The 53,517-nt window shown below is 35.1% G+C and overlaps 4 protein-coding genes across 8 annotated transcripts; 2 read left to right on the top strand and 2 right to left on the bottom strand.

Annotated features, from left to right (window-relative positions):
- Positions 1–853: 853 nt before the first annotated feature.
- On the top strand, positions 854–30,122 carry LOC113701417 (xanthine dehydrogenase 1-like). Of its 4 annotated transcripts, none has more exons than XR_003450906.2 (14): positions 854–1,226; positions 4,062–4,161; positions 9,883–9,991; positions 10,323–11,828; positions 13,319–13,561; positions 14,249–14,563; positions 17,857–18,096; positions 18,938–19,222; positions 19,382–19,603; positions 20,273–20,434; positions 23,240–23,374; positions 25,617–25,759; positions 28,410–28,583; positions 29,762–30,122. XR_003450906.2 is itself a non-coding variant. In XM_027222054.2 (14 exons), the coding sequence occupies exons 1-14, from the start codon at positions 1,091–1,093 to the stop codon at positions 30,002–30,004; spliced, it is 4,107 nt and encodes a 1,368-aa protein (XP_027077855.1). In that variant the 5' UTR covers positions 854–1,090; the 3' UTR covers positions 30,005–30,122. The 4 variants fall into 4 exon arrangements, 3 of the variants coding, with proteins under 3 accessions (XP_027077855.1, XP_027077856.1, XP_027077858.1); XM_027222054.2 differs by having other exon boundaries at positions 25,523–25,759; XM_027222055.2 differs by lacking the exon at positions 854–1,226 and having other exon boundaries at positions 4,062–4,157; positions 25,523–25,759.
- LOC140011204 (uncharacterized) lies at positions 5,571–7,880 on the top strand. Its single transcript, XM_072059896.1, has 2 exons — positions 5,571–7,401; positions 7,520–7,880. Exons 1-2 carry the CDS (start codon positions 5,571–5,573, stop codon positions 7,666–7,668), a joined length of 1,980 nt encoding a protein of 659 aa, XP_071915997.1. The 3' UTR covers positions 7,669–7,880.
- A 6,849-nt stretch (positions 30,123–36,971) lies between the features above and the next one.
- Positions 36,972–38,817, bottom strand: LOC140011284 (uncharacterized). Its single transcript, XM_072060067.1, has 3 exons — positions 38,425–38,817; positions 37,742–37,970; positions 36,972–37,201 (listed from the first exon to the last, which is right to left on the bottom strand). Exons 1-3 carry the CDS (start codon positions 38,815–38,817, stop codon positions 36,972–36,974), a joined length of 852 nt encoding a protein of 283 aa, XP_071916168.1.
- A 1,518-nt stretch (positions 38,818–40,335) lies between these two features.
- LOC140010948 (uncharacterized) lies at positions 40,336–44,411 on the bottom strand. 2 transcript variants are annotated; one of them, XM_072058650.1, is made up of 4 exons: positions 43,963–44,411; positions 42,610–42,813; positions 41,751–42,085; positions 40,336–41,201 (listed from the first exon to the last, which is right to left on the bottom strand). In XM_072058650.1, exons 3-4 carry the CDS (start codon positions 41,796–41,798, stop codon positions 40,605–40,607), a joined length of 645 nt encoding a protein of 214 aa, XP_071914751.1. In that variant the 5' UTR covers positions 41,799–42,085; positions 42,610–42,813; positions 43,963–44,411; the 3' UTR covers positions 40,336–40,604. The 2 variants fall into 2 exon arrangements, with proteins under 2 accessions (XP_071914751.1, XP_071914752.1); XM_072058651.1 differs by having other exon boundaries at positions 42,610–42,732.
- Between the last annotated feature and the right edge of the window lie 9,106 nt (positions 44,412–53,517).

The following is a 53,517-nucleotide window of genomic DNA, read 5'->3' as shown; positions in this document are numbered from 1 at the left end:
GCAATACTAGTTAGTTGTAAATCATACTATTTCAAACTTTTTAATTGAATTTATATATTAAAGTAAATGAAAAATCTAGAAAAAAATGTATGGGAGATTTAGAAGCCATCGAAGAGACCTTCATTAAAACCTCTCCTGCAATACACATGGATATAGATACTCACTATGTTACTAATATTCGTTCCCATTAGTAATTAATTCTTGGAACTTTTTCTAACTTTTTTTTATAACTAATTAAGTAATAGTTACATTACTCTTATTTTAATTTCAAGAAGACATCTCCCAAATGATGTATAAAAATTCTATTGTACAAATCACTTAAATATTCTTGAAAGAAAATGTACAAGTACCATACTTTATTTTTACTCAAAAATTAGGATCTAAAATTAGCCAAATCGGACATTTACGTACCTATGTAAGAAATAAATATAATGTGTCACAAAGTTCCTACATCCTAGATAAGAATTGCTTACCTTTGTTGGTTAATCAGTAATCATGAAAATAAGGAAGCAAAGCAATCGTGAGAACACCTGAAGGATTTTGTTGTAATAAAAGAATGAAAAATTACACAAACATTCCTCATATTTTATCAAAAGAAATTTTACACGCTTGACATTTAAAATACTAATTTTACGTCCCTAACAAAACATATTTATTTAAACCAAAATCTCTAATTCTAGCCATGTTTTAGCCTAAAACTAAGCCATGGCCTAACCACAATTAAATGTGAAGAGGTCAAATGATTACCCATCCCATGACCCAATTCAAAAATTTAGAAAGAAAAATGTGTAGTTTTCGTTTATTAGAATATATAATAAAATAAATAGTAAAAGTGCAAATAACATTTTCCTTCGAACAATTATGTTTTAAAATAATTCTGAGGTTAAATTGGAACTGCAAAAGAGTTCTGGATCCAAAATAAAATAACTATTTTTTTTCTTCTTGTGCGGGCATCTCCGTCTGCGTCGTCTTCGACTTGTAGAATTTCTCATCTGGCTGATTGTGTCGACCGATACAGTACAGTACAGATATAGCGGCAGAAAATTTCCAATTTGATCGTACTCAAAAGAGTCTTGAGCACGGAGACTAAATGGGGTCTTTGGAGGACACTGAAATGGTGAGGACGGAAGTAGAGGAGTCAAAGGAAGCAATCTTATATGTTAATGGTGTCCGTCGAGTTTTGCCTGATGGATTGGCTCATTTGACTCTTCTTGAGTATCTCAGAGGTAATTTGGAAGGCTAATTTATGGGAGATCTTCCTTGCTCGATTCGTTGTTGTTGTTGTTGATTTTTTCTTTGGTTTATTTTTCCGTTTAAATTGCTCATAAGTTTAAATTCTATCAACAATAAATATGTATTGTCTGCTATTGTGTTCCATCATTCATAGGGGATTATGATGAGTAATTTGAATCATGGGTAAGATAATGGTAATTATGGGAAGGGTTATTATCACTTTATCCCTTTAAACTATATCACTACTATCAGTTTACCCCCTAACGTTATCTTTTAATCACTTTATCCTCATAAGTAATCCAACTCAACATGTTAAGAAATTTTGGACAAAAATTCCCTTTTATTTTATAGCATTACTACATTGTTATTATCATTTTATTCGTTTAGATTATAGTGATATAATCACTTTAATTTCTAACATTATTTTCTAGACATTTTACATCACCGTTAATCTAACTAGTATGATCAAAAAATTTTAAATATATTTACCATTTTTTATATATAATTAAAAATAAAAAAGTTGGAATGGTTATTCTTCCTTTTTTTCACTTTAAGAGATTGAAAACATAAAAATAAATGAATTTTCTCAAATTTCTTTTTTTCAAATTTATTAATACTAGGAAAAGAAAAAGAGATAGGAAAGAAGGAGACAAAAAATTAGATTTTGCAAAAAAAAAAATAAAGAAAAGTCTAACATTATCGTATTACTTTAAGGATGTCGAGATTAGGATTGGAATTTGGTGGTAAACAAAAAAGTGAAATAATTTTAAAATAATAAAAGTATTTAATTCTTTTTTATTTGTAATTTTTAAAAAAAGAATTGAGCTCTCTCTCTCTCCCTCTCCCCCTCCCCCTTCCATCTTTCTATTTTTTTTCAATATTAATAAGATTGCTAAGAAGAAAAAAATTAATACTTTGACATTTTTTCTTGATACTAAAAAGGAGAAGAGTCACTTTAAATTTTTTATTATTTTTATTATGCAAAGAGGAGGGTATTTTCTTCTAAAATTTTTTAACTTGCTAAGTTGGTTTAATGGTAGGATAAATTGTCTAAAAAAATAACACTATGGGGTAAATTGATAATGAGACTATATTTTATGGGGTAAAGTGATAATAATTTTAAGGGTTCAACATGTTTTTTCACTTTAATTAACAAACTCCGTTAAGTTTGACCGTTAGTCTTAGGAGTAAAGTGACTAAAAGATAACGTTAAGGGGGAAATTAATAGTAGCACCAAACGTTAAGGGGGTAAAGTGATAATAACCCTTATGGGAAAAAGGTTTGAGGCCATGCCCAAATTGAAAAATTCTTTAGAATTTAAATTTTGACTTGCTGGAAGTTTCTTAAGCAAGGAGATTAGTTTTTAAGTAGGCGATAAGATGGCTGGGCACAGGTGAAACAATGGTTTTGTGTGTCTGCTACTATAGTTTAGTTCTTGAAAGTTTTCTCAAGCAAAAAGTATAGTTTCAAGTTGACATAAGATGGCTGCGAGAATTGCTTATGTTGACTGATTGAGTAGGAATTCACTGGTGAAGCAATGGTTTTGTGTGTCTGATACTGTGGCTTAATTCTGAAATTGTTTAAGTATGGCCATTCAATTATGCTCATACTTACTGATTGAATTTTAGTTTCTTTGTGGATTATGAATGTCCAAGATCCTAATTTCTTCTGATTCCAAATGTGTTCATAATGGAGAAAATTATAAAAAAAAAGGTGGATTAGATATGACAATAGGACGAAGATAATTAAATAAGGTGAGTATGTAACATGAGATATAGTTAGCCAGTTTGGGATGACAGGAAGTCCTGTATCGTTTAGCTGTCACCAGAGGTTGATAGATGTATTGTTGGCTGTTGTATTAAGCAATCGTGTTTGTTATTTTAATTATTTTTTGCTGTGGTAATTTTGTTGCTTGAAGATGTCCATTTTCTTGCTGGATATACCCAAGGGTTCTGTTCTGATGAACATTAAGGAAATGGAAATAAGTTGATAATGTTTATAGTTCTCTTTGGCTTAGATAACATCATATACTGACTAATGGAGAGGCAACCACTGAGCAAGTATTCTTGTCTTAGAGTTTCTTTCTCGTTTATGCTAATTTTCCCTGCCAAAAAGGGGTGCTTCTCTGCTAGTATACATAGACCTTGGGAATGGAATAAAGCAAGTCATATCTGTGAATGATAAATGTCTCAGATCGACAAGGAATACTTACTATTCGAGATGCGTTATCATGTATCTGGACATTTGATTATTCTTTCCTTACTAGACTATTAGTACGTTTTTGGATCTTGGGATATTGGTCAGCTCAATATAGTGATATGTTGACTACTTGTATTTCTTTATACACTCTTAAACATTTTATAGAGGACGAAGTTCATTTTAGGAACATTTAACAAATGTGACACATTGAGGTTATTTAGCTTTTTTAAATTTATCTCCATCATTCTTTCACGTGCTTGATTCTCTTTGTCATTGTTTAGGTATTTCTGCTCATAACTTGGTAAAGACCTGAGGTAGGGTGTTTTGTGTTCTTTGTTAGACATCATTATGGTTGTTAAGATGCACAGATCGTGAACTTATACTAACATTTCTGTAATTAAAAAAACTCTAATTTCTTGATATAGGACCTGGTCATTCCTAAACAGTTACAATAACATGGATTTGGGTGCAAGGGTTGAAGTTGCTTGGTTTTTTGTGTTTTTATTAGACTTTATGCAATGTGACTTCCCAGCTCCCTATCTCCTTTAAATTTTCTCTGTACTTAAACATTTTGGGTGTTTCTTATAACTAACTATTATATCTGTCTTGCTTTCTGAATGGTAATCTAGGTATAGGTTTGACTGGTACCAAGCTAGGATGCGGTGAAGGTGGTTGTGGGGCATGCACTGTCATGGTTTCTTTTTTTGATCAAAACAAAAAGAAATGTGTGTGAGTCTCTCTCTCTCTCTCTCTCCCACAAAAAGACCACATACCTGCTCCAGGCACTTGCTGACAGTGTAGATATTGTTCCAGAGACTCTTCTTGCTTTGTTTTTCTCCTTTTCATTGCTTGATGTTCGCTTAAGGTACTAAATTGAGATAGATATGGAAAGAAAAGTAATGTAAAGGTTTCTGCTTGTTTTTTGTGATCACCTTGAATGTGTGATGAACGCTAAAGGATGGCTCCAGATGCGTCTTCGATACATGACTGAGCTTAAGTTTCTAAGTCAAAATTCAAGCACAAATATTTGATTTTCATCTGAACTATTTCGTGAGCAGCTACATATTACAATCTGGCACAAGTTTGCGATAATATTTTTCTTAATAGAGTTTTAATTTCAACTATTAATTATAGACACTTTACCATTTTGGAATTGTAGATAATTAAGTAGTACTGACTATGAATTCCTCTCTAACAACAAAAGCTCAAGTGGACTGCATGATGGTAGGCAAAGGCATTTCCAAGTCAGGTGCTAAAACTGTAGCTACATATAAAATACTGCTAGTTACTTTCATTGATGATTGTGTAATGCAAAATATATTTTTTCCATCGAAATGTTAACATGTAAGCTTTTCTATGATTGTTAAAATGTAAAAGGATAATGCATTTCGTACAACCTCCTCCTCATGTATAGTAAGACATAAATGTTTAAACCTTGTTCACAAAATTCAGTAATGAGTAAGTTTACCATGCATGTGTTACATGAGTGTCTATTAATGTATACTAGATGTGATTGACTGTGGTCCTTGACTGGTTGTGTCCTTATTTCTGAAATTCTTAGCAGTGTACTATGTGATGTTTGTAAAGCAACCTGACATATTTTAAAATCTGCTATTGTTTTACAGTGTAAGCATGAGCAACTAGCATTGTTATTTTAAGCTTTAAGCATCAAATAGAGTTTGACTTTGTGCTTTACCCCATAAAATGTTTTTGGCAAAAAAATTGTCTTGAAAGGTATATTTCTCTTTTGGGGGTTTGGTGCACGGTGTTGCATGAATGATTTCCCCTTCACCCTCTGAGGAAAAAATGTGCTATTTGATCATCAATATTTCATGCTTAGGTTCTGTTAGGAGAATATTAGTATTCTTGTAGATAATATATTAGTAAGGGTATTCTTGTAAACAGTCCGTTAGGTTTGTACTCCTATAAATATTAGTTGGGTGCTTATGATACTGTGACTAGATGTTTTCCTCCCAAGATACCTCTTTACATGGTATCAGAGCAAGAGTCCTAGGGTTTAGGTTAAACATCTAGCAAAAGTACTGTTCACGGCGCACTGTTCACGCCGGCACTGTTCACGCGTACTGTTCACGCGTCTCGAGTTTTGACCCTTTCTTGGGTTTGAAGTGCTATTCGCTATGGCTGAAAGTTTATCAAAAAGTATTGTGACGTCCACTAATATTATGCCAATGGTGATGCCTCAAATCACAAATTGGAAGTTGAATGATACCAATTATCAACAGTGGTCAAAAGCTGTTAAGATTTATCTGACAGGCTTAGGAAAGCAACGTTATCTCACAGATGACTCTCCTACGGAGGATAGCAAGAAACTAATGTGGATTCAAGAGGATGCCCAAATTCTTGGAGCAATATGGAATTCTATGGAGCCACGAATTGCTTACATGTGTTCTCATTGTGAGACAACAAAAGAAGTTTGGGATTATGTCCGGTTATTATATTGCAGTAATCTCTCACGGATGTTTGATATTTCTTTGGAGTATTTTCAGTTGCAACAAGATAACAAGACAGTAACTGAATACTTTGCTGATCTTAAGCGAGTCTCAGAGGAATTAAATGCTGTAATGCCTCTCTCAAGTGATATCAAGGTTATGCAGAGGCAAAGAGAACAAATGCTTGTGCTCAAATTCCTGGCTGGTCTCAAGCCGGAATTTGAACCAATCAAATCTCAAATTTTAGCAGGTGAACAATTACCATCCTTTGCAGAGGCGTATGCTCGGGTCTTACGTTCTGCATCTAAGGACAATGCACAGGGTGATGGTCCTTCATCTTTATTACCTGAGTTATCGGGTTCACCAGATTCCACCACTCGATTATCTCATCCTAATCTTCAAGTTTATTCTCGTCGTTCCATGGTTGAGAAAGCTCCTGATATGCTACGCACTTCACCAATTAACTCTCAATCTTCAGATCCAGGTATGACGCCCTCTTGTGAGTCAGATCTTCCTATTGCTTTACGTAAAGGTAAGAGACATTGTACTTCTCATCCTATTTCTAATTTTGTCTCTTATTCTCGTCTCTCTCTGTCATATTCTTCTTTTGTTGCATCTCTTGATTCGGTATCCATTCCTAAGTCTATTACCCATGCTCTCAATGATCCTGGTTGGAGGTTAGCTATGCAGGAAGAGATGCTTGCTTTGGAGAAAAATGGTACTTGGGATCTTGTCCCTCGTCCTTCAGGTAAGCCTGTTGTTGGTTGTAAATGGGTGTACACTATAAAGGTGCAGCCTAATGGTTCTATTGATAGATTGAAGGCTCGTCTGGTAGCTCGAGGATTTACTCAGGTGTATGGAGTAGACTACTTAGAAACATTTTCTCCTGTTGCAAAGATTACCTCGGTTCGCCTTCTTATCTCTTTGGCAGCAACTTACAATTGGCCATTGCATCAGTTGGATGTGAAAAATGCATTTCTGCATGGAGATTTGGAAGAAGAGGTATATATGGAACAACCTCCTGGATTTGTTGTTCAGGGGGAGAATTCGCAGTTGGTTTGTTGTTTGAAAAAATCCTTATATGGATTGAAACAGTCTCCAAGGGCTTGGTTTGGCCGGTTTAGTAGTGTGGTCATGGAGTTCGGTCTGACGAGATGTGGAGTAGACCACTCTGTATTTTATGGGCATTCTAATGCTGGTAAAATTTTATTAGTTGTTTATGTGGATGATATTGTGATTACAGGTGATGATGTTGTGGGGATCCAGAAACTTAAATCCAATCTGCAGGCAAACTTTCAGACAAAGGATTTAGGTCATTTACAGTATTTTCTGGGTATTGAGGTAGCTCGGTCTAAATATGGGATTTATTTATGTCAAAGGAAATATGTACTCGATATGTTGAGTGAAGTTGGGATGTTAGGTTGCCGACCTGTGGATACTCCTATGGATCCCAATGTGAAATTAGCAAGAGATCAAGGAGCATTACTTGATGATCCTAAGCAATATCGAAAACTTGTGGGTAAGTTAAATTATCTCACTGTAACGAGACCTGACATTTCATTTGCAGTGAGTGTTGTGAGTCAATTTCTTGATACTTCTCGTACTAGTCATTGGGATGCTGTTATACGAATTCTCAGGTATCTTAAGGGTGCTACTGGAAAAGGGTTGCTATATCAAAATCATGGACACACTGATATTGAAGGATATAGTGATGCAGATTGGGCCGGTTCTGCCTCAGATCGAAGATCGACCACAGGATATTGTGTGTTTGTTGGTGGTAATTTAGTGTCGTGGAAGAGTAAGAAGCAAACAGTTGTCTCCAGATCAAGTGCAGAATCTGAATACCGTGCTATGGCTCACACTGTGTGTGAGTTGGTTTGGTTGAAAAGCATGTTAGTTGAAATTGGGTTTGAGTATAAACAGCCTATGAATTTAGTGTGTGATAATCAGGCGGCTGTCCATATTGCGTCTAATCCAGTGTTTCATGAAAGGACAAAACATATTGAAGTTGATTGTCATTTCATTCGAGAGAAATTACTTGATGGAATCATCAAGACATCTCATGTACCGTCTGCAGATCAATTGGCTGATTTGTTTACCAAGAGTTTAGGGGGCTCTAGGGTGAAATACCTTTGTAACAAGTTGGGTGCTTATGATATATATGCTCCAACTTGAGGGGGAGTGTTAGGAGAATATTAGTATTCTTGTAGATAATATATTAGTAAGGGTATTCTTGTAAACAGTCCGTTAGGTTTGTACTCCTATAAATATTAGTTGGGTGCTTATGATACTGTGACTAGATGTTTTCCTCCCAAGATACCTCTTTACAGGTTCCATCAATTTTGTGCAAGTCCTCCTTGAGTGGACATCATGTATTTCATGTTCCACTTTTTGGACTTCCAACTTGTCACCAGAAGAAATTCTACTATAAGTTTTGACTAGGAGATAAGGATAAGCAAGGCATTAAATTAGGAATACAATGATTTAATGACTTTATAACTATTTGGGTGTAGCTTATATTTTGGTTCGGTGTCTTTTGCCATTTAAGTGACTATTTTCTTCTTCTTTGGGTTCATTTCATAGAAATTGAGGTTTGCAACAAAACGAGTTCCATGGATTTGCCAAAAAACCACATATTGTGATCATGGATCAGAGCAGCGCCCCCCCCCCCCCCCCCCCCCACAAAACAAAAAAAAAACACTTTTTTCTCACTCGTTTGTCGAACTTCAATTTGATATCAGATGTAAATGCAGTCCACAACATGGCCGTACAAAATAGATTGGCATTCTCCACCAGTCTGCGATATATTCTGGTTATTCTCACATTATAGGATTTTCTTCCTCTTTACCCAATGATTACTCATATTTCCACTACAATGTAAATAGGAGAGCAAGAGTTGAGTGAGATACTTTGCAGTGATATGATTCTAGAGCAACTAAAATTAGGTATGCAGCCTAACACGAGGTTATCAAAACTCTATTAGCTTGAGAGATAGTTCTCTTGTATTCTTGATTTGTGGAGAGCTTCAAGAAATTAAATTACATCTAGAAAACTTTCATATGCTCTGGAGGAAGGATTTTATTGAATCAAAGGATCCCATCATATAGCTGATTTCTATTCATATTCATGTTTAGCATGTATTTCATTCATTATCTTTTGACGTTTAAATAACTATTGTCTTCTTCTTTGAGTCCATCTCATTGAATTTCAGGTTTCAAGCAAGATTAGCTCCTGATTAAGGTTTTTCATGAATTTGCATAAAAACCCAGAGTTTGGTCATTGACCAATACATTACTTATTCTTTTCACGTTCTGTCAGTGTCTCATTCAGAAGAAATGCTATCATCCTGTGGTAGTTGTATACAGACTCTATTCCTCATAATTCTACCTTTGCTGATGTGTGGCTTGTTAGATAGAAGCAGAAATTCATGACTTAAATGTGATACGACTGTATCTTTCCATAATGTTATATTCTCTCTTTGTAACCGTGAATGGCTATTACACTTACCTTACAAGCAAGGAATTGATTATGCTCTTTTCCAACATTTGATTTTTTTATGTGGATTATGTTATAATTTTTGTGATAAGCCAAAAAATAAATAGCTGTGTGTGATGAGCTGCAAGAATTGTATTTCTTTTGGTTGAATATGCATTTCATACCTGTGAAAACAGTTTAACTTCTAAAAGCAAAATATAAGTACAGAGGACTACGGCATTGCCTGTGCATGAAATCACATGAAATTCATTATATTCGTTTTCCATTAGAACTCTTGGGTTACACCTTATTTACAAGGTTTTGCTTCAACTTTTTTGTCCGCCTTTTCCCACTATGAATTTATTTTCTACATGATTTGTGTGTTGCGATGTGTGGTGCTCTCTATTTGTTATTTAATCTTATTTCTCTTGTTGGACTAGCTAATAATTTAAATTCATTTGATGCAAATGTTTCATAGATTGACATCATCTGACATCATTGTTTTTGATCCTCATTAAATTTCTAGGCACCAAGCAATTAATGCGTGTCTGGCTCCTCTATATTCTGTTGAAGGGATGCATGTAATAACAGTGGAGGGTGTTGGGAATTGCAGGCGTGGCCTACATCCTATCCAGGTTGTTTACCTAATTTATGCATGCATGATTTGCAACCAGTCATGCGTGTGATTTTTTTTTTTCCTTGTCTAGAGAATTATTGAACTATAATGGAGACAAACTTTTTTTAAGTATACTTGTGCAACCATAAAGAAAAAGAAAAGGAAAAATGGATCAGTAATTCCAGAGGTGACAGGATCAGTAATTTGAGATATGAGAGTGGTAGGTTTCCATTAACACCTTCTGGTTTGACGTGGTATTGATTATTTGGAGGTCAATTATAAGTCAGAAACCCTTGGATGCTTTACTTGATTGTGAATTTGGTGTTGTTTCTTCTTTGATTATTTTGCAGGAATCCTTAGCACGTTCTCATGGCTCACAGTGTGGATTTTGCACTCCTGGTTTCATTATGTCCATTTACGCATTGCTACGGTCGTCTCAAGAACCACCAACACTAGAGCAGATTGAAGAAAGCCTTGCTGGAAATCTTTGTCGATGTACAGGTTATAGACCCATTGTTGATGCATTTCGAGTGTTTGCCAAGACTAATGACAGCTTATATGTTAATGGAGCCTTGGAAGGCCATAGTGGTCAGTTTATATGCCCTTCAACTGGAAAGCCATGTTCTTGTGGGTTGAAACCAGGAAATGAAGATGAGAAGCTAAAAACAGATAGGTGCTCTGTTGATGATTATAGTCCAGTCTCCTATAGTGATACTGATGGAACGATATTCACCAACAAAGAGCTTATATTCCCCCCTGAGCTTTTATTGAGAAAACTAACTTATTTATGTCTAACTGGACTAAATGGCCTGAAGTGGTATAGGCCTTTGAAGCTTCAGCATGTATTAGACCTAAAAGCAAGATATCCAGATGCAAAATTAGTTGTAGGTAACACTGAGGTAGGTATTGAAATGAGGCTCAAAAGGATGGAATATCGGGCTTTGATATATATTGCACACATCCCTGAACTTAACCAGTTGAGTCTCAATGATGAAGGTATGGAAATAGGTGCTGCTGTTAAACTTTCAGAGCTCATGAAAGTACTGCAAACTGTTTCAGACAAGCGTCCTCCCTATGAGACTTCATCATGTAGAGCTCTCATTGAGCAGATCAAATGGTTTGCCGGAACACAAATAAGGAATGCTGCATCTATTGGTGGAAATATCTGTACTGCCAGTCCAATATCAGACTTGAATCCTCTTTGGATGGCTGCAGGAGCAAAGTTCCGCATCGTTGATGGCAAAGGGAACATTAGAACATGCCCGGCTGAAAAGTTTTTCCTAGGTTATCGCAAGGTGGATATGGCTAGTAGTGAAATCCTGCACTCAGTGTTTTTACCTTGGAATAAGCAATATGAGTTTGTCAAGGAATTTAAGCAAGCTCACCGGAGGGATGATGATATTGCAATTGTTAATGCTGGAATGAGGGTTCTTCTTGAACAGAGGGATACAAAGTGGGTAGTTTCTGATGCTTCAATTGTTTATGGTGGTGTAGCTCCTGTTCCCCTTTTTGCATATAAAACAAAACTATTTCTGATTGGAAATACGTGGAGCAAGGAGCTAATGCAGGATGCTTTGGAAGTTCTACAGGAGGACATTGTGTTGAAAGAAAATGCTCCTGGCGGAATGGTTGAGTTCAGAAAATCTTTAACACTTAGTTTCTTCTTCAAATTTTTCTTGTGGGTATGTCACCACGTTGATGGACAAACATCCTGTCCTTCAGGCATTCCTTCATCCCATCTCTCAGCCATACAACCATTTCATCGAACATCTGTAACTGGAAGTCAGGACTTTGACATAACAAAACATGGAACTGCTGTAGGGTCTCCTGAAGTCCATCTTTCATCGAAACTTCAGGCAAGAATTTTCTCAACCTGCACCAAAAAAAATAAAAAAAAAGGAAAGCAAAAAGAAAGAGTAGAGGAGAAATCGGATGGTTGATGTTGTAATTGTTAATTTCTTGCATTTACTACTTGCCTGATTGACAGTTGCAAAATTTCATGCATCAGGGGGGGATGGTTGGGGTGGGCGGTAAGGTGGGAGGGGTTGTAAGGAAGAGGTCTTGGGTTCAAGACCTCTCACTTACCAAAAAATAAAAAAAAAAGAATCATGCATCAAACAAGAGCTATATATTGTATCAGCAACTATGGTCAAGTCCGATATCTTTGTGAGAAGACAAAGTTGCGTAATATATTACTAGGTCATTGACAGAATTTGCTAGCCTTATTATTGGTTTGCGATTAGATGCTAGCATTTGTTGGTTTTCATGTTGTTTGGCTTTCTTTACTTCAGCATATAATTCGATGCTTCAAATTTACAGGTTTCAGCTAATTTGACCATGTGAACACATGGAACAGCTAATTTTGTTGTTGCTGTCTGCTCTTTAGCTTTCGTTCATCACTGGTGTTAACACTTGGTAAATGGAATAACTATCTGTACTCTGCTTTTGATATGACAGCATAACTTTCTTTTTCATACTCCTGATTTTAGTTAATCTTTAATCTTTCTTTTGTTTTAAAAGCATTTAATCTTTTGTCTTGTAGATTGTGACATATGTTTTTCTATTAACATGGATTTCAACTGCCATGAGCTTGTTGGTGTCATATGAACCTCTATGAAGTAATGAACTTGTTAAAGTTGTAGATGACAAATCACAAAATTTACTGTCCACACAATTTTGAATTTGTGTAAGTTTGATATGAAGGGAAATGCTCGACAACAGTATCTATGATTTTTAACAGCTCTTTTGTATTTATTCTTCTGCATGCATGTTAGAGAAAGAGCCAGCTAAATATGGGATATGCTCTATTGCCTTGACGGGGATGGACAAATTGTGACTTAAACATTTTGTGCCATACCCTGTAAAGAGAGCAATTGTCTAGCTAGTTTTATTACCTCATGCGATCATGTAAAGTTTAGTTGGGATGGTTCACATAGTTTATCTAGCTCTATCCGTCCCTGATACCTGTTGTCTTTACTGAAGTGCCATATGCTACACAAGCAGAGGCTTCCTTTAGGGCATGGGGTTTTGGTTGCTACACCAGTGTACACTGGTTTAATTGTTTCATGCATAATGTCATGTTTTCTATCTGCAAGCACAAAGAATCTTCTTGATTTGTTTGGTTGTTTCATTTCTTTGCTGTTAAAAGTTTTGCCTCAGTCATTTGAATTATGTGAATCCACTGCAGTTCCTTTTTGGCAATACTTGCTTATATTTGCTCTATTTTGATGTTTTGAACTAATTAGAAATTTTTGGCGGTAGTTAGGTTAGATTCTTATGCTTGAGTATGGGATTTTTGAAGAAATGAATATTCTGAGGTCTTAGGTGATACTTTAATTGTTTACAGGTTTCAGGAGAGGCAGAATATACTGATGATACCCCAGTGCCTCCCAACAGTTTGTATGCTGCTTTGGTGCTAAGTAAAAAGCCTCATGCACGTATACTGTCTATTGACGATTCTGGAGCCAAGTCTTCACCTGGGTTTGCTGGAATCTTTTTTGCTAAAGATATTCCTGGTAACAATAATATTGGGCCTGTCATTGCAGATGAGGAACTTTTTGCCTCGGAATTTGTCACTTGTGTTGGTCAGGTAGATATTATGTTTTGAAGTTTCTTTTTTCTGTTGTAGATGGATTAAAGTTTTGGTAATCAGCGAGACATAATTGTGTTTTACCAAATAGTTGGACTCTTGTTAAAATATCTGAATGGTCACGTCACTGACAAATCTACAAGTTGTTGCACAGTTAGAGTTTCATTAATGCACGATAAACTCTGACACTTCTTGCCTAAGTCACTAAGTGCTTTTGGAGACATACCCAAAGCAGAGTCAAGCCTTTGTACCTTGGTTAGACTGAGCAATGCAAATCCCTGAATTTTACTAGCTGTAAATAACTAGAACAATCACAGCAATACTGAATAAAGGTGAAGATAGACCATTATTAGCTGGAAAAATATGAACAGGTGATAACTATTAAAACCTTTTAACAAAGATACCTGTCCAGGTGAAGAATATGCAGATGTATTTGTTCAAGAAACCTGATGAAAAAATTGAAGAAGATTATTAATTGAGGTCTCATAACTAGCTTGGGAAGTCTTGCTATGAATATGCAAAGAACTCCAGATACTTGTTATCATAAATTACAAACTCGTGATCATTCATCTGTTATTTGCACCTTTTAAAAATATGTTAATTGAGTTATGGACTCAAAAGGATGCCAGTCTCAAAATTAATTTTGGTATATTTGCTAGTGTCTCAATTGTGTTCTTATCACTTCAGGTAATAGGAGTAGTTGTTGCTGATACACATGAAAATGCAAAAAATGCTGCAAGAAGGGTTCATATTGAGTATGATGAACTGCCAGCTATTTTATCTATGAAAGATGCCATTCACTGTAACAGTTTCCATCCTAATACAGAAAAGTGTTTGAGGAAAGGTGATGTAGATCTGTGTTTTCAATCAGATCAGTGTGATAAAATCATGGAAGGGGAAGTCCAGGTCGGTGGTCAGGAACATTTCTACTTGGAGCCGAATAGCAGCTTAGTATGGACAGTGGATAATGGCAACGAGGTTCATATGGTCTCATCCACCCAAGTACAAAACTCTCACCTCCTTTATATGATCTTACCTTAATTTCCAAGTTCTATATGAGTATAGATTCTAAACACTAGTTAGTATCTATAAATTCCTCTGCAATAGCTGAGGAAGGAAGGCATCAAGGTACAAATGCTTTGATTTTTTTCTTCATCTATATTTCATTAGTGGAGTTCCTTTGGGGGTTCTTTTGTGACTTTTAATATCTAATGTTGTTTTCACACAACATCATTACAGTTGAGAATGATACATGGATTAGTTAGGTAACTTTTGTTGTTGACGGTTTTCTATAATGAGAATGAGAATGATGAAGAGCCCTACCTGCATAAAGGTGCATGAATACATTTTGAACAATTTAGCTGTTAACATCTAACTTCGTATGCATCTGAATTTCGTATGCCAGTAGATGTTTGTGTATAGTAACATTTATTGTATGCGCCAATCCAAAGGAAAGATTAATAGCTGCAGATAGTTTTTTTAGACACTTTGAAGAATTTTTTTGAGTGAGAAAAACAAATGGAAACCCGCAAAATTAGAGGAACACAATGTTTGAATGTGTTAATTATTTGTGTAAGAACAGCATGGAAGATTTTCAATAATGGACACAAAGAAGTGGTTTCTTCGCCCCCCTGCCACCTCTCCCTCCTGTCTATGGCTTCATGCAAGCACTTGCAGAATTTTAACAAGCATACTAGTGCTGGATTTAAGAATCCCATTCTTTATACGGGCACTAAAGTAGATAGACGATCCTGCAGAAAGTACATGTAATTTTTGCATTTTAGAGTTAATACATGCAAACTGACCAGAATGTGCCAATAGCAAGATTTCACCAAGATCTTTTCTTTTCACTTGAATGAAATCAAAGTAGCCTCTCTGTCTCCTTGTTCCTGTAACATAAACATTAAAATTCTTATCTAGCTTTATCATTATTGTGCTGGTTTTGGGAGTCGCATGCCTCATACTGGCGATAAAGTATCGAGAAGATTTTGCCAAGACCACATATGATTCTGGCTTTTTAGAGTTCATTAATATAAAGTTGGCAGAATGTGGCAATAACAAGATTTCACAAGTCCAAAGATAATCTTTTTTTTTTTGTATTCCGTTCTTCTTCTTCTTTCCCAGCTTTAATGAAATTATTGTGCTGGATTTTCGAGTCCCATGCCTCACTGATGCTAAATTATCGAGAAGATTTTTCCAAGGCCACATATGATTCTGTCTTTTTAGAGTTCATAGATGTAAAGTTGGCAGAACGTGGCAATAACAAGATTTCACGAGTCCAAAGATCTGTTATTTTGTTCTGTTCTTCTTCTTTGTCTTTCCCACTTTTAATGAACTGACATTGCAGTCATTTTTTTCCTGGTCTCAGTATAAGCAGTGATCTTGTTGAGTTTTATCATTTCATCATCATAATCAGATAAAGGTATCATTGCTTGTTATGCCTTGAATGAAGCACATGGATGTGTGTTCTCTAATCTCTACAGCCTTTGCTTTAGTGTCAGTTTATAAACTATTTCTCCATTCATTATCTTGTCAGTTAAAACAAAGTAGAAAATGTGATATTGCTTCAGAGTGGGGTAGAACTTGGAGCTTCTGATAAATCAAGATGATGATTGTGATCTTTCTGTTAACAATCTATGGTGTCATGTGTCTCTCACCTGCTCCAGTTGTGTGATTTATTTATTTTTGATGGATCTAAAAATGGGCAACCGCCTTGCTTTCTGCTTATTTCAGCCCTACCTTGCAAATTGCCTACTGCTTCAATGTCTTGTTCTTCTGCTTTTATCACTTTTAGAAGCAGAATGTACCATTCCCCCTTAATTGTTAACTCTTGTTTCTCCAATAGTAAATTATTGAAGTGAATGTAGTTGTCCTTCAGATGGTGTGGGGTTTGCATTTACTAACGCGACTGCATGGTAGACAAGAAAAGGAGACATTGTTGAGGACACAGGCTTTAGTTATTAATGGAAATGAACTTGTCCAGTGTATTTCTGGGGTATCATAACATAACTGGTTGTAAATTTCTTGCATATGCAAGGGATTTAAGTACTTGGAATGCATTTAGTTGGTTCTTCAATGCAGTGCACTTCATTAACAAATGACAATGTTTGGTGATTATATCATTCCATTACGATACACTTTGGAAAGCCGCAGATACGTTATAAAGTTTGTTGCAACTTGCATTTTGTTTTGCTCTTGGCTGGTGGTTTGGAAGATGGCAGTTCTACACCTTTACAGCAGCTCATTTGGTTATGTGATGGGGAGGATGTTGAAAAGTGAAAGTGATGAATATGTATGTTTGGGAGTGTACTGTGATTGGCTCGTTTTGGCTTGCATGATGCTCATATAAAAGAAAATTGACTTACCGATGTTCTTGTGCATTCAAATATCATTCCTGTTCTGCTTCACTCTGCTTTATATATGAAGGTAAAGTAGTTGAGATGAAAAGCATGTAGGAGAAAGATGACACTTGTACAATTGAACGACCATTGCAGTAACCATCAGAGAAGTCTCGTTCGTTCTCTAATGGGACTAATAAAAGCATAACATAACAGGTTGTAAATTTCTTGCATATGCAAGGGATTTAAGTACTTGGAATGTATTTAGTTGGTTCTTCAATGCAGTGCACTTCATTAACAAATGATAATGTTTGGTGATTATATCATACCATTACGATACACTTTGGAAAGCCACAGATACATTATAAAGTTAGTTGCAACTTGCATTTTGTTTTGCTCTTGGCTGGTGGTTTTGGAAGATGACAGTTCTACACCTTTACAACAGCTCATTTGGTTATGTGATGGGGAGGATGTTGAAAAGTGATGAATATGTATGTTTGGGAGTGTACTGTGATTGGCTCGTTTTGGCTTGCATGATGCTCATATAAAAGAAAATTGACTTACCGATGTTCTTGTGCACTCAAATATCATTCCTGTTCTGCTTCCCTCTGCTTTATATATGAAGGTAAAGTAGTTGAGATGAAAAGCATGTAGGAGAAAGATGACACTTGTACAATTGAACGACCATTGCAGTAACCATCAGAGAAGTCTTGTTCATTCTCTAATGGGACTAATAAAATCACCTCATTTTTGTTTCTGTGACCATTTTTAGGCAGAAAATTTTTGGAGTATAAAAACACAGGAGGAAATTGGTAAAGAAAGCCTTTAAATGATGGAAAGCAAAGTTTAATGACTATAGCACTCTCTCTCTCTCTAAATTTGTTTTGTATTTTCATAAAATTTGTTTGTCAGTGCTCTTTCTGGCAGATAGTTGTGACATAAAATTTTCATTTTTAGGCTCCACAAAAGCACCAGAAGTATGTGTCTCACGTTCTTGGACTTCCAATGTCAAAAGTTGTTTGCAAGACAAAGAGAATTGGTGGTGGGTTTGGTGGAAAAGAAACAAGATCAGCTTTCCTTGCTGCTAGTGCTGCAATTGCATCCTATTTGTTAAATCGGCCAGTAAAACTTACTTTGGACCGTGACATTGACATGATGATTACTGGTCAGCGGCACAGCTTTCTTGGAAAGTATAAGGTACTAATTATCTTTCAGAATCAACCACAAGCTTCATTCTATGCCATAAAGTTTTTGTATTTCGATTTTATATTAACTCACCAGTATATGGGGTCCAAGGATTACCATGATGTCAGAGAAATCTTTCTTGTTTGCATCTTTTTCTTCTTTTGATCATGGAATGTAGTTCTACTGGAAATTTATAGAAGATGAGACTGTAGAGCTTTTGACTTAATAAGAAAGTCTAATAAGAACACTATTGTGGTGATAAGTGGGACTTATCCATTAAATTGGAATTTCAAAACATTTGAAGAGTCCGTACATTTATAAGGTATCTTTAGATTTGACTATGACTAATATAAACACTGAGCAAGGAGTGAATAATTGAGTTTAAACTTTCATAAATGACCTAGATTGTTCAGTGAGATGGTGCTGTTGATTACTCTCCATTTCTTCACCACTGATCACTATAAAATTTTCCGAAATTTGGGTAGAAAACTCTTAATACGTCATCAATTGAGTCTTATCAAAAGAAGTATGGGTGATAAATTACAGAGAAATGAGGTCTCCTCCAATGTCTGAAAAAATTTTGTTGGACTATATGGTACATTGTGGATTATTTGGTGGATGATGAATGTGTCAATGAAGTAGGCCAAAGTGGTGCCTAGTTCCTTCTTGTCTCATTTTGGAACTCTATCCTGAGTTCATGTAATTCTTTCTCAAAGGAGACGTATATCAAACCAAATTCTTTTGGATGTAATTGATAAACTTTTTATTACAGTTTTCTTTTATTTCTTTTTTATTTTTTTGACTGAGTTAACTTCATTTTTTCTTCTTATTTTCCTGGAATAATATGGTGTAGGTTGGCTTTACAAACAATGGGAAGGTCCTCGCATTGGATCTTGAAATATACAATAATGGTGGAAATTCACTTGATCTGTCACTTGCTATACTTGAGCGTGCTATGTTCCATTCAGACAATGTCTATGAGATACCAAATGTCAGAATTAATGGAAGGGTCTGCTATACTAATTTTCCTAGTAACACGGCTTTCAGAGGATTTGGTGGCCCACAAGGCATGCTGATTACTGAAAACTGGGTTCAGAGAATTGCTATGGAATTGAAGAAAAGCCCAGAAGAAATCAGGGTATACCTTCCGATTTCACGAATTTAGATGCTTAGTAATGATTATTGCAGCTTTGAGTGAAGATGTCATTATTGGGAATGGAAAGGCATTTATCAATGAACTTTTCTACGTATTGAACGTCATACAAAACTTACGTGTGTCTATTTTTTCTTCTTTTAGGAAATAAATTTTCAGAGAGAAGGATCAGTATTGCATTATGGACAAAAGATAGAGCACTTCACCTTGGACCGTATCTGGAATGAGTTGAAGACATCTTGTGATCTTTATAACGCTCGCAAAGAAGTTGATCAGTTCAATAGTAATAATCGATGGAAGAAACGTGGAATTGCTCTAATTCCTACGAAGTTTGGCATTTCTTTCACTACAAAGTTTATGAACCAGGTTGGTGTTGCATTGGACTTTAATCTGGTTGCAGCCTTCTTAGTATTTACAATCGGACATGCAGACCAGCCTTCTGTCCAGATAATTTAATTGTGGCCTTATTAGCAGTCTTATTTCTCCTTGTTATTTGCTGCTAAAAGTGAACGTTATTGTCCAGACTTATAGGGCCTGTTCTCAACTGATTTTTTGAACCTGCTTTTAGCTTCTGATTTTACAATATCAGTTATGTGATGTTCTCAGTTGCTTTTTCTATCAACCTTTGGCTTTTGTAAAGCTAAAAAAAGCCAAAAGTAGAAGCTACAAGATACCTGCATTTTGGATTCTGATTTTGTCCTTTCAAATGTCAGCTTTTACAAAAATCAGAATCAGTTGAGAACAGGCTCATATGGAGCTGCCTTGCACCTTTATCTAAGAATTCTGAGAAGGGCTTGAAGGCTGTATAATCATATAAAAGAATTTGATTCTGGGACACCTTAGATGTTTTTTCTTTAGCACAATCATTCCTGTTTCTTCTGAAACTTTGAACTGGAAATGAGATCTTTTGTTGTCAATTTTTTTGGGTCTGTCGTGTAACTGGAGTTGCCTTGGTTCAGCTTATTTCAAAATGATTTTCTTTCTGAAAAAATACTACATGAGTACTTGATATGAGGTTCTCCTAAATGGCTACAGGCTGGTGCCCTTGTTCAAGTCTATACTGACGGAACTGTTTTAGTAACGCATGGGGGCGTTGAAATGGGGCAAGGGTTGCATACAAAGGTTGCTCAAATTGCAGCTTCTTCCTTTAATATTCCTCTGAGTTCAGTGTTCATCTCAGAGACGAGTACTGACAAGGTATTGCCATACTAATTACTTCTACATTTGGATACTCTCATATGCTTTTAAAGAACTGTTGCCATATTGATTTACTGTTGCCTCCAGTTCTTACCAAGGTGTTTGACTAATTTGAATTGACAGTGGTCTTTATTTGGTTGTTAACTTCAAGTCTGGCAATCAAGATTGAAGCAACACTACTTCTGCCTCCAATTTGTTCAGTCAGTAAACTTCAAAAACATGTCTTATATGGAGCTACTGACAAAACAAAGCTTAAGTAGCAAAATTGAACAAATAAACTATGTTTGTGGTCCCCAAAAATGATAGAACTCTTGGCTTTGGGCCTTAGTAGTGCTTATGGTCTGAGTACTAAAAAGCTTACATCCAATGAAAATTCCAACATGGTTTCCTAATTCTGCATTGTTCTCCCCTGTTTGGTGAATACTTGAAGTCAACATCTATAGTGCGGGAGTATCACAATTAATGATCTTTACCTGTCTGTTGCATCTGATTATGGACATCTTGGATATGAGTGGTCTGTGCTTCTATCACCAAGATAGGGTCATTGAAATCTGGCTTCTCAATCTTTTCCCAAGACTTCAATGAAAAAGTGAGTAGTTGGAACAAATAATAGGGACTTCTTTAGATCTCATTCCAAAAGTCAATGAACAACACCAAATTAATATTGCTTGATTTTGCAATGGCATCTTTTAGGTTTTCCCTTACTGTATTGCCTTCAAAAGTTGCTTTTTCAACCTCTACTTTCATCAGAAGATCTTTCATTCAAGTATAATCTTCACTGAGTTTTCATGAAGAGCAGTGTCTTGAGATTATATGATAATATTCTGTGTAAATTGCTGAAGAACAGTTTTGCTGAAGCTTCACAAACTTCAACTATCTCATTAGAAATTGCTGAGAACTGGATTACCCTTGTTGGAGCTTTAGATTCAACATCAGCAACAGATATACCTGATTTTCTGACTCTAGTGGCAGTATTAGTATCAGATCCTGTTTTTCCAGCTCTTGTTAAATGAATGATGAGGATTCTTGAAGCATCAAAAGTTTATCATGCTTCTCTGATCCATCTTTAAAAGCATGGTTGATTTGTTCCTGCTCTGGCAAGGATGAATTTAAGGTTTTGATTTCTTCAGCCTCGTAAGATGGCTTGGTTGTCCTAGTATAACATGATGGCTTTGTTGTTCTTAATGTAACATCAGCTTCCCTGGGCTGTGGCCAAGGACATCCATACATCTCATTCTGGCATAACTAATGTTTTTATTTGTGTGGATAACCTTAAAATAGCTGTAGTTGGATTAGGTTATTCAGTATGAAGTCCATTAAGTGCTCTTTTTTTTTACTTGAGTTTCGTCATTTCCAACCTTCCATGACTCAAGTACTGATTTACCTTGACAGCTTTGCTCAAAAAGCATCCTTTAGTTGACAAAAACTTCTTTTCCTGCAACTGCGTCATAATTTCATACTACAGACCAGCTTTTTATGTATTAATTGTTTTTTGAGGACTTGCAACAACTGAATGTTGAACAAACGGCTCAAGAAACTTAAGCACATAATCAATAACTAATATGTTTCCTTGCTCCAAAACATTATGTTGTCTCAAAAGTTGAGACAAGTCCAAATCTATTTGTTTAAGTTTTGTTTTATCTTCTTTTATGATAGCCATGATATAAAAAATGATGCAGCTTTTCTTAATGAGTTTGAAGACCAATCCGACGTAAAAATAAATATAAACGGAATAAAAGAAATGTAGGAATCACATCTAGGTTTTACTACTGTGTTACCATTAATTGCTTGAGTCCTGATGAACTTTGAATTCGATAAGTGCAATTCTAATAAGTATTATTGACGATTTGGAATTCCACTTTTGGAGTTCGAAAGTTGGAGTCAAGTTATGCTCCTAGAATACATGCTTTTTTTTTTTAGTGCCTCATCAGACAATTTCACATAATTATTTATCTAAATGTTGATGTTTTGAATAGTTTATCTGGAAAATTGCATAAAAAGTGATTTTTCTGATATGATCTAGAGAACCATTTCATGAGTATTGAACTTTGTCCCTTCTAAGTACCCCAAAGAACCTTACGCCCAGCCTTCTGCATTTAGATTGCGTAGAATTCTATGATACCTGATTATTCCTCGTTCTGGAACAGCTCAGAATCTAGGTAACCTTGGGAATGACTTTTGGTAAACGTAATGAGTCCCTCATGAGAGACTGGTATCATACAAAATATGGAAACCAATGTTTCATTTCTGCCAAAAGTTCCTTCTTCACTGATTTTTATCTCCTGTTGTAGAGGTGGTGTATATTGTATGCAGCTACTAGTTGATTTTACATCACAATGAAGTAATTTCCTGTGTACTTCAGTTTGCCGTTTAAATAAAAGTGCTTTACTCCTAAGCATTTGGCTAGAAGACTGGTCTTGCAAAAGAAAAGCTGGAAGTATTAAGATTGATCGAGTAACTAAACTATGAGCCTGGGCCCCAAAAGACAAAACTCTTGGACTGGGGCCTTGAAGAACTTAGGTTACAATGAAAACAAAACTGGAGATTGAACTTATGAATTGCCAGCAGATATCCATTTTCATCTCCATTTGAAGCTGCTATAGACATGTTATATATTAGTCTTAAGGCTCAAAATTGATTGACATCAAAGCTAAAAGGAAGTCATGTTCATTGGGTTGAATTATAATTTTGTATCATCAGTTCTTTAGACTGATTGAACTTATCCAGTTTCTTTTGTTTCACTTTGGCATGTGCATGTATTGTTGAATCTGATTGCTGATTTCATTGATGGCTATATATTACTAGGTTCCAAATGCAACTCCAACAGCAGCTTCTGCAAGTTCTGATATGTATGGTGCTGCAGTTCTGGATGCTTGTGAACAAATAAAAGTTAGGATGAAGCCCATTGCATCAACACGTAACTATAGCTCTTTTGCTGAGGTACTTGCTACACTATGAAACATTTTTATTTGTGCACTCTGCTTTCATTGTATTTGGCTTATTCTGCTTGCTGATCTCTGTTCGGTGGGTCATAATATTCTTTATAACAAAAAGATAAAGAGCATGTTTGGATAGGAAATTGTTTGGAAAAATTATTTGAAATAGCACTCTAGCACTTCTTGTAATGTGATGTATGTGAGATAAAAAGATGGTTGGGAAGATAAAAAGGTGTTTGAAAAACGTGTTTATGATGCAAGCAAAAAATATTTTGGCAAATAAGATCATATCTAAACAGTTTCAAAGACTTTCATATACCATTACTGGCGGAACATTAAGTGTGTTTGGATTGAGATGATTTGAAAAAAAATAATTTGCTTCACAAATTCCAATCACCTTTTTATCTCACATACATCACATCACAAAAAGTGCTACAGTAATTATCTCAAATAAATCATTCAAATAAACTCCTATCCAAACAAACTCATGTCTAAACAGTTTCAAAGACTTTCATATACCATTACTGGCGGAAAAGAAATTTTATGCCAAATAGACTTTCATAACAGTTTCATATACGATTTATGGATGACAAGCAACCCAAATAGTGTAAGAGCAGTTATTAGTCTGAATCTTCAAAATAAAGCAGAACTCCTGGGAAAAGAAAATGTTCCACACTAACTGATTCAGGTCCATAAGCACCCCTAGTGGTACAAAAAGAGTGGTTGTGGTGAGACTTAGATACCCTTCCAGAAATTTTAATTTGCTAGTGCCTCGTTAAATTTCTGTCTGTCAATCAACAATTGCTGGTGCTCATCTTTTTCTCTCTGGCTCTCCAATGTTAGGAGACTCAAATGATAAATCTTGTTGAAGTTTCCCCATTAAGCGACGAATGCCCAGAATACAATATGCCGTTTTATATTTTGATGCGATATACTTCTCTGCTTACGTACAGAGGGGAAAACAGAAGAAGTTCGATATGTGTAGTGATTTTCCTTATACTTTGCCTGATAAAAAAAGAGCTCATGTGCAGTTGCTGGAAGGTCCATATTCATTAACAGCTCCTGTTTGCAGGCCTTTGGTCAACTATACGAACCTGATGTGCACAGAAAATCTAAGCATTAAAGGCATATATGAAAAAAAGGGTTGTTATCCTATATAAGAGGCTCAAAGAAAAAAAGTGTTCCTTTCTTATTTTCTATTTCCTCTTCCACCCCTATTTGGTCTTCTTTGTCACCTTCAATGACAGCCATCGCATCAATGACCACCACCACCAACAACCCACCACCATGGCCACCAAACCAACAATTATCAACATTCCAAAGCATCAGTACCACCCCGGTGAGGAGCAGTAAAAGAAAGGAAAGACAGAAGCAGGAGGGGAGGGTAGTAGATCCGAGAAACAATTGCTGAATGGGGGTGGGAGAAGAAATTAGAAGGCAATGCAGACTGCAGTTGAAAGTAAGGTCTCCAGAGAAATTTGGGGGAGGGCCGCAGGGGCAGAGAGAAGAAGTAGGATTGCCAGCATTAGGCTGAGTGGGTTTAGGCGAATGGTTATATTGTCAGAACAGGAAGGGGGTGGAATAGCACTGGGGCAACAGAGGAAGAAGGTTATGAGTGTCCTAATTCTCAGTTTTTGAAGTTTTCAGTGCTAGGCGCACTGTGAACTCATAGAGTATCATTATTCTGTGAAAAAAAATTTTCAACAGTTTATAGCAGAGGAAAAGTTGTTTTATGTCTGCTCTTTATTTTATCACTTATACATACAACCTGGAGAGATCTTTGTTCTTTTTTCTGATATTATTAGTATTGCGCATATCTAAGGCCATAGTGTGCTTCGGTCTGGATTTTCTGCACTTTTTTACTTTTTGAGATAGTTTCCCAATATAAGTTTGCTTCAATATGCTGCAATATATTTCATGTTCATATTGGATTGCAGCATGTGAATTCGAATAAGAAAGTTTTTTGAGTTGTAATTTTAGTTCCATCTTTAAGAGGATTTTGGGTTTTCTCCTCGGGTTGTGACTTTAGCTTTTCTGCCTGCTTTTTGGAGCTGGATAAAAAGGGGAAAATGAGAATTTTAACACTGTTTTTGTTTCACTGAGCAGCTAATATTATATGTGACTGACTTTATGTGGGCTGAATTTTTATCAGCTTGCAAATGCCTGCTACATGGAGAGAATTGACTTGTCTGCCCATGGGTTTTTTATTACACCTGATATTGGCTTTGATTGGAAAACTGGTGAAGGGATTCCATTCAGGTACTTCACCTATGGAGCTGCTTTTGCTGAAGTTGAAATTGACACGTTGACAGGAGATTTCCACACTACAAAAGCAGACGTTACCTTGGATTTGGGGTTTTCTCTCAATCCTGCAATTGATGTCGGGCAGGTTATTCTCTCATCAACCCCTCTATTATATTTTATTGCATCCAATGCTAGATTTTTGTGCACTTTTAACTGCAGAGAGTAATCGTGATCAGATGGTGGTATGTCATAGCTTCTGTTCTTGGTGCCAATGTTTTTGTGTCAAATCCACACTGATGTGTCTGAGTATGTGTACTAATTCTTATTCTTTTGGTGGTGTTTGTAAAGAGATATTGTAGATAGGCTCACCAGAATCGCTTAAAGTGGAAACAGTTAATTCATGAAAGTTGAATAATTGTCTGGATCTGAATACAAAAAAATAAATAAACAAATAAAAACAAACACCTTTAACATCTCAAAATCTAACTATGGGGATTAAATAAACATCAATTCAAAGCTTTCAACCTATGATAATTTTAAGCTGCAAACCTTGCCATTCTGCCAAGGTTCATGGCCAAAAAAAAAAAAAGATGGTTTAGACTTTGCTTCTTTGAGCTTTATGTCTTGCAGTTTATCTAAACCACATTTTTCCAAACCTCGAATGGAAGTCTAAAGCAACTACCTGTTGCTTAAATGTTTCTTCCTATAGTGCATGGAATATGTTTATGAACTGTAATAGAAATTTAAATTCATATATTTCACTCATGAGGGCCTGTTCTCAACTGATTTTTTGGACCTGCTTTTGGCTTCTGATTTTACAAAATCAATAATGTAATGTTCTTAACATGTTTTTTAAAGATTTTGGCTTTCTATAATCTGACAAAGGACAATCACAAGCTAAAAGATAACTGCTTTTTGGTTTCTGATTTTGGCTTCTAAAAATCAGCTTTCACAAAAATCTGAATCAGTTGAGATCAGGCCCCAAGTCAATTGGACTTTGGTTTAATGAATTCTACCTGCTTTCTGTGCTTTTGGTTTGAATGAGCTTCATGCTGTTGCTTATGTTATATGCAGCTTTTCTAGTAAATTTTATTGGCTGTTCCACTATAATGTGACTTTTAGCTCATTCATAATTGATGCATCATCATATTTTGACAGAGATTAGGCCAATTTTAGGAGGAATCAGTTCTATACAAAAGAGAAAAATTCCATCTGCTGTTGTCTTTTTTGACATTGCCTTTTATATGCCATTCACACTTTTGACATGCTTGGTCATTAAAATATTCACAGTACTGCCTCAACATTTCATTGTCTCAAGCTGAATGTCCATTGTCCAATATGTGACAAAATAGCAATTATCTCTTGTTCAAGGCTTGGCTGTTTGTAGATATTTTTCTCTTGTTGACAAAACAAATATATTCGTCTTCCTGTTTCATTGTTAACTTCTTGAATATTGTATGTTAATCTTTAATTGGAGTTCATGACTTGGAAGTATGTTAGATGGAAGAGAAGACAAGAATTGTCAATAACGAAGAATAGCCTGTAGATATGGCTTTGATTTTGTTTGAGAGAAATTGCTCAAGCAGCACAACCCATGTATAGTGTGTCGACTAATTTGGATATATATTTGCTGTTGGGGGTTGATGAGTAAAATATAACTCCTACGTCAATTATGGAAATCAGGAACGCATTTATATATCCATCAATGGGTTAAGTAGCAGATGCGAATATGGGGATTCCGCATCATGGCCATTGCAGTTTGGGTGCTGTAGCTAGTGGGCAAAATAAAGGAGCTTATGATGCACAGCCTTCAACTTAGAGTGCATTGCTACTAGAATATAAGAATCGCTGTAATCGTAAATCTAACTAATTGATAGGGGAGCAGTCAGCCACTTTAAATCAACTAGTGTTCTCCCAAATACTTCTACAGGAATTATCTTTTTAACAAATTATTGTGTTTATGTGGAATTTTCAATGATTTTCAGGATGCCTCAGATGCTTTGGCCAACTTGATGCAGTTCAAGTTGATGTATATTCAATTGAGAAATTTGGTCAAGGTTTTGGCAACTTTGTGGTGCATATTGACACAAAGTGCTTATTAGATGAGCTAGGTTCACTAGTCAGCCATTTTGACAAATAGGAAGAGTATGTGCCTATGGATATATTCGGGTTGAGAGATGGCCACAAATATTTGCAATCTCCAGTTAATAGTGTAAAGTTCCTTCTTCCTTGGGCCTAAGGGAGGATGGCATCCCGTGATCAATCCTTGGAATGCTTGCCGTTACATTTATGAACTGCCTTTTTCCCATTGTTCTGATTTTATCCACATTTTAACATACTTTTCCCTAGCATACTCTTGCCAGGGCCACACTGAAATCCGAGAAGTAAACTTGCGTTTCATTCATTATGATGTTCATCCAGAGAGGGATCTATTTGTTGACAGTTGATTTTCTGCAGTTAATTGCTTTTTAGACGCTTAGTATAAGACTAGCACCAGTGAAGGGTTAGCTATTACGCTTTTACCTGAGAACCTGAGACTTTTAACTGTCCATGAGAGTTTTGGTGCATAATGATATTGTAATATAGATCTGAGACAGGAGTGATAATGATTGTACAAGAAGAACAAAATCCGTGAAAGAGAGGTGAATGTGAGATCCCTGAATAATTCCCTGTATCCAACTGAAGTATATTATATGACAAATAAACTGATGACCTTAGTTCCCTTAAGATCTCTAAAACTATCTCTCCTTGCGTTCATGAAGAAATAATATCTGATTTTGGATATGAGCATGCAGATTGAAGGAGCATTCATACAAGGTCTTGGATGGGCAGCATTGGAAGAGTTGAAATGGGGAGATCCTGCACACAGGTGGATTCCAGCTGGCTTCTTATACACTTGTGGTCCTGGAAATTACAAAATTCCCTCTGTCAATGATGTGCCCCTTAAATTCAACATTTCTCTTTTGAAGGTAATCATGCTACTATCTTTTTGATATCTATTGTTGTACGCTTGTAAGATGCATTGGACGGATGTCAAATTCCAAATATTGTCGGTTAGATGATAATCTGATTTAGTAATTGATATTTACCACTTATTGAACTCACTTTAGCCGATGAATGTGATTTTTTATCATGATATATGTCAGCAATTAGTTGGAATTCGAATAACATCCTTTTATGTAGTAGCAGCATGCAAAATTCTATGCACACCTACATTGAAATTTATGTAGTCTTTGCAGGGTTATGGTTAAAAAATGTGTCATTGAATAGTGGTATGGTCATAGAAGGCAATATTTTATCGTTAATAAGAAAATATAAGGTCCTTAGAAAGTTAGGTAAACCTTATCAATACTTGTTTCTTGGCTTGTGCATAGGCTCTAAAATGGTTTATTTTCCATTTTGGTTGCTTTTTTGGTTTTGGTTTTGGTTTGGATGATTTCAATTCTTACATCCTGTTTTTGGTAAAGGTGGAAACAATAAATTCCGTTATCCATTTTACATTTCAATCTACTTAAAAAAGAGTGTTCACAAGTTGAATGTGGTACATATTGTCATGCAATCTGTTGGTACCTAATTGACTTTCGTGCTTGCAACAAAATATATCTTAATTTGGCCGAACAGAATCGAGCATTAGCAATGCATTTTCTTGTGCAAACTAAATCAATTTTCTTAAAGAGAGGTGAAGCTCTATGCTATGGGTGAGCACTATTTCTCTAATAATAGCTGCACCGGATGCTAATCAGAAGTATGGAAAACTTTGAACATATTTATTATACAACTTTCAATTCTCTGTCTTCTTGTTCCAGAAGCAATATTCTTAGCTTCTAAACAGAAATTGCTAGATTTTGGTGAAAGAGAATTTAGTTCAGCTAATTTCCTTGGAGCAAGTCTAAAAAGGAAATTTGGGAACCTGGAAATATAAGAGCTGGTAAAGTGAAGCAGCTAAAATGTTGCATTTCCCTGATTTATAAGCAGTCAGTAGTGTAGACTAAAGTAAACAGTATTATGTGCATTTTCCAGGTAATGTTCTTTGTCAAGGTGAATTCTGTCTAGAGATTATATCTTTGCGCAAAGTTTTTCTTGGGGAAATATTTCTCTCTTTAATGCTGTTTCATTTGCTTACCTCTTTTCTTGTATGCTATACAAGGGTGCTCCAAATGCTAAGGCCATCCATTCATCTAAAGCTGTGGGGGAACCTCCATTCTTTCTTGCCTCAGCAGTCCTTTTTGCTATAAAAGATGCTATAGTTTCAGCAAGAGCAGAAGTAGGTTGTAGTGACTGGTTTCCTCTAGACAATCCAGCGACACCTGAACGCATCCGGATGGCTTGTACAGATGAATTCACTAAAGCATTTGTAGACTCGGATTTCCGCCCGAAGCTCAGCATTTGATAAAAACTTACCCTGTATTTATTGTAAGAATCATACTCGTACATCTTTGTGTGACTATTGTAGCTATGTAATTCCAACTCTGAAAAGTGAAAGCAATAAAAAAAAAAAATTTGTTGTATTATGGTATTGGTTAAAAATGTTGTATTATGGTATTGGTTAAGTAATGAGGTTGCGAGGTATCAATAATTGTGCTATTCCTACTCATTATTTGTGCCATGAAATTCCAATGAAGAAAATAATGTCAAATCTTTGCTGTGAATCAGCTGCTCAAATATGGTTTTGAGCACTGAACTTGAGAATTGCTTTAGGAGGAATGTTTTTATGCGGTGCTAATGATTTCTTGACTATGTTTGTAGCTCCAGAATGTTTGAGTTTATGGTCCTAACTATTATTTGGATACACCAAGAAAGATGTACGGTTTAATGTGGCTATTATGTATAATATTTACTCATTGGTGGTGCTAGCTCTTCTGAAGTCATTTTTCATACAGATTTGATTTTCTTTTTTTCTATTTTTCCCCCTTCTTGGGGGTTATTGTACGGGAGTACATTTTGTTTGTGATAAATATGTACAGGTGCTAAAAGGTGCACTCCGAAACATCCCAACTGATCGAGAAATAAAATTTGGTTTATCTGCATCAGGGAAGAAGATGTACATTTGCTATGGAGACCAGGTTAATTCGATGAATATTGCTGCACATTCAATTGGGTTATCTTTTAATAATTTGATGTCGAAGTCGATATTTTCAGAAAATTGATGCAAGTCCTTTTTGTTTTTCAGGAAATTGACTTCTTTGCTGCAACTTTTATCCCTTTTTTGTTTCGTTGCATTTATGCTGTCATCCAAAGCAGCTCGAGTTCAAAGTCAACATCAAGTTCGAGTTGACCAAATCGAACTCGAATTCGAGGTCAAGCTCAAAAATATTCAATTCGTTAACTCGCGAGTCGATCTGATTATATATATATTTTTTTGTTTTAAATTTTAATAGTACAATTACATATATATTTCTAATATTTTATTACTATTTGTTAAGAAAATTTATTATTTTATTTATTTTTTAAAGATAAAATAATTTTTATTTTTATTTTTTAAGCTCAAACTCAACTCGAATTTGAGTTGAGTTCGAGCACGAACTTTACATTAAGAGTTCGTCGAGTTTGAGTTCGAGTTGCATAAAATTAAGTTAAGATCCAGTTCGATTAGGTCAAATCTCGACTCGATTCGGTTCGTTTGCACCCAAACATGACTGCAATTTTCAATTTGGGACTCACATTAATCATTTTGAGATCACTACTTCCTATAAGGGAAAATCGTTCAAAACGTCCCTCACATTTTATAAGATGATTTTTTCTGTCTCTTACTTTTAAAAGTGTAATTTTACATCCCTTACAAATTCACATTGATCAAATTTAGTCCCTATCTAGGTTTTCGACTAATTTTTAACCGGAATCTACCACGTGCCTTGCATGTGATCATTTTTAAGGGTAAAATTATCATATCAAATTTTACATAATTTGATTCATAATCCCTCACATTTCGCAAATGAATTTTTTTGTCCATAACATTTTACAAAATGAATTATTTCGTCCCTCACATTTTTCAAAATGAATTTTTTCATCTCTCATTGATTATGTGTACGAATAGCTTTTTTTCTTTAAATCCATGTATATATCTATTTGATTTCACCTGAACAGTGCGAATAGCATATAATATATCTTTATTTGATTTCATTTAAACAGGTTAATCGTAATTGTGCATATGCTATTCAACATATATATACAGAAGTTTAAAACTAATAATTTTGTTTTAAACCATATATATATCTAAATGATTTCACCATGTGAACCTATTCAATATTTGTGACGTTTTTATTTTGGTAATAATTTATTTATTGAGTTGTATAATAAGGTCATCTAATTAATTGATCCTAACTTAAATTCTATAGTTGTGCTAACAAATTGCAATTTAAATCTGAAATTTTTACTCACCACTTTTAAGACCAACAATTGAATTACTTGCCTTGTAATTGTTTTCAAATTTAAAAGTGCCAATCACTTACTTCTTTTTATCATACTTTTTATTTGTTTATTTTTTCTATCCAAATTTAATTCGATATAAACGCTCGATAATGTTTAGGTTTAAATGTCTTCTTTGTTTTCAATTTTTGAGTAACGAAATGAATATGAGTGAAAAACTAATAATTTTTTTAAAATCCATGTATATATCTATGTGATTTCACCTGAATAATATGAATAGCATATAATATATCTCTATTTGATTTCAAATAGAGATATATTATGTGCTATTCATACTACTTAGGTGAAATCAAACATATATATACATGTGTTTAAAAAAATTATTCACACACATGATCAATAGGGATGAAAAAATTCAATTTGAAAAATGTGAAGGATGAAAAAAATTTATTTTGTAAAATGTGAGGGACTTATGTAAAATTTGATTTGACAATTTTACCATTAAAAAATGATCACATTCAAGGCATGTGGTGGATTCCAACCAAAAACTAGTCAAAAACCTAGATAGGGATCAAATTTGATCAATGTAACTTTGTAAGGGACGTAAAATTACACTTTTAAAAGTGAGGGACGAAAAAAGTTATTTTATAAAATGTAATGGACGTTTTGAACGATTTTCCATTCCTACAACTCATATTCACCATATTTAAAGTCCTTGTGTGAGTTTTTCCAGATGGTCGATTTTAGCATATGAGTTCTTGAAAAACGAAAACAATTGAGTTTGAGGTTTACAAAAAAAAATGATAAAAGTTCCACTTTCGCGCTCCACTAGTCCACTTGATGCATCTTTGGTTCTAACAATTGATTCTCACTGTTCTTTAGGCAACTGCTCGAGTCTTTTGTCGAAAACAAGCGAGAGTCCAGTTTTTATTGTACAAGTGTCGACAATAAAATTTTAATTTATTTTATTTAATTAAGGTTAGGTTAATTAAATCTATCTTGGTCTGAGCGGGGATAGCATGTTTCTTCTTCGTGTCCACAGAGTTTTGAACAATCAAATATTATTTCGCGGCATTTCGTATATGAGCTTCTTTTTTTTTTTTTTGAAATATCTTTGAGCTTCTTCAAATTGGGCTTTATGAGTATTGGTACCAATTTGATCATTCCGATAGGGCGGGGCAATGAAAATTAATTATTGGGCACAGACAAATCGGTAAAACAGTAATAGCGACAAATATATATTATTCAATCAATCAGGTCAAACATAATATGTGTTTATGTAGCTATTTATCAAAAAAGTACTTTTTGTGGCGTGATTTGTAACTACTTTCCATGAAAATGGAGCAACAGGATACACCGTTGTGATAGTTGGAAAAACTGTATTCCTTTTCTACATTATAATATCTCATTCCTTAGATGGAAGCAGTTCTAACTAAATATTTTACTTATTGTAAACAACACACTTCAGTTATTAACAATGATCTCATCAAACAAGCACAAGCGCAAGTTTATGAAAAAATATCTCTTCTATTATGAAAGTCGCATAGGTGGAAAACTTATTCAGAAGATTTTTGGACTTACAAAATTTTATGCCAATGCTAGGGGGCCTTAAATTAAATTTATGGCACAATGTCCACTAATTTTAAGTGGATTCATCAGTCAAAATAATTCACAATGGATTACTTTGGCTTGATCAATTTATTGAAGTCTATTTCATGTCTTTATTTTTTTAAGCTACAAATCACCCAACTCATACCAAAAGATTCTAGGGGCATTTATTTAAAGCCAATATAATACAAATCTTACAAAAGGTTTTTTGTGTAAGGAATCAAGCATACATGCACAGTAAAAAATTTAAATTTTGATTCCTACAAATAGATATTCCTTTGATTGGTTCCACAAGATGAGGAGTTAGTTAAGAAAATTGCGTTCAAACAAGATAAAGATCTTCTTCTTGTTGCTACGTGATGCATCGTTGCATTTACTTGAAACTATCCATGCTTTTAGCCTTTAATAATGATCCATATGAGCTCCTTAGCAAGATACCTTTTAGATTAGAATTGCTCAAACTAGATAAGTGCAAGCTTTCACTAGGAACTTACCACACAAGTTGATAGAATCTAGACAAATTAAAATTCTAGATTTTCTCTAGAATCTCACACAACTTGAATTGGTGTTATTTCTTGCTAATTTAATCTATGATAGTATTTATAGACAAATTAAATTCTCTAATTATTATAAAAAAAAAGGCAAGTGTTTTCCAAAAAGATTAGTTTTCATCTTCTAATACAATTTAAAAGATTTAATCTTATTTATTCCATAGGTCCGTCAATTTTAATTTATCTCATAAATTAAAATATAAATTATTACTTATCATTCAAAGTTATTTGAAGCCCGTGAGGCGAGGAAAAATGCAAGGTGGGACAGGAAGAGTTTTTCTCCCCTCATTTTTAAACAAGGCGGAGGGTGGGCTCCCCTACTTCATCTCCTACTTAATTTTTTTAATGCATCATACAAATATATATATATATATATATTATACATTATATAATACAATTATTTGCATGCAATATGAAATTGATAATGTGATATTTTCTTATGATAAAATAATGTAATCTTGCTTGTTAATTTTTTGTGGTTTAATGATAAACTTGTTACATTAGTTTACTTTATCTTTTGTTATGAAATGTAGTTTATTAAAAAAAATAGTAAATGACTTTGATTTTATGTAATATCAAATCTAGAGAACGGATTCACAAAATAAAAATAATTTTTAACCTATATTTCACGTAAAATTTTTTGCTAAAAATTCAAAAGAATGATTATTAAATTCATTATTAGTATTATATGTATGTATGTATGTATGTATGTGTGTGTGTGTGTGTATATACATATATATAATCAAATATAAAAATAAAAATAGTAGTAGGGCAAAACGAGGATACCCGTAGGGGTAATGAGGCAGGGAGAGGGACGGGATGGGGTGAGGGACGAGGACTACAAACGAGCCAAGTCGAGTTGAACTTTGGCCTAATCGAGCCGAGACTCGACATAATTTCATTGAACTCGAACTCGAGCTCGAGCTCGACGAGCTGACAATTTCAAGTTCAAGCTCGAGCTCGACTGGATTCGAGCCGAGTTCGAGCTCGAGCTCGAGCTCGAAAAAATAAAAAATAATTATTTTATTTTTAAAAAAATAAATAAAATAATATTTTTTTCTTAATAAAATAATAAAATATTAAGGATATATATGTAATTTTACTGTTAAAATTAAAAAATATATAAAATATATATATACTTAAAATAAAAAATATATATACTTAAAATAAAAAAATAATATATATATATATATATACTCGTTTGAGCTCGAGTTCGAACTCGAGTTCGACTCGAGCCAGATCGAACTCGATTCGAACTCGATATTGATCAAGCTCGAGTCGAGCTTGACTAGAGCCGCTCGCGAGCCGATTCGTTTGCCGCCCTATGAAGGACTGAGGGCAGCCAGGGAATAGACATGGGATGAGAAGAACTATTGGGTGACGAGGGTGGGAGGGGGTGGGGTAGGGGAGGGTTCCCATTGCCCTTATTTTTTTCATCTTGCTAATGAAACCCTTAATATATGTGATTCATTCGATTCTCATACTCGTTGACAATAAGTATAACTCTCATAACAATTAAGATTGTTTTGAATTAGATAAATTAATATTCCTTCAATTTATTATTGATTTAACTAATCAATCAACTTATTCTTATAGATTAAGATTGCTATCTAACAATACATCATGACTACTCAAGTAATGAACATCATCAAATAGATTACTTCGCCTTTCAATGAATGTTTTCTGTATAATTAATATCCCTCACCATACTAATTTCATATTAATCTTAGAGGATAAAATATGTGCCTACTCCAATTAGATTAATATTATTTTCTTGTACTAAAACATGGCCAAAACTTGGGTAGACTTTATTTTCATAAATCCAATGGCCCAGATTGTGCCACACCACTTGGAGAGAGGTACAGCACAATCTGAGTCATTGGGTCTTTGAAGACCAGGTCTACTCAAGTGTGAATCTTAAAATATAACTCTAATGAAGAGTTACTTCGAAACACCTTTCTAATACCTTTCCACTTAGTGCTAAAATTTCTTGAGCTAAACTTCTACAAATGGCCAATAACAAGATAATTCCTCTATCATAAGAGATAGTGAGTTTGTTTGGACAAATAGTTTTTGGTTGATTTAACTTGAAAATTTGAGCTGTATGCTTTACCATAGCTGATATCTGGTTTTGTGCCTGATGTTAGCATTTTGAATTATGGCGGTCAAGTGTGGAGAGAATAGAAACGCCATCGTGTAACTTTTGTCAGGAAGCTTTTTGAGTTTGGTGCTGAATGTAGTACGCCGGTCCCACGGTTTGATTGATTGCCTTTCTTATTCACTTGTCCGAAATTGATGAATTGGGAGGCTTTTGCCCAACATAGTTTGCGGGTCCCATGCTGTTTGACCATCAGCATTCTTCATTAAGGTGTTGGGATCTGATGCTCTGGACTTTATTTGGAAGCGAATTGTTTTATGTATCCTTCCATATATACCAGCAGCAATTGTTGGACAGGAAATGAACAGTCACGAAAAATGCAAATAAAACCAGAAAAACACGAGGCCCCTTACTTATTAAAAAAGTCCAATTTTGACTTTAATTATAGATTAAATCTTACGACATAATTATATATTAAATCTTATTACCAGATTTTCCAAGAAAGCCAGCCCCAAGTTTTTTATTCCAACTTGTCAAGCTACCACTACTAAAAACTTAAGACTCACGGTACAAATACCACACGATATTAATACTCCGATTACAACCAAATCTTGTTTTCAACAACAAACTTATTTTGAGTACGAACGAAGAGGATATATGGGCATCACAAATATTATGTACTTCTTAATACGCTGCAAGCCTCTAACTAATAGCAAATCTTTAATTGAACTGCTTCATGCACGGTCTCGCGTATTTCTATAGGCATTGAACATATGTGTCGCCATTGTATCTCTCATGGCAGTCCGTTGTTCAACAACTTCAGGAGGAGAATGCAATGGTTGTATCTCGGGATATGGAGGAATTGCACCATGACTTGTTGGATCTCCCTCATCTGAGTTAGCAAAGTACATATCATTCGGTTGTTGATCCCCAATGAAGTTATGCATGGCACAACAGGCAATAACTACATTTATCTGTGTTGTCATCATGTAGTTTGGAACCGCTCCCCGTAAAATGGCAAATCTCATTTTAAGGACACCGAAACTTCACTCTATGACATTCCGTAGTGCAGAGTGTCGGTAATTAAAAAGTTCTTTCGCAGTTGCAAATCTCCCCCTCCTGCGACTACTAACATCTGCTTGGCATCCCCTGTACGGTGGTAAGAAACCGGGCAAGTTCGATAAGCGAAGTCAACTAAATAATATTTTCCTGTATCGCCATTACGAGAACCAAAGGATTATTTGCATTTTGTACTTTGCAGGTATAGTTATTGGCTATATTCCAACGGCCCAGCCAAGGGTTTGATACACAATAAAAGATGATCATAGTTTGTTTTTTTTTTGTTCGCGCAACAAAAAAAAAGTCCCAACTGGCAAAGGTTAACTAAAATCACTGTGAAAAAGAAAGTTATAAGACATACCGATATTTTGAATTATTTGAAATAGGATAAAAAAGTACATTTGTGGTAGATAAATTACGAGGACGGAGGGATTGCATATTATACCTGTAGGTGGCACAGGAAAGTGATTTGGGCCGGTCAAAACCCCATCCAAGACTCGGGCATCATGTGCACTTCCCTCCCATCCGGCATACATATATATAAATCGCATATCATGGTCGCATACAGCCAGAACATTTTGCGATTGTACACCATGCCTATTTGTGTATGCTACTTGCTGTCGTCTTGGGACACAAGCAGGTATATGAGTCCCATCAATAACCCCAACGCAGTCCTTCAAAAAGAAATTATTAACTGGATGAGGTATAAAACAGTATACGAAAAGACATGTGTTCTACGTACACTATTAATTGGGTACACGATACAGACTTCCACTTGTTTCACATACTAGCTCCAAACACCAAAGGGTATAAATATAAATTAGGGTAGGGACTTTTTTCCCACAATTTTTTCGCCAATTATTAGTTGTCCTGATATGAAATCGTATGGTGAACTGTGCTCGTGTTGAACGGTACACATCACTTGCATTAGAGTAGGGTTTGCATGAAATTTGAAAACAAGAAGATGTATATCTGAAAGCAATTTTGATATCACCGTACTTCAAACTAAGGATAACATCTCGTGTCGCTAAGAATTTTCGGATGAATTGCATCCTGGTTTCTGGGAGTAATGATGAATTGCGCGAATGTGCATAGGCTCCGGATGACTTCGTGAATATTACGATGCACCGTCTCCGTGGAATGGTTAAATCGGTCAGCAATCATACGCATTCTCATATTGTGGCTCATCATGACCAATGTCATCGCAAGTGCCTCCTCTATTGTAACCCGTTTCTGATGATGTTGGGGAACAAATCCACATTCGGCCAAGAGCGAGCACAACTGCATGAAAGAATCAACATTTAACCTTGTTGCGTCCATAATTCGTGTATGGTGACCTGACATCACTTCTTCAACCCAGTCACGTCCTGATAATGCAGACGTCCTGCAAGGCACCTTTTGGATTGGACCTCCGTATGGTTCTTCATGTGGTCCAAATAATAGCGCAGCACCAGCAGCAAATAGAAGATCATCTTCGTCCGAAGACGAGCTCGTGCCCTGGCCATCACCGGGATCGCTCATTTGGCCCTTTTTTCAACTAAAACAATTTAGAGTAGGGTGCTTTGTCCGACTAGAGTTGCTAAAATCGAGCTGTCGTCGAAGTGCGCTCACCAATTCTCGTTTTACTCTCTTCCTCGTTTGTATGTTCATATGAAATATACAGCGAGTCTTGAGATGCGCATTTTATAGGCCATGAAAAAAGGGAAGACAATATTAGAAGTGTTCGCGTCAATAACAGTTACTACCATTATTACTAGCTCACGAGAAATCGTCTTTGGATTCCATTACGAATTGACAGTAAGCACATTTTACCTCTGCATGCTCGCTTCCTTTTTTTGGCCAACATTTTTGAATGGTTACGATAACGTCCACTGAGAATACTTTTTTCGAATCCCACGGTACCTGTATGAGCACACCAAGTCTCTGTCAAAATTTGAGATCTTTCGAATGTAGCTTTCATGTGCATAAAGGTTCACGAGGTCTGCATATCACCAGGTTAATATAGCTGTTGTCTACCACAGATGTTCATGAAACACCCACTAATAACTGTTTAGGGGCCTAGATTGATGAGAAATGAATCTACCTTTTGACTTTTGTGTAGCCGATACTTGGCCTTATAAGACCGAAAGTCTACACATTATGATGTATCTAGGACCTTTTATTAACCAGAAGCTTTTATCGCATTTTACCTATGCATTACTCGAAGTAGGCACGTGATTCATGGTTATCTATTTCATTTTATTGTCAACTAATTTTGTTGATCTACAATTATTGGCCTCTGTATAAGCTAGCGCTGTGTGCTTTTTATTTCTAATGTAGTCCCTGCTATTAAATAGTTCGTGCAATTTGAAGCAGTTTTGGAGTGAAAAAAAAATAAAATGTCCAATTGGCCAGTAAAATTTGAAGTAGATTTAGATTAATTGACGGAATTAGTCCCGTGTGTTTACATGTTTATTGAATTGAATTTCTCTAGGACATCACCAGACCAATAAGAATAATTAACATAAGGGAAAAATTGAAGGGACAATTTGCATTGGATCAACTGCTGATTTGGGTGCTCTAACTAATATTAATTGAATTAGATTAAAATCTTCCTCCTCCTTTCTAGTTATTTAGTATTCAATGAATTTTTTGGTCTTGCTTTTACAGTTTAGAATTAGCTACATTTTGCTTATGTTTTTTCAACTTTAATTTTAACGGACACATGAGCCGAAGAGAATTTGATTAGTTTTTCAAATTTAATTTACAAATGAATTTGATTAGTTTCCCTTGCCAAAAAAATCTGAAATAGCTAAAGATTTCATGTACATTGGGGTCGAAATTTGGCTCCTGCCGAACTATTTCGGACTCAAAACGGAACATGTGCTACACATTCTCAATTTCACTAGTACAGACTTCCCAAAACTTGGCAAAGGCTAAAACCGCATTGGCACTAAAGATGCTCCAGCCAACAAATTTCTATTTCTGCTTATTTCCTCACGCGGCAAGAAATCGCATATCGATGGCCACATCACAAAGCTATTAAAAACCAAATGAACTAATGCAATTAAAAACCTCCAACATTAACCATAATATATAGCTAGTACTATCACATCCAGTTACAAAGCAAAAGTTTTAAACCAAAAAGGGGCTGTCCAAATAACTTCTGGAAACATAAAGGATACAGCGAGTAATTATTGCTACAAGCTTGGGCAAGGCACTAGTTTTAAAGTCTCATACAAAGGAACTAAAAGTCCCAACTCAACGTCTTACAAATTGAGAACCCAAGAAACAATCCCAAGTCTCGACTACTTTCCATCGGGTCCCCGCTAAGGTGCACTTTCCAAAGAGTACAACCAGAACTCTTGCATCTCGCGACTGAGACTGAGGAACGTTTTCCGCCACTTGTCGTCCTGGAGTGCCAAAACTGCAGCGAGCTTAGCCCCTTTATCGAGTGATGGTCCAAATGATTTGACGACCTGGACTGCCATATCGACATCAAATTTCTCCTTGTCAGATGCTCGGCGACCCTTGATGTGTAATTTAGAATTTGCTAGGGAGGAGAGGGAGTTGGCACACTCGACGAATGGATCGTTGGTACTTCGACTTGACTTGCTTCCCCGGGATGCACTTGGGAGCGAGGTTGTCGCCCCTTGACTGCTCGAACCTCGCTTCACTCCCACAACTGGAGATTCCTCGTTGAAATCCCCATCCATGCCCGCGTTGTACATATCATCACCAACGGGCGAAGTGAAAGTCTGCCCACGACTATGCCCAGCTCGCTTGCGTGGATTGTAAACTGAAGGCGGAATTGAAGAGGCTTGAGCTTGACTCCCTGTGGCGGTTTCTATTTCTAAGATCTCGTGCAGGATTGCATATTTGTCGACGCATTGCCCGAATCTGAAGTACCTATAATCATTATTCTCCTGTTTCAAAGACCAACCAAGGAAGGTTAAGACAAATTGAATAGTGACATATGATTAAAAATGCTTGTGTAAGGACAAAAAATAATAAAAGATTCCATATATGCTCTCCTTTTGGACAATTGTTCATAACATTTGTGACTTCCCTCCCTCGGAGGACAGAAATCAGCCCCCCTTAATGCAGCCCCCCTTAATGTCCTATATCCATATCTTAAAAATTGCAACCCCTCCTGAATGTGCATGCATACAGAGCTAAACACAAAGGCTATAGCAAGGATGGTAGAAATTAAGAACAAATGGTAGATTATATTCACATCATGATAATGTCAAAGCTGAATGACTCGGACTTAGTTTGACTACTGTTAGAATAAAAATTTGATAAGGAGTTATTACAATTATAATTTCTGGTTTCCTCTATGCAGGAAAATGGTACATTTTAACAGCCAAGAAACAGGAAAATGACATCACCAAGAAGTGGCATATGGAATTTGGATATGCGAAACACCATTTAAATAGCTGGAAATGAATTACAAGGTCGAATGGAAAAAATACCAGGTACAAATTGTTCCATTGAGACTCTTCAGCCAAGAAGCACCTCATATTCTCATCCCAACCAATACTAGTTTCGGCAGATTGGCGCAGATCGTTTAACTTGGCAAAGGCACGCCAAATCCTCTTCTCTCGTCCGAATTTAGAATGGTACACACTCCATGCGTACTGCGTCCCCCACTGCGAATTCAGATGCGCAGCAAGCTTTATCCAGTTGGCCCAGATGAAACGTTTGGATTCCACTCCCCACTCCTTTTCCACTCGACGAATGTCATACAGAAATGAATCTCCATATTTGCATCCCAATGGGCCTTCGCAGCGTTGGGGTCACGTGGCATCTAAATGAGGAACCAAAACGACGGTAAGCATTAATAAAAATCTGAAGTGCTAGAAGAAAAATCAGATTACAGCAGATAGGCAACTTTAACAATTATTAGAATGTGGATGGATCAAGCGTTGGTAGCCAAGAAAGCAGAAATTGGCAAAGGCACTCGTTTGTATTAGTTTGGCTCATCAAACCTGGTTTAGCAGGCATTTGCACCCCCTAAATTCATATAGCGAAGTACTAACGATGTTTTTAATTGGGACAAAGTGATAGTCTAAGAAAAGGCTGCTGAAATCAGATTACGATTACTATGAAAATCAAATATAGTCCAAGATTGACCTGCATTCATGGTCACATACCCCATAAGTATGCTTACTTATTGAATTAAACTAGCATGGGCAGCCAATAAATGTTATATACATGCCAAATATAAGTACACAGGAAATGAACTTGGCAGCAAAATAAATTTTTAGTTGAGATAGATGAATCCCCTGATGTGACTGCATAGGTTTTTTTTTAAATAATTAAAAAACTTACTCTGAAGTAGTTGACAAGGGACTGGATGTAGTCATTCGAGTCTGTGACGGAGTGGACAGATGAAGCTTCGGACACCGGACAGTGATCTCCTCCGCTTGTTGGGCATTTACTGGTGCTCTATCACTGTCAAAAGGTCATGACATGCACGGACCTCAGACCAGATCATAAATCAGCAAATTCAAATTCTTGTGGCTGGTAGATTGACTGCATTAGTTTGGAGGTAGTATTTGAGAAATGTCAGACGACATAAATGTGGAGTTGCTACAACAACTGGGTTTCCAATACCAAAAAGTCTATTAGTGTATAATTGAAATTTGTTGGGGCATGTATGTGGTCCAACTGTATTTCTTAATATGGCCGACTATAGATGCAAGGTTTGCAAAACTCTTGTTATATAAGCTATAAATCAGACTTCTAGTAATGTAGCTGGTTGTATGACATTTTCAGGGCTGTGATTATTAAGACACTTCATAACATTTGGACTGTCATTGGGTTTACTTAGTTCACCGTAGCAAAACCATGCATCAGAAACTTTTGAACTGTATTTGGTATCTAACCGAATGATAAACCAGTCCAAAGGTTTATGAGACATGATAAATGGATTACAGAATCCTAACAAATGTATGAACAAGCATGGAAGATGGAGATTCCAGCAGGTATGGCGAATGAAATCCCTAACCTGTTTACTCGGCCATATTGAAGCCACCGTAGAATCAGATAAATAATAAGCGAAATGAGAACGACATAATCAAAGTTGTACCAGCAGCAAGGAATTCATCATATAAGCAATTTGGCAGTATCGAATATGCTTAAGTGCGGCATAATTACTCTGATTGGGGAATTAATTTCCAAACCCAAAAGTTGCACCTGATTATTAGAAATTATTAAAAGTTAATCATGAAATCCAAATTCTGGCGAATTATATTTGGGCAACTTTTTCACAACAACGACACAGGCTAATATATTTGATCCAATTTCACAACCAACATCCTATAATTTAAGTCGATAAATTAAAGAAACAAAATAAGTCCAAGACTGTATAGATCTGAAATTATTAATGATTGTTAAATGACTCCTGCACTACAGAAATTATGAGTGAGAAATTTTGCACCGGAGGGATATCATACTAAAGATGCTCCATCACAAACACTAGACATGGATCTACCCTGCACGGCTGACGAATTAATTTTTCCGTCGAAGAACTCTACCCTGTTGTTTTGAGAAGCTCACAAAAATGATAGGCAGAATCTTGGGACATCGACTAAATTAAGTGCCCAGTTCAAATTATTAAAATGACTCAAGAAAATTTTTGTTCCAATTGCCAACAGGAATTAATATAAACAAGATGCATACCTGCCAAATCTGACGGTTGCCCTGGTACGAATTTGGCCTTCAAATCAAGCCTCAAATTACTGGATTTCTTATTTCTGCGTTCGGTCTCTGCTTCCGTCTGCACTGCCCGGCGCCGGCGATCTGGATGTATCCTTCTTCGTTGAAACCCACCGTACACAAAATAAGCGCTTAATCCACTCACAATTAACGCGGTACCCACTTTTACTTGTTCGCACCAGAAGCGAATTCCGTTGGCTATGGGTGACCTCTTCTACAAGAGGAGAGAGACGTATAGGGAGGTTTTGAAAGGACAAAAAAATTAAACGAAGGAACTTGGTGTCGTTTTGTTAGAATTCCCAACGGGAGGATACGTCCAGACAAATCATGGGTGTTTTCACCTTGATGGGATATTAAATTTGCTTTTCTGAACTCTTCACGTGATGGAGGAATTTCACTCCTTTTAATGAGTTTGTGGGGTCAACCAGCAAATGGTCCGGGCAAAATCACAAAGGCAACCGAGAAATGTAGTCTGATGTGTCCAAACACTATTTTGAAATATTGTTTTGACAAAATAAACTAAGTAAAGTAAAACCACAGTCCAAACGGAGCCAGTGTATTCTTATAGATAATTTAATATCAGTCCATGCTCTATACTATATCTAATCACTAATGATTTGAGCATCTCATTTATGGGAAGCAATCAAATAGAGTCAAAGCATAATAATCTATAGACAAGATACTAGAACAATATTAAATCTAAGGATCACTTACACCGCCTTCACTTAGAGAATAATTCATTGCCATTTAAGAGAATTTCTCTATATGGACCAATCTAATGAATTTGATCATTATATCATGCGCCCTTATATTAGTTTCTGTTGACCTTGGTCCCTAACTTTTGATGTTTACAAAATAATGGATAATACTAATATCTCTTCAAGAAATATTTTCAGTTGTGAAGCAAATCAGATTCAAAGATCAAGTGCAATTGAAAGGGACAAAGGCTGCTGAAAGCTGTCGGACGCTTGGATCGAACGTCCGATAATCATTGCGTAACTTCGGACGCATGAAGAACTCAACCACCGGACGTCCGAAAGAAATAAGATATTCCCCCTGGATCACTGACCTCGATCGGACGCAAGCATCGGACGTCCGATAGGATCCTTCAAAGTCGACGAAACCATCGGACGCTGAATATGTCTCCACCGGACGTCCGATAGAAACAAGATGATTTCTCAAATCTCTTTGTTTGCTATCGGACGCACAAAGAGCTTGCACCGGACGTCCGATAGAATTGAAAAAAATTTCTCAAACTCACTGTCTGCTGTTGGACGCAAAAAATAGGAGTACCGGACGTCCGATACTCCAACGGCTAGTTAACTGTTCAGCTACTTTCTATCCGTTAGAAGCATTAATGAAACACTTTGTTGGTCTCCTATAAATAGAGTATGGTCAGAATCTTCAAACAACTTTTGCACACTGAAGATACAAAAGATCTAGAGTGATTTTAGTAAGAAAATACTCTCCAAGGAAGATTTGTAGTTTTAGTAGTGTGAGATTCATTGTAAGCTTTTCATTTGTGAGTAAATACTTCATGAGTGTAACTCTGCGATGGTTGTCTTGAGGGATAGTAAAACTTCCTAACTTGACCGAGTGGAATTCAGGGCAAGGAGGAGGTGAACCTTCCTTTGTACACAAGAGTAATTGTAATTCATCAACTTGAAGAAGGTTGTTTGAATTAATTTACAAGCTCAAGAGGAGTTGGGTAGTTAATTGGTTTGCAATTCTTTCCTTTTTATTTACTTATTGTTACGTTTGTGATCTTTACACTGCTTATCTCTTCCACTTGGTTGTCTTCGATCCTAACAATTGGTATCAGAGTTTGGTCTCCTTGAGATTAAGCTCAATCGGTTTAGGAGTAAAAATGACAACCAATAATGCCATATTTTTTGAAGGACATTCTGTCATTAGACCACCTATGTTTAATTGGTCAAATTGTGTAAGTTGGAAAGAATGAATGATTATCTTTTTGCAATCAATTGATAGTGAATTGTGGTTTATTATTAGTGAAGTTTCATATGATGTCTCTTTTATAGATGAAAATACTCATAGATCTAGACCAAAAATAAGAAGTGAACTAACTGCTGTGGATAGAGTTTATCTCACCTTAAATGAAAAAGTCATAAATGTGTTATATTGTACTTTAGACTCAAATGAATCTATTAGAGTCAAAGGCTGCAAGTCAGCCAAGGAGATTTGGGACAAATTGAGAGAAATCTACGAAGGAAGTGAGAATGTGAGAGAGCAAAAGAAATCTATCTTAGTTACCAAATATGAGTCTTTTAAGATGGAACCTCATAAAGATATTGATAAAATGTATTATAGATTTAATAATCTTATTAAAGATTTAGAAGTTATGGATAAGGAATACTCTCTAGGTGAGAAAAACAGAAAAATTCTGAATGTCTTACCCAAGAAATGGGAGAGTAAAGTGACTGCCATTGAAGAATCTAGAGATCTAAATTCTTTGTCTATTGAATCTCTTATTAATTTTCTAACTTCTTATGAGCTGAAAGTTAAGTCCAAAATGCAAGAGCAATAGGATGCAAGAGTAAGAAGGAGCATTGCTCTAAAGGCATCTCAAGACGAAAATGATTCTGCCTCCCTAGATGGAGAAGATGCGGAAGTTGACGACAGTGATCTATTTTTCATCACAAAAGGTTTCAAGAGAATTCTCAATAAATGAAGGTTCAGAAAAGGAGGAAACAGCAACTCATTCTCAAATCAGTTTAGCAATACAAGAAACAAATGGAAGCAGAAGTACAATAAAAAGTAAACTGATAAATATTTTGAATGCGGCCAACCTGGACACTACGTGAGTGAGTGTCCAATGATGAAGAAGAAAGAAGAAAGAAAATCAAGATTCAACAACTTTCAATTCACATGGAATGAGTGCAACTCTAATGGTGAAATTGAAAAGGAAGAAGAATCTGCTCAATTAGCTTTTATGGCTATTGGAGATAATGAGGTAACATCTTCTAACTCTCAATTTGAAAGTGATGATGAAACTGATGATGATCTTGAATCTTTAATTATAAAATTGCATGATAGTTTAAAAGAATCTTATACTAGAAACAAGGAATTAGAACATAAAATTGGCTTTCTGCTTCAGGACAATGCACGTCTTTTTCAAGAAAATAAAAAATTGAAAACTAAAAGTGATTTCTTAAAAAAGAGTGAGACTGTTTTACACTTTGAACTTGATAGAATAATAAGACTTTGTGAAATGTTCAAAAAGGAACAAGGTGATTTGAAAATAATTGATAATTTAAATAAATTACTCCAACATAAAAAACAAGATTATTTTCAAGATAATAAATCAAAGACTCATTTTGGCACTTATGAGAAGAAGTTGAATTCTGGTACAAATGAATTTGCTATTTATAAGATAAGACAAGTAAAATTTATTAAACCTATTCATGTAAATAACTCTTTGGTTATGTGTAATTTTTGTTGTCAAAAAGATCACATGAAAAGTGATTGTTATATGAGAAAGAACATGAGAAGAGGCATGAAATGCATGTGGATAGTTAGACATGATACTAACTCTAACAAGTAGGAGATATTGGTAAGTTTGATGAGATTCTTGTTCATAATGTTTTTTTTGTAATTCTTTTTTGATGTTTTTAATGCTTTGAATTGAGTTTTTCTTGATATTTTTTAATATTACTAAATTTATATGATGTCAAAAAGAGAGAGAAAAGAACAATTCTGATCTAATGATGATTTGCTTTGTTAAACTCTCTGTGATATGTTGGTACTTCTTCTGGTATCAAGTCTCTGGAATATATTGGTATGTTGGTGATTGCTGAATTCTGGTATAATTTCTCTGTTTTTGTTTGGAATATTGGATTCTTTGTTATTGTTTCTGTATTACGGTATGAGATTTTTACTCTCATCTTATGATGACAAAAAGGGGGAGAAATGGATGCTATGTGTAAGGGGGAGTTATTTTGAGATTATAAGTTTGGATGCAATGAGTAAGGGGAAACTTATGCTCATATGCTCAATCTTTTTCCTTCTTCCATCCATTATTTTGTCATCATAAAAAATGGGGAGAATATTGACCTTGGTCCCTAACTTTTGATATTTACAAAATAATGGATAATACTAATATCTTTTCAAGAAATATTTTCAGTTGTGAAGCAAATCAGATTCAAAGATCAAGTACAATTAAAAGGGACAAAAGTTGCTGAAAGTTGTCGGACGCTTGGATCGGATGTCCGATAATCATTGCGTAATTTCAGACGCATGAAAAACTCCACCACCGGACGTCCGAAGGAAATAAGACATTCCCCCTGGATCACTGACTTCGATCAGACGCAAGTATCGGACGTCCGATAGGATCCTTCAAAGTCGACGAAACCATCGGACGCTGAATATGTCTCCACCAGACGTCCGATAGAAACAAGATGATTTCTCAAATCTCTTTGTTTGCTGTTAGAGGCACAAAGAGCTTGCACCGGACGTCCGATAGAATTGAAGAAAATTTCTCAAACTCACTGCCTGCTATCAGACGTAAAAAACAGGAGTACCGGACGTCCGATACTCCAACGGCTAGTTGACTGTTCAGTTATTTTCTATTCGTTGGAAGCATTAATGAAACACTTTATTGGTCTCCTATAAATAAAGTATGGTCAGAATATTCAAACAACTTTTGCACACTAAAAATACAAAAGATCTAGAGTGATTTTAGTGAGAAAATACTCTCCAAGGAAGATTTGTAGTCTTAGTGGTGTGAAATTCATTGTAAACTTTTCATTTGTGAATGAATACTTCATGAGTGTAGCTCTGCGAGGGTTATCCTGAGGGATAGTAAAACTTCCTAACTTGACCGAGTGAAATTCGAGGCAAGGAGGAGGTGAACCTTCCTTTGTACATAAGAGTGATTGTAATTCATTAACTTGAAGAAATTTGTTTGAATTAATCTACAAGGTCAAGAGGAGTTTGGTAGTTAATTGGTTTGTAATTCTTTCCTTTTTATTTATTTATTGTTACATTTGTGATCTTTACACTGTTTATCTCTTCCACTTGGTTGTCTTCGATCCTCACAGTTTCACTGTCATATATCCTATGAGATCTACTACTTATATAAAGAAGAGTTTGAAGGTACACACTGCAACTAGGTAATAGTTTGAAGGTGCAAAATGCATCTAACCCTTATTTTTATTACCAATGAATTTTATATTGCTTATTTATTTTAAGTACTACAATTACTTTCCTTATGCAAACTCTAATTTTATTTGATAACTCATATATTTTGAAAGCAATTTGGGTTGGAGTTCTTAAATTGCATTATCTTACTAGATTTTTGCTAAGGTCCAAAAATCCTCAAACCTGTTACTTAAAGAATATCAACTTATTCAACCCTCTCTAGGTTGGCTTACTAGGACAAATGGAATTTGATCAATGATGGAAGATTAGATTTGGAGTTGTATTTTGTGTGACTAAAAAAGGAAATTCAGAAAAATATGGGAAAATGTTGTCTTGGCTCTAAGGCAACCCTATGTTGATTGATTCTAAAGAAATTCACAAATGAATACTTTACAAAATAAGCAACTAAATAATCCATGATAACTATATGAATAAAAAAAAAAAAAAAAACAGTGCAAAGTCTCAATTTATAGTGGTTTGACCACCTTTCTTAGTGACCATGCTCACTTCCTAAGCTTCTTCATGCTTGGTGTCTCTTCGCAAAACGTCTCTCTCAATAGGCAGAATAGCAACCCTTATACAATTGATAAACCTTGTATATATAGGCCCGTCCACGCTCTTATGAACACTTTTTTCAATTGAATCTAGATTTTTGTTGACACTTAAGAAACCATATTATAGCATAACAAATTTCAATCTACAAATGATCCATGTGAAAAAAAAATTAACATGAAAATGTACTATGTTACCATTCAAATACACTACCTCTCTTAGTATTTTTATACTTGTATGTTCAATATGATCAACACACTTTACTATTCAAAATAGATGAATAGTGGCTTTATAGTTTGAAATTTTTTTTTTTCCAAAATTCAGTTGAATATTTAACTGCTAGAAAACTAGCTATTGAAAACTAGTTTTTAGGCCATTCAAACAGTCAAGCTTTATTATTATTTTTTTACTGCATTTAACAACTAGTAATAAACTAACTCGATTTTCTTAATTTGGTTCAGATAGCTGAACATTTGTGCATCATCCAAAATCTTTATCAATTCAACTTTGAATGGCCGATCCTCTTCAGTTGCATCCGTTTAATTGGCAACTTGGTTTCAATCTATTTGTACTTCTCTTTTACATGATCAATTTTCCATAATTTTGAGACTTTATTGAGAAGTAATAAGTCCATTTCACATCACTCAAGTAAATCACTAGTATCTTTTTATCATTATTTTCTTGTCATTTTTAATTTGGAAGGTAACATCAATATTTGGACTTTCAATTGTTAGAGCCGCTTGATTTTAGAACTTCCTTATGATCACTACAAGAGTACTATAAGTAGCCTCAACTTAAGGTAGCTCATTATCAGTCCATTTTATTTGTTTGCCCTTCCTTACATTGAATTTACAAAAAAAAAAAATTAAAATTTTTTGTCAAATTTATGAAAAAATAAACAAACTACATTCATAAAATGAGGTTAAGAGTGACTTAAAAATTTGAGTAAAACAATAAATCAAATATAGGTGTATACAGTTAGAAGATAATGTAAAATTTTGTGGCTACATAAACTATTTCCTGGCAAATTGCTTATCTTTTAGCTAAAAATGGTAAACTCTCTGTTGTAGTCTTGTATAAGTTCATTATTTGCATTTATTATCATATCTTAGGTAATGCTTATAACTATAACAAAATATCTAAACTCAAAATGATGAATGCTATCTTGTATTATAATTATTTATTATGGTTTACGTCTTAAATTCAGATTATATTTCATTATTATATTCATATTTCTCTATCTAAACATATTTTTTGGCAAATTCCGCGCATTAGGGTGGGATGCCAACTCAAATTTTATTAATAATTAAAAGAATTACAAAAATGGAGAGGGACGTTATAATTTACGTTCAATAGTATATGACTAATTAAAAAGAACATAAGGTAATAAACTAGAACATATGAATAAACCTATTACAAAGATAGTGAAAATTTTCTAATAGAAGGAAGACCAAATCTTTCTAAGTTGACACTACTCCTACGTAGCTGAGGAAGATCTTGAATGCTAATAAAGACCAAATTCGAAGTCAGCTGCAAAATCTCCTTGGACTCAGCCGTCACCTTCTCTCATTTTCTCACATTTTTTCTGAATTTTGTAAAAAGAAAAATAGCTTAAACTCTAATCCTAGGTATATATTTAGGTGTCACATAAGACACTATCCCTTTAAGACTAGGTTTCCTTTTCGTTCTTGCTTCCTCCAAGTCAACCAACCATAGGGACTTCCTACTTCGAATATCTCCCATTTTCTTGTCCAAAATCCTTTTCTTTGTGTTCAGAAAATTTCTTCCTTTTTTCTTTTTTTCCAGCTGAATTATTATTTTTTTTTTTCGTTTTACATAAGTCAGCTGTCCAAAATTTGATAAAGCCAATATGATGAAGTAATTCCCTAATACATAGGTGCTCAATGATCTCATCCAAATCTGCCTCAAAAATAGGACATAACATGCCATGCATTTTAAAGTATAAAATCTCTTAAACATGTAGGGCATCTTGCTTTGTTTCTCTATCTAAATAATATTAAGCCAAATATATCAAATGTTTAAAAGATTTAATAGAAGTTAAATAGTGTACAAAAAAATTATAATAAGAAATCTATATTGTTTGCACATGATATTTTTAAGTAGTATAATACCTCACAATATGGAAAGAGAGGAGAAAATGGTAGAAAAGGTTACTCAATTATTTAAGATTTAATCATTTGGTCACTAAACTTTTTTTTTTTTTTTTGCAAAAATGTCACTGAACATATAAAAGTGTACCTTTTGGTGTAATTCTATCAAATTCCAGTGTTAAGATAGCTAGAAATGCATCCACACAAACAGTATGCCTAGATTTTTACAGGCAAAAATATCTCACAACCTTTGTGTGTGCATTGAAAAAAAAATTAAGGATCTTCTCAGTTTCTAAACTTTACCAATTTTCTCTAGATCATGATTGTAGTATTTAATAGTACTTAGGAATTTTGGTCGATATTTGGAGAGAATTAGTAAAGTTTAAAAAATCAAAAAGTTCTTAATCTTTTTAATATGCACCAAAGATTGTGAGACCTTTTTGCCCTTAAAAATCTAAGCATACTACTCATGTGGATGCATTTTCAGCTATCTCAACACCAGAAATCAACAAAATAACTGAAAAAGGTACACTTATATGAGTTCAATGACCTTTTGGTAAAATAAAAAAAAAACCCTAAATAGTTGAGTAACCTTATTTGCTATTTTCACTAGAAAGAATCAGGATTAGAGAATTGAGTAGTACCTCATATTAATAGAATAGAAGAGAAATTTGGTTTGGGGAAAAAAAAAACTAACCATATCTTGTAGCTGCAGCAATAATTAAGTTCTCACATAAATGGCTGCATTTCTGGCATATAAGTTTTCTGGTATGTATGTTTTTTAAATTCAAAGCGCTAAACTATGCTTACCCTTAAGGTTCAAGAAAATTAGTTGTACTTAATTAACTTAAATTGTTTACTCTTTTGCATAGGCACATTTAGATGACGCATTCTATTGTATAGCTCAATTCCTTTGTGAATATTCTTACACAATGAGGAGCTTCAAGGGCAATATTACTTGCTTTGAGCAAGCAAAAGGACCCATAAATCTTTACGTGTTAGGTAAAAAGTATGTTGACTTAGATTGGGAGTAGAAATGTAGAACAAATCTCTTTACATGTTAAATAGAATAAAATTTCTTGCATTCATTTTGTAAATCTGTATAAGGGCAGTGCTATCATTTATTATTAATAAAATTTAAAGACCTCATTTGTTATCAATAAAATTTAGGGCAAACATCTCCTCTCCCTGTACCCCGGATTTGCTGCTAGAAAAGAGGGAAAAAGGGAATTCCTTTGAGCCCTCATGATAGGGACCAAGTACTATAAAAGCTATGATGAGGTCGTGGAGTCTAAAAGATTAAGACATAGGTCAAACTATTGTTTTAAGCATCTAAGCTGGACGGAGCCATGTTGAGTTGAAGTTGCGCAAACGCCCCCCAAACTCTGGCAAATCCCTAAAGTTGGCTTGAAAAACTTGCTGATGCATAGAATCCCCTGCTATGGCGTAGTACAGAAAGAAAGTGGAAGAAAGGTCTCATTTAGTAAGTACCTCAGCGGTCTATTATACCTACTGTAGTCATCTAATAGCAAAAGCTAAAGTCTTGAGCTTTGTCATGCATTTGTTCCCCTTGAAATTTCTTTTGTTTCCTTTCTTCATCTATATTGCATCCCTAAAATTTATACATGTATTGCTTACCTCAAATATGAAGACATCCAAAATGAAAATTTAACTATCATCTAAAAGCAAAAGCAAAAGA

This window comes from Coffea arabica, chromosome 7e (genome assembly GCF_036785885.1).
Source record: "Coffea arabica cultivar ET-39 chromosome 7e, Coffea Arabica ET-39 HiFi, whole genome shotgun sequence".
NCBI classification, from domain to species: Eukaryota; Viridiplantae; Streptophyta; class Magnoliopsida; order Gentianales; family Rubiaceae; genus Coffea; species Coffea arabica.
The sequence above is the reverse complement of the archived record's forward strand: the minus strand, read 5'-3'. Positions and strand labels throughout refer to the sequence as shown.

Bases quoted from the DNA above. Each gene is read 5' to 3' on its own strand.
- LOC113701417 (XM_027222054.2), top strand. From the start codon at position 1,091: ATGGGGTCTTTGGAGGACACTGAAATGGTGAGGACGGAAGTAGAGGAG. The intron at 13,562-14,248 runs GTAGATATTATG...TTATCACTTCAG, and splicing joins TTGTCACTTGTGTTGGTCAG to GTAATAGGAGTAGTTGTTGC. The intron at 14,564-17,856 runs GTACAAAACTCT...TTTCATTTTTAG, and splicing joins ATATGGTCTCATCCACCCAA to GCTCCACAAAAGCACCAGAA.
- LOC140011204 (XM_072059896.1), top strand. From the start codon at position 5,571: ATGGCTGAAAGTTTATCAAAAAGTATTGTGACGTCCACTAATATTATG. The intron at 7,402-7,519 runs GTAAGTTAAATT...ACGAATTCTCAG, and splicing joins GCAATATCGAAAACTTGTGG to GTATCTTAAGGGTGCTACTG.
- LOC140011284 (XM_072060067.1), bottom strand. From the start codon at position 38,817: ATGAGCGATCCCGGTGATGGCCAGGGCACGAGCTCGTCTTCGGACGAA. The intron at 37,971-38,424 runs GTGCATCGTAAT...TTCTTTTTGAAG, and splicing joins TTAACCATTCCACGGAGACG to GACTGCGTTGGGGTTATTGA. The intron at 37,202-37,741 runs GTATAATATGCA...AGATAAATGTAG, and splicing joins CTTTCCTGTGCCACCTACAG to TTATTGCCTGTTGTGCCATG.
- LOC140010948 (XM_072058650.1), bottom strand. From the start codon at position 41,798: ATGAGGTGCTTCTTGGCTGAAGAGTCTCAATGGAACAATTTGTACCTG. The intron at 41,202-41,750 runs GTATTTTTTCCA...TCTTTGAAACAG, and splicing joins AATGGAACAATTTGTACCTG to GAGAATAATGATTATAGGTA.